The sequence below is a fragment of the Scyliorhinus canicula genome, chromosome 12, assembly GCF_902713615.1.
Source record: "Scyliorhinus canicula chromosome 12, sScyCan1.1, whole genome shotgun sequence".
NCBI classification, from domain to species: domain Eukaryota; kingdom Metazoa; phylum Chordata; class Chondrichthyes; order Carcharhiniformes; family Scyliorhinidae; genus Scyliorhinus; species Scyliorhinus canicula.
The window spans coordinates 72,004,923-72,077,011 of NC_052157.1; the positions used below are offsets into that span (position 1 = coordinate 72,004,923).

At 50.0% G+C, this 72,089-nt stretch overlaps 1 protein-coding gene and 1 pseudogene across 1 annotated transcript; both read right to left on the reverse strand.

The window, feature by feature from the left end:
• Positions 1 to 11,524: 11,524 nt before the first annotated feature.
• Positions 11,525 to 22,902, reverse strand: LOC119974280 (annotated as a pseudogene).
• Positions 22,903 to 23,136: 234 nt separating this feature from the next.
• On the reverse strand, positions 23,137 to 54,307 carry LOC119974281 (leucine-rich repeat extensin-like protein 3; the record flags this gene model as incomplete). The annotated part of the gene is given in 4 exon segments (XM_038813053.1): positions 23,137 to 23,233; positions 23,235 to 23,722; positions 29,044 to 29,215; positions 54,123 to 54,307. Coding segments are annotated over 4 exon segments (942 nt in total), but the record flags the coding sequence as incomplete, so codon positions are not given.
• Between the last annotated feature and the right edge of the window lie 17,782 nt (positions 54,308 to 72,089).

The window sequence follows — 72,089 nt, forward strand, 5'->3', positions numbered from 1 at the left end:
CACGCCGGTCCCCGCCATTCTCCAAGGTGGGCAGCACGATTTACGCCTCGGCGACTTTTGGGGGGTTAGAGAATTCGGAGGCCGGCGGGATTCATGCCGCCACCCCCCCCCCCCCCCCCCCCCCCCCCCGGCGATTCTCCAGTTGGGGTGTCGGAGTATCCCGCCCGAGCAGTGTGACAGATTTTGAAAACAATTATTTTTTAATACATGTGGAAGACCCAATTATTTTTTTCCAATTAAAGGGCAATTTTGTGTGGTCAATCCATCTAACCAGCACATCTTTGGGTTGTCGGGGTGTAACCCACGCAGACACGGGGAAAATGTGCAAACTCCACATGGACAGTGACCCAGGGCTGGGTCCTCAGCACCACAGTCCCAGTGCTCACCATTGTGCCACCGTGCTTCCCGACAGATTTTTAATTGGTAATGGGTTGAAGAGTTCTGGAGAACGGGCAGGATGGTGGAGTTGAGGCCAGGATGGGATCATCCATGATCACATGGAAGACGTTAGGCTCGGGAGGCTAAATTGTCTACTCCCGCTCCTAGATCACGCGTTCTTGGGAGGAAATGTTCTGGTTGATTTTGCAATCCAGCTCTTGATCTGTAACATTGTAGGTAGCAGATGAGGACCATGTCAGCCATGATAGAATAGTGGAGCAGTCCAATTGGGCCGAATGGTCTAATTCTGCTCCCATATCTTATGAACTTATAAACATGCTCATACTATGAAAAAAGTGCATTGAAGGACTGTCAAAGGACTCTTATCTTTTGACCTTAATCCTTATTATTTTACCCCTTTTCACTCCTCTGCCTTTCTCTGTCCTGTGTGTTTGGGTAATGGTTGGGTCAGTTGAAGGGGGAGTTGGGTATTAGCTTGATGTAAAGTAGCTGTATTCACTACATATTTAATACTTTTTCTAGTTATAAATAAACAGTAATGTGTTTAAACTTAGAAAACTGGTGACTGTAATTATTGATAGTCATGGACCAAAAATTTGGGGTATTTTAAGAAGAATTATTGGTTGAATTTTTTTGTTCTTCACATGGGCTAAACAGGCAGATGAGCAGCACATTTTTATCATTTGCATCCAAGTGTATGTTCAAAGATCACTGGTACACAGGCACTTTCAGTGTATTTAGGAGTTTGCTGCTGTCTTAGTTCACGGTTCTGCCAGGTTTCCTTTTGATTTCTGTAGCATTTTAAGCCTGCCCAGCTGTATTTGAGGACTTGATCTTCTCTGCTAGATTTGTTTGAGGATTGCAGCACAGTTGGTCCTTAGATGCAATGTACACTTCCTTGTGTATTTGATCTTGATGGGGATAATATACTCAACTGTTGAGGAATGCACCATTGTTGGCATGGTAGGTTGAAGTCAGGTGGGTGGGCTTTGGGATCTGTGATGAGGAAGTATTTTTTATTGTTGGTGTGTTGACTCCAATCCGGCTGCCCCAGGGCCTCTGCTGTTAGCTGTGGTCTAGAAAATGTCCACGCCTGAGAGGCGCAACAGAATTTGCCAGCATAGATAAACTTTCCAGACAGGGTTGAAGGAAGGCAGATCAGTTATATAGGAATTGAAAAGGGTTGAGGTGAAAACTGATCCCGGTTGGACTCTTCCCTCCAGATGCTTGTTTCATCACCATGTGCACTCTGAACCATCTATATCTGAGTAATAATTCAATGACATCAGTAACTGAGGAAGGACTTTCACAACCAGACATGTATGCAAGACCATGTCCTATTCTACGATGCGATCGGGAAAGACAGCTTTGAAGTTATTTTCCACACCATTTTCAGTTAAACTGGTGAGGGAAAAGACCTAGTTGCATGTGCTTTGCCCTCACTGAAAGGCAGCTTGTTCAGTGTTTTGTCCACGTATCAGTACATTCAGTATTTGCATTGACACTGTGCATGCTGGACAAGTTGATGAGACAATGGAGATCTGCAGCCTGTTGCCACTTGCATTGGAGGTTCAATGGATTTTCTTGATAAGACCATAAGTTATGGGAGCAGAATTAGGCCATCCAGCCCATCGGGTCTGCTCCATCATTTGATCATGGCTGATATGTTCCTCGTCTCCATTCTCCTGCTTTATCCCCATAATCCCTGGACCCTTTATTAATCAAGAAATCCCCTTTTTCATCAAGAACATCAAATTTGTGCTTGAGGTGCTGTTACCTACAGGGCTACAGACGAAGAGTTGGAAGGTGGAATTAGACAGAATAGTTATTTTTTAGAGCATAAGAACTAGGAGCAGGAGTAGGCAATTTAGCCTCTCGTGCCTGCTCCACCATTCAACATGGTCATGGCCGATCTAATCATGGCCTCATCTCCCCATCCTGCCAATTCTCCGCAGCCCTTTACCCATTACCATTTAAAATCTGTCTAGCTCCTCCTTATAGAACAAAGAACAAAGAAAGTTACAGCACAGGAACAGGCCCTTCGGCCCTCCCAGCCTGCGCCGATCCAGATCCTATATCTAAACCTGTCGCCTATTTTCCAAGGATCTACTCTCGTCTGTTCCCTGCCCATTCATATATCTGTCTAGATGCATCTTAAATGATGCTATCGTGCCCACCTCTACTACCTCTGCTGGCAAAGCGTTCCAGGCACCCACCACCCTCTGCGTAAAAAACTTTCCACGTACATCTCCCTTAAACTTTCCCCCTCTCACCTTGAAATCATGACCCCTTGTAATTGACACCCCCACTCTTGGAAAAAGCTTGTTGCTATCCACCCTGTCCATACCTCTCATAATTTCGTAGACCTCAATCAGATCCCCCCTCAACCTCCGTCTTTCCAATGAAAACAATCCTAATTTACTCAACGTTTCTTTATAGCTAGCACCCTCCATACCAGGCAACATCCTGGTGAACCTCCTCTGCACCCTCTCCAAGCATCCACATCCTTCTGGTAATGTGGCGACCAGAACTGCACGCAGTATTCCAAACGTGGCCTAATCAAAGTCCTATACAACTGTAACGTGACCTGCAGACTATTGTACTAAATACCACGTCCAATGAAGGCAGGCATGCTGTATGCCTTCTTGACCACTCTATTGACCTGCGTTGCCACCTTCAGGGTACAATGGACCTGGGGCGCGATTCTCCGTACCCCACGCCGGGGGGGGGGGGGAGAATCGCAGGAGGGCCGGGCGAATCATTTTGCGACAAACCGCACGGAGAATCGCAGCTCGCCATTTCTCACAGCGACCGGTGATTCTCTGGCCCGGATGGGCCGAGCGGCCTGCCGAACCCGACCAGTTCACACCGGTGCCAACCACACCTGGTCGCTGCCGGCATGAACAGCGCACAACCGGTGAGTGTGGGGCCTGTGGGGGGCAGAGGAAGGATCGAGCACCATGGACGTGCTCAGCAGATGTCTGGCCCGCGTTCGGTGCCCACCGATCGTCGGGCCGGCGTCTCTAAAAGACGCACTCTTTTCCCTCTGCCGCCCCGCAAGATCAAGCCGCCATGTCTTGCGGGGCAGCGGAGGGGAAGACGGCAACCGCGCATGCGCGGGTTGGAACCGGCCAACCTGTGCATGCGCTGCTGACGTCACTTCGGCGCCGCCGGCTGCATCATTCCCAGCGCGCCGCTCCTAGCCCCCCCGGGGGGGGGGAGAGAATAGGGGGCGAGGAGCGGCCTCCGACGCCGGAGTGAAACACTCCGGGTTTCACTCCTGCTTCGGCTACCGCCCCTGAACTCCCAGATCTTTCTGTACATCAATTTTCCCCAGGACTCTTCCATTGACCATATAGTCCGCTCTTGAATTAGATCTTTCAAAATGCATCACCTCGCATTTGCCTGTATCGAATTCCATCTGCCATTTCTCTGCCCAACCCTCCAATCTATCTATATTTTGCTGTAATCTCTGACAGTCCTCTTCGCTATCTGCAACTCCACCAATCTTAGTATCATCTGCAAACTTGCTAAGCAGACCACCTATACCTTCGTCCAGATCATTTATGTATATCACAAACCACAGTGGTCGGAGCACAGATCCTTGTTGAACTCCACTAGTCATCTTTTTCCATTTTGAGACACTCCCTTCCACCACTACTCTGCCTCCTGTTGCCCAGCCAGTTCTTTATCCATCTAGATAGTACATCCTGAACCCCATATGACTTTACTTTTTCCATCAACCTGCCATGGGAAACTTTATAAAATGCCTTCCCTGCACAAAACCATGCTGCCTATCACTGATAAGTCTATTTTCCTCCAAATGTGAATAGATCCTATCCCTTAGTATCTTCTCCAACAGTTTGCCAACCACTGACGTGAAGCTCACAGGTCTATAAGTCACTGGATTATCCCTGCTACCATTCTTGAACAAAGGGACAACATTAGCAATTCTCCAGTCCTCCTTGACCTCACCCATGCTCAAGGATGCCACAACATCTGTTAAGGCCCCAGCTATTTTGTCCCTTGCTTCCCTCAATAACCTGGGATAGATCCCACCCGGACCTGGGGACTTGTCCACCTTAATACCTTTTAGAATACCCAAAACTTCCCCCTTCCTTATGCTGACTTGACCTAGAGTATTTAAACATCCATCCCTAGCCTCAACATCCGCCATGTCCCTCTCCTTGGTGAATACCGATGCAAAGTACTCATTAAGAATCTCACCCATTTCCTCTGACTCCATGCATAAATTCCCTCTTTTGTCTTTGAGTGGGCCAATCATTGCTCCTGAAATACGAATAAAAGGCTTCAGGATTTTCCTTAACCCTGTTAGCCAAAGATATTTCATGACCCCTTTTAGCCTACTTAATGCACGTTTGAGATTTGTCCTACTTTCCCGACATTCCACCAAAGCTTCATCAGTATTGAGTCACCTCGATCTTATGTATGCTTCCTTTTTCATCTTAGCTAGTCTCACAATTCCCTCCGTCATCCATGGTTCCCTAATCTTGCCATTTCTATCTCTCATTTTCACAGGGACATGTCTGTCCTGCACTCTAATCAACCTTTCCTTAAAAGACTCCCACATTTCAAATGTGGATTTACCCTTAACCAGCTGCTCCCAATCCACATTCCCTAGCTCCTGCCGAATTTTGTTATACTTGGCCTTTCCCCAATTTAGCCCTCTTCCTTTCGGACCACTCTCGTCTTTGCCTTGAGTATTCTAAAACATATGGAATTGTGATCGCTATTCCCAAAGTATTCACCGACTGAAACTTCAACCACCTGGCCAGGATCATTCCCCAATACCAGGTCCAGCATGGCCCCTTCCCAAGTTGGACTATTAACATACTGCTCTAAAAAAAACTCTCCTGGATGCTCCTTACAAATTCTGCTCCATCTACGCCTCCAACACTACATGAGTCCCATTCAAGTTAAAATCTCCCATCACGACCACCCTATTGCTCCTACATTTTTGTATAATCTCATAGTTATTCATTATCCCAGTATCCACCACAATTAGCAGTAGCGAATGCCACAAATCCACGATCCTTTGGCAGAAGTAGTTTCTCCTCATTTCTGTTTTAAATTTGTTATACTTTATCCTGAGACTGTGACCTCTCTTTATAGAATGCATCAAAGAGGAAGCATCCACTCCACATCTACTTCATCATCTTAAATACCTCAATTTTATCTCCCCTAATTCTAATAAACTCTAGAGAGTATATGACTAAACTGCTCAATATCTCTTCATAAAACAAACCCTTAATACCTGGAATCAGTCTAGTAAACCTCCTCTGAACTGCGTCCAATACCACTACATCTTTCTTCAAATAAGAGGACCAAAACTGTGCACAATACTCCAGGTGCAGTCTCACCAATGCCTTATACAGTTGAAACAACACTTCCTTACCTTTATTCTCTATTCCTTTAGCTGTAAATGCCAACATTCCAATTACTTTCTTTATTTCCTGCTGACCTGCGTGCTAGCTTTCTGTGACCCATGCTCGAGGACATGCAAATCCCTCTGCACCTGAGCACCCCAGAGTCTCTGCCAATTTCGATAATAAGTTGCCTTTTCATTTTTCAACCAAAATGGGTGACCTCAAACTTATCAACGTTAAACTCATCTGTCACATTTCAGCCACCCACCACCGGGCGGCACTGTAACATAGTGGTTAGCACAGCTCCAGGTTAGATTCCCAGCTTGGGTCATTGTGCGGAGTCTGCACATTCTCCCTGTGTCTGTGTGGGTTTCCTCCGGGTGCTCCAGTTTCCTCCCACAGTCCAAAGATGTGCAGGTTAGGTGGATTGGCCATGCTATATTGTCGATAGTGTCCAAAATGGTTGGGTGGGGTTACGGGGATACGGTGGTGGTGTGGGCTTGGGTAGGGTGCTCTTTCCAAGGGCCGGTGCAGACTCAATATGCCGAATGGCCTCCTTCTGCACTGTAAATTCTTTAAAAAAAACACTTGAACACCTTCTATCCCTGTTTCCAAGTCGTTAATATATAAATAGTTGCGGCTCAAGGACCACACTCTATGGCACCCATCCTGCCATCCAGAAAAAGACACATTCATCCCGACTCTCTGTCTTCTGTCCGTCAGCCAGTCTTTTATCCAATCTAATGAATTACCCCTAACCCCATGTGATCTAACCTTGTGTATTAACCTTCTGTGTGGCACCTTATCAAACGCCTTCTGGAAGTCCAGATATACATCTACAGAATCTCCATTATATTCACTTGGCCTGTTACATCTTCAAAGAACTCTAGAAAATTAATCAAACATGATTTACTCTTTAAAAAACCATGCTGACTTTGATGAATTGCATTTTTACTTTCCAAATGTCCAGACATTACTTCCTTAACGATGGATTCTGACAATTTCCCGATAACAAATGTTAAACTCACTTATCTGTAATTTCCTATACTCGACCTTCCTCCCTTTTTGATTTTATTTGAATTTTTCCCAATCCACTGGAACCTTTCCCATATCCAGAGAATTTTATAATATTTTAACCAATTGATCTCTGCTGCCACATCCCTTAATACCCTAACATGTATGTCGTTGGGTCCTAGGGACTTGTCTGCCTTCAATCCCAATGTTGAGTACTGTTTCCCGATTGATGTTGATTGTTCCAAGTTCCACCCTTTCTATTACCTCTGAATTACCCGTTCCTATGGGGATGGTACTTGGGTCCTCCACAAGGAAAACTGAAGCAAAATATTGATTTAGCATCTCCACCATTTCTGTGTTCCCCACTATTAACTCTGTTTTAATCCTCCAATGAACCAACATTTAGTTTAGCGACTGTCATCTGTTTTATGTACTTATAGAAGCTTTTGTTATCCTTTTTTATATTTTTCGCGACCTTCATTGCAGATGACAGGACCCCATTATTTTGGCACTCTCCACAGAATTTGTATCTGTACAGTACAGTCGTACCTTCATCCAAGCCCCCTGCCTCAACATGGCCATAGAGTGAGCTCTGCAGTGGGATTCTAATTCCAGTGGATCAGCACATGCAGATTGGTTACCCCCACCTCCCGGTCTTCTGCACTATGCCACATTATGGACTCTCTTCTCCTGAAAGCAAAGAATAGAATATATGATCAGTGATCTCTCTACCTGAACCATCACTCCAGCTTGCCCCCTCCCCACCAAGAACCAGCTTGCCCGGCATATTAGAATGGCACACTTCATCTTCCAATGCATTGAGGTCAAACATTCAGACATCCCAGCTTTGGCAGCACAGGCTTCAGTGCCAGTTCACGCACACTATTACACACCTGAGTGTCGGGGGAAAAGCCACCCGACCACACCTCTCCAAACATTTCCATGCCATTTCTGCACTCATCCTTTTCCGGTCTTCTTTGCCTTACTCCATTAGAAGATCAGCTGGTTTTTAAGACAAATTAAAAATCTTTACAGTGAAAGATGGAGGAATTCTCCATCGGTGTTATCCTCCGCTCCACCGACAGCACACCCACCCTCGCGGGTGTCCTGACAACATGGGGTGACCACAATGGGAAATCCCATTGGCCGGCTGGCAGAACAGAGGATCCTGCTGCCGATGAGGGCACGTCATGCAGAAAACGCGACTGGCGGACTGGAGTGTTTTGATGAACTTTCAATTTTGCCACAGGGATGATAATCGGTTGTATGTAAATTGGATATTCAGTGCCCGTGCTCTTCCATCACGCGTTAAAAATGAACATTCATCCTGAAATTTGATATGGTAATTTAGTAGGTTGTTCTGACTTTTATGCAGGATATATGGCATGCTAATTGTTTTAAGCTCTGAAATAATAACATGGATGTCTTCGGTGCCTGATTATATTTTTGTTTTTCAAATACATTTGTACAGGAGGAAACTACAAAACCACCTGATGAAAGCCCTACTTACATGGTTAGGACATAAGTTTGTGCTTTGCTTTAAATCTTTCACTTACAAATTATTCTATATTGCACCGTAGTTCTCTTTTATCTTGCTCTCTTTCTACTCACTAAAAGCAAATATCTTCTTGTTTTAACAGGACTTACAACTGCAGGATCAGTCAGTTTACAGTGAACTGATGAGGTTCGTGGACAGAAAATTTCACATGTCACTTGTCATATTTAAAATATAATAAATGAAATATAGGCACTTCCATTTCCCAACAAACTTACATGCGAATTAGATGCGGAGAGTGTAAAATTCAATGTTAATGCTCCTAATTGACCTCTGCAAAACCTGTTGTAAAAAGTTTCTGTTTTTTGGCCTATTAGAACTTAAGAAAATAAGAACTAGGTACAAAAGTAGGCAAGTCAGCCCCTCAAGCCGCTCCACCATTCAATACAACCATGGCTCATCTCATCTCCATTTAGATGATGAGTTGCCTTTCTAATTTTCTGACCAAAATGGATAACCTCACACTGATCCACTTTAAACTCCATCTGCCAAATTTTGTCCCACTCATGTAACTATCTATCTCCATTTGTAAATTTCTTATTTCTTCATTGCAACTAACTATCCTGCCTATTTTAGTGCCATCTGCAAATTTGGTCATCCAGTCTTTCTTCCAAGTTAATAAATTACCCCTAATTCCATGTGATCTTACCGTTTGTGTAAACCTTTTGGGCAGCACCTTATCAAGTGCCTCCGGGACGTCCAGATATACGACATCAACAGGATGTCCATTATCCACTTGGCTTGTTACAGCTCTGAAGAGCTCTCGTAAATTAGTCAAACATGATTTACCCTTCATAAAATCATGCTGACCCTGATGGATTGCATTTCGACTTTCCAGATGTCCTATTATTACTACTAAATTAAATTGTTAGATTCTGTCTTGTGCTGTCAAGACACTACAATGCCGATCAATCCACAGCTGAACAACACCAATGGAGAAAAATTATTTTATACACATACATTAAAATAACATTGAATTTAGCATCCTTCAGGCATGAACTGGAAGTGTGCATGGCGGAAGATATAATGCTAATTGCTTCCAATTTCAAGCAGCCCATGTCACATTGTGTTTTCAACTGTATTTGCCAGCTTTATGCAATATTACACACCAGCAATCCACTTAATCTTTGCATAAACATAGATTCTTGCAACACATAAGCAAGAAGAAATGCAGTTATTTCTCAAAAGTTATGCATTTTACCAAAACTATTTGCACGTACTTCAAATCAATGTTATTTCCATTTTTCTTCCACAGGTAATAACTTACTTGATGACCCTCAGTCACTGTGCAACAGAAGGACAACAAATTCATGGAGATGCTCTCTGCCTCTGTATAATTCTCTTATTGCTGACTCAAAAATAATCCATGAGCTATCAATTCCCAACCTCGAATGAGTGACTCCTTATATTCATAATTTTAACCTGCACCTTAATACAGATTGTTTTTTCCCATCTGCTATCAATGCCCTTCTGAGCTCAGTAAAACTTCCCTTCATATAAACTCTATTACTGATAGCAATTTCCACCTCTGAACCGAGGTTGAATCTCGTGTTCTCAGCGACAACTTTGCTCTTTCCCACTGGGTTCTTCCTCTTGCAACAACACTGATCTTTGTTTCAGTAATGCATCGGGACACATGTTTGTGCACCTAAGTGGTGGAGCCATCCCTACCCTGATCACAGTGGACCACATCCAGCATTACACTTCGATGCCAAAAATACCAAATAGTTCTGGGATCGTTATGGACATTAATGACACATGCCAGTCTTTTTTATGTCGCTCATTAGTGCTGTTCTTTCTTGCAGCACCTTGTTTTTTAAAAAATTTAGAGTTCCCAATTATTTTTTTTCCAATTAAGAGGCAATTTAGTGTGGCCAATCCACCTAACCTGCACATCTTTGCGTTGTGGGGGTGAAACCCAAGGAGACATGGGGAGAATGTGTACATGGACTGTGTCCCAGGGCCGGGATTTGAACCCAAGTCCTCAGTGCTGCAGTCCAAGTGCTAACCACTGCACCACATGCCACCTCTCTGCAGCACCTTGTTTGAAGTCAGTTTTCCCCAGTGACTGAGCAATGGCACTGCCCTAAATTATCCGCAAATGTTATTCTTTTCTACTTTGGTCACAGGGCTTTTCTCTCTCAACCTTCCTACAGCCTATAACAGTTGAACTTTCTCTAACACCTATCCTCTGTGTCCAACACAGTTCTTCAAGTAAAGGGTAAAATGCCTTTAAACATGCTGGTCTTGTGACTGAGGCTCATTTCTCTAAAATGAATTCAAAATCAATATTACATCTTCTTATTATTGATTCACCATCCAGAAGCAAAAGTCTGTCTTTATCTATCAACTGGATACTTCATACTATAAATATCTGAATCTGGTCATATACTAGCTTCTGGTACTCATTCAATAAAAATCAATATTATCTCCACCATTCAACAATTTATTCATTGGCATAATTCTGATAAATGGGTGCTACAGCCAGGTTACCTCCTCTTTGTACTTCATGCTGCTTCTAATGAGCACCAACATCCCATTGGACATTTTAATGGTTCAACCCTGCCTTTCAATGATTTGTGCAGTCGGATTGCTGAATTTATTTCTCCTTTCATACATCCTGGTTTACACCATCCTTGAACTGCTGTGTACAGTTATTGGAACCAGGCCCAAAAATTGCATTTATTTTTATTTTGTAGATTCAATGATTGTAAAATTCCACATGCAGTGTTAAATGCAGATTTTGGACATTGTCTGACATTCTCTAATCCTCAACATGACGCATTTTTGAAGTCCTCACAAAGGACCTCTTTGTAAATTAGTTGAAATGTTTTGAAGCTCCACCTTCAAGCTGTTTGACTTGCTGTAAATAAGAAAATAGTTAGAAACATTATGCCTTGCTGAATGATATGTAGCTGGGCAGTGAATTCCAAGGAGCATAATAAGTATATAAATTTTGATCAATATCTTCTCGAGCTCTGCAAAACTCATTATATATTTCTGTTTGTACAAATTCTCTATTCTGACAACATTTGACATTTTGAAAATATTAAATCTTTTTGAAATATGGAAATGAATTTCATTTCTCACTTAATCTCACATTAATGACATTAATTAATTTCACTCTCTCTTGCAAAGTGAAAGATTATTTATCTTTTAACTTCCTGTTTTACTGTCTGTGATAATCCTTTGTTGTAATTGGCTGCTTAGCATGCTTGATGATGTCATTATTTCTGGACACCGGAATATACTTGAGCTGAATCCGGAATCAATTTACGTTGAAAGAAATTGAAGCACACGCTGTCAATATTACTCGAATTTTGTGAGCAACTTCAAACTGCCTTTTCTTTCTTTGTTCTTTCCAAAAGCCTCACATTGCCCCATGTTTTATATAATCCCATAATTCTGGTGACTCTCTTAAAATGCATCTATTTATTTTCAAGTCACTGTTGTCATCGAATGTAATCACTGTGCATCCTGCCCGAGTACCGTTTGAAAACCTATATCTGCGTTGCCCTCTGCACCTGCCCCACGTACCCCCACCACCCTTAAGAAAATACATTTTTTTAGGGAAATTATCAAACAAAACGTTCAGAATATACCGGAAACTTTTTATAGATCATAGATCATTGCATAGCATTTACAGATCATAGCATTTACAGTGCAGAAGGAGGCCATGTGGCCCATCGAGTCTGCACTAGCTCTTGGAAAGAGCACCCTACCCAACCTCACACCTCCACCCTATCCCCATAACCTGTAACTCCACCCAACACTAAGGCAATTTTAGACACTCGGGGCAATTTATCATGGCCAATCCACCTAAGCTGCACATCTTTGGACTGTGGGAGGAAACCCATGCACACACAGGGAGTACGTACAGAGTCCACACAGTGACCCAAGCCGGTATCGTACCGGGGACCCTGGAGCTGTGAAGCAATTGTGTGAACCACCATGTTACAGTGCTGCCCCTAGCTATGCTACAGTGCTGCCCCTAGCTATGCTACTGTGCTGCCCCTACCTATGCTACCGTGCTGCCCCTACTATGCTACCGTGCTGCCTATATTTTGCTTGTGGTTTGCACCAGTCGCCTGAGTTACATCAGACTTTAAGGTCATTGTCAACAAAATTGAGCTTTACTGAACCACATTTGTATGCGAAAAATAGGAGATAATGGAGCATGAAGAATTTGGAAGCATGGTAACCATGCAGTGAAGTAGAATTTCTGAGCGGTGCTTTTATTTTTAATGCAGCTTGAATAAACATGGAACTGTCAGCTGTCCAGAAGGGGTTAACAGTGAAACAAAATAAAAGGAAATTAAATAGAAAATGAACGACATTGTTAACACCCTTAAGAAAATACATTTTTTTAGGGAAAATTAGAATTTCCAACTGAATGAAAGGAAGAAATGGAAACAATAAAAATCAGGTGATAATAAAACAAAATTAAGTAATTTTTGTATATATTAGGAAAACCTGGACATTTCATGGGCATTCTTTTTAACCTTTTTAGATCCACTGTAATTCATAATATGGAAAGATGTGTCATTTGAAACATGGAAGTCTGGCAATATCTGGTCTGAGAGAAACATCAGAGGATACAGGGAAAATCCCACAAGGGGTTAATAGCAGCTGCAAAGAGCAGGATTATAAAATGCAGATTTTTTTCTCTCAGGCAGGCTTAGCAAACACACAGGATTCTTGTATTAAGCTAAAGGTTCAGTTGAATTTTGTGACAATTCTAGGTGTGAAATTCTGCTAACACCAAGTAAATTAAAGAAAACTGGAGATTATCAGTCTGCGAGAAACATAATTTAAAGTCAAAATTATGAACTGGGGACACAATTGGAAAATAAAACCATAGAAATGACAGGAATTAAAAGTAACACCTCTTGAAATCAAAGCATTTTTGAATATCACAAAGGAACTTTGACCATCACAAAGGAGACAATGTAATCAGATCTGAGGGCTGAGGCCATGCCCAAAATGAATACTTAGTTGTATTAGAATGTTTAGATCAAAGATACTTTTTACAATCAAACTGGAATAATAGTTACTTTACAATAAGGTAATAAAAACTTAATAACTGTCAGAAAGAAAATATAAACCCAGAGACCAGAACCAGAACCACAACTCAGAGAGAGGAGAGAAGCAGAGAAAGAACAAGAGAAGCACATTCAGCTTAGTCAGCTCGGTCATGGGAAAGATAGGACACAGCAACCAAGCTCAGCAGCGAATACATCTAAAGAAGACCAGATTTTAAAAAGAAGATCGATTGTCAAGTTGGGCCTGAAGGTCCCTTCAACCAACCAGAAGGATCCAGAAGCAAGATCGTTTTACCTTTCTGTAAAGAAAGTGATTGCAGCTTTTAAAAGAAAAACATATAATAATAAAATAACTTAATTTAACCCGAAATAGTGGTTATTCCCAAGTCTACTTTACTTACTTAGCAATGCGGGACCCAGGATCGATGCTACTAAGTGGTAAGTAGATGAAATCTTCGGTGAAGGTATGGGTTATACTGGGGGATAACTTGAAAATATAGTTTGACCTGAATTACACCCACCAAAGCCTGCATTCGGCGGAGTCAGGGACTGAGAATCCCTGTTTACCATTTAAAATGTCGGCCCTTTTTGGTATAGGGGGAATTCTAAGAATAGTGGTGAGTTTTCAACAGCACCACTTCAAAATGAAAATGTTAAGGTGGTGCCAGATGAAATTTTCATTGAATGTTAACCCTGCTGCACCTATCAGCTGTGCTTTGTTTGAGAAAGGATTCCTTCGTTCAGAATTGAGGAACAACAACATAACCCAGCAGAGCACAGAAACTGAGAAAAAAACAATGTATTATTGCTATCGCGTTTTGTTTAGTTACAAGTGCGACAGCTCATTTTGGTCACAAATTTAAGTCCTTCGGTTTCACTCATCGGTTTTCCCACCCACTTCCCTTTGCCGATGGAGCCAAACATTCCCAATGCCTAACCTTCATCCTTACTTGAAGATTATGTCTGACTTTGGATTGTTCCTTAGTCATTATATCCATGAGGCCTACCTTCTATTTCCTTCCTGTTCGTCTGCCCCATTCTGGCTGTCAGTCATCTCGGGTGCTGTGATTCGGTATTCTAATTTTCAAAACTGATGTTAACATCTTCCCACAGGAAAACTTTAATATCACTTCATTGTACCAACAATCAGGTGCCTATATAGTTAGTCCCATTCCCTTCCAGCGACATTGAGCATGATTTTACCTCTCACATCATTGACCTTTCACTCAAGCTTCCACCTTGGGTCTCTTCGCCTCAGCTTTCACACTGAAATGAAATGAAATGAAAATCGCTTATTGTCACGAGTAGGCTTCAATGAAGTTACTGTGAAAAGCCCCTAGTCGCCACATTCCGGCGCCTGTTCAGGGAGGCTGGTACGGGAATCGAACCATGCTGCTGGCCTGCTTGGTCTGCTTTAAAAGCCAGCGATTTAGCTCAGTGAGCTAAACCAGCCCCTGAATGCAACACATTAGCTATTGTAGACATTCACAGATTGGGGTTACACGTGGCACTATGTAAGATGGTTGTTGTAGCTGCAGCATCTCCATTCCAGAACATTACTGTAGGAGATCACAAGGTTAATGCCCTAGGCCTTACCATCTTCACATGCCTCATCATGGCAATCCATCCCTCATAAGGCCAGAAGTGGGATGTTTACTGATCCAGGCTTGAGCTGACAAGTGGCAAGTAAACTTTCACACAGCACAACTGTCAGCCAATGACCAGCTCTAATAGGGACAATCTAACCATCACCCCTTGATATTCAATGGTATTACTATCACAGAATACACCACTATCAACTCCCTGGAGGTTAAAATTGACCAATAACTGAAAATCATGAGCCAGATACATACTGTGGCTACAAGGGCAGGCAGAGGCTGGAAATCTGGTGGCAGTTAACACATCCTGACTCTCCAAAACCTGTCCGCAGTCTACAATGTACAGGTCAAGAGTGTGATCGGGCAGCACAGTGGTGCAATGGTTAGCACTGCTGCCTCACGGCGCTGAGGTCCCAGGTTTGATCCCGGCTCTGGGTCACTGTCCGTGTAGAGTTTGCACATTCTCCCCATGTTTGCGTGAGTTTCGATCCCACAACCCAAAAAATGTGCAGCGTAGGTGGATTGGCCACGCTAAATTGCCCCTTAATTGGAAATTATTAATTGGGCACTCTAAATTTTAAAAAAGAGAGTGATCGAATACTCTTTTACAAACGACTGCAGCACCAACAAACTTCAAGAAGCTCCGCACAATCGAGGTCACAGCGACCCGCTCGATTGGCATTCCTTCCACAAGTTCCCGCCACCACTGTCACACATTGGCAGCAGTGTGTACCATGTACAAGATGCACTACACCAACTCTTTAGGCAGCAGCTTCCAAATGCACAATGGTTACCCTCGAGAAAGACAAGGGCAAACCCCACCAAATGGACGTTCCCCTCCAAGTCACCCACCATCCTGGCATGGAAATATAACCCCATTCCTTCACTGTCACTGGGTCAAAATCTTGGAATTTCCTCCCTCACAGTGCTGTGAGTGTACCTGTACCACATAGGCTGCAGCAGTTCAGGAAGGCAACTCAAAACACCTTCTCAAGAACAATTAGGGATGGGCAATAAATTCTGCCACGTCGAGCGACACTCACAACCGGTAAATGAATTAAAAAAAGCAGTGCATGGTGTCTTTGACTTGAGATGGAGCGTTCTCATTCCTCATTCTGCGACCACCCTATATTCTTCAACACAGTCAAAAAAATCATCATGGACAATGTCGAACACAATGGGACTGCTATCCCTTAATTTCACTCGCCCCAATCCAATTTTAGGCAGAAAAATCTCAGGAATGCCGATTCTTTTCTCGGCTGCATCTGATGCCTCTCAATTAATCCACTGAACTATGCCTGGGTGGATTTTCCTCATCACATGCTATCCTCCAACAACATCCTTTGTTGTAAGATCCATTTCCACATTGACGCTCTCAAGTCCGTCTCTCCCTCTGTGCCACCTTTCTTACCTCTCCACTGCAAATGTCTTATCACCCTGCTTGTTGGATCTGATGGAGATTCCTCCAGTGAAGCAGCATGAACTTGAAGTCCACCTGCTTTGGCGTTCGTGGACAGTTATGTATATTTTTGCAGCTATTGTTGCAATAATTCATGGAACCGATGTAAAATTTGATGCCAAATTCCATGTCCATTCCCATTTATACCACTACAGCCTCATGCCCTCCACCCTCTGTAACTTCAGCTCAATGACAATCAGCTGCCTGTGCCTTATCCCACATAGAACATAGAACATAGAACAGTACAGCACAGAACAGGCCCTTCGGCCCTCGATGTTGTGCCGAGCAATGATCACCCTACTCAAACCCACGTATCCACCCTATACCCGTAACCCCCTCACCTAACCTTACTTTTTAGGACACTACGGGCAATTTAGCATGGCCAATCCACCTAACCCGCACATCTTTGGACTGTGGGAGGAAACCGGAGCACCCGGAGGAAACCCACGCACACACGGGGAGGACGTGCAGACTCCGCACAGACAGTGACCCAGCAGGGAACTGAACCTGGGTCCCTGGAGCTGTGAAGCATTTATGCTAACCACCATGCTACCGTGCTGCCCATGACGTGTCCTTGTTCATCAATTATATTTCTGTTTGTTGAACATTACATCTCCGAGTTCCCAACACCACCAACCAGGAACCCTCCATCATCCTGTTTAAATTCTTCATCTCATTTCCATCATGCCTAGTGAATGTAATTTTGTAACAAAGTACACAGAAAAAAGCCTCACTATGAGCCCTTCACTAAGGCCCTTCACTATGAGCATGGCTGATCATCAAGTTCAATACCCTGATTCAGTATCCCTTGATCTTTTTAGCCCGAAGAGCTGTCTAATTCCTTCTTAAAATTATACAATGTTTTCGCCTCAACTACCTTTTGTGGGGGTGAATTCCACAGATCTACCACTCTCTGGGTGAAAAAATTTCTCCTCTCCTCAGTCTTAAATGGTTTACCCATTATCCTCAAAATATTACCCCTAGTCTGGACTCCCTTACTATTGGGAAAATTCTTCCTGAATCTACCATGTCCAATCCTGTTAGAATGTTATAAGTTTCTAAGTGATCCCTCCTCACTCTTCTAATCTTATATTAATGTAATCCTAACTGATTTAGACTCTGCTCATATGAAAGTCCCGCCAGCCCAAGAATCAGCCTGGTAAACCTTCTCTGCACTCCCTCCATAGCAAGAACATCCTTCCTCAGACAAGCAATCAATATTTTACACAATACTGCAGGTGTGGCCTCACCAATACCCTGTACAATTGTAGTAAAACATCCCTTTTCCTACACTCAAATATTGTTGCAATGAAGGCCAATGCACCATTTGCTTTCTTTACTGTTTACTGTAACTGCATGCTTACTTTCAGTGACTGGTGCACGAGGACACCAAGGCCTCGTTGGATATCTACCTTTCTCAATTTACACCCATTCAAATAATAATCCGCATTTCTATTTTTGCTACCAAAGTAGATAACCTCACATTTATCCACTGTTGCTCTATTTATTTATCTCGGTGAAGCCTTTTCCCTTATATCGATCAAATGACCACACAAACAGTTAATTAGTTCAAAGGTGGTTTATTTACATACACAAGAGTTATCTCAACATGCAAACACAATATCGACTACGAGTTAAACTACAGCTATCAGCTACAATAACCTATACTTAACTTCAGGGTGACTGGCACTGTGCAAATGGATAAAGGCCTTTTTCTGGATTTCACTTGGCTGGTTCGAAGTAAGTGGCTGTCTCTCTGCTGGGCTCATCCGTCAGGTAGCAATCGTTGGTCTTGAACTTAGCTGGCTGTTCCTGCTTCAATTGGGTGGCACAGGCCAGATCCAAGAGAGACAGAACACATGGCTGTGCTCTTTTTTATCTCTCTGGATCTCACTCTCTTTGGGATGGTCCTTAACCTTGGACCCAATAGTTCGACAGGGCTCTGATCACTCTCTTCGATTTCGGCCAATAAAGGGGTGGGTTCCTTGGTAGCTGGACAGGTCCTTAGCGGCCATTGACCTTGGCAGTTGTGCTTTCTGAGTAAGGGAAGTGGCGCCGATCAGTCTGTGGCTGTACCGGTTGCTTGATTCGAGTTCTATTGTCCTGGGAAAATGGGCCATTAAAATGTAAACGAGCGGGGGTTTCAGTCAGGTCTGGTTACCTGTGTTTTAGATACACATAGGCTGTGTATCTGTCTGAGTCTTGGGTTGGCCATAATTCCCATGGTCCTTTGCAGGTTTCCACCTTAGATGGCTACATACCGTCCTTTATGATCCTAAATGCGAAGTTTGGTGGATCACACTATCGATCCCTATTCATCCTTGGTGGACCAGTCACCCTGGTCAAGGCAAGGTTCTATTCTACTCTATCTTATGGTTTGGGACATTTATCTAATATTCCAATATGCGAAGAGATAGGGAGGAAAGGGTGGCTAGGCAGCAGCTGGTCGACTCCATACTGGAGGTAGACCGTAAATACTCCGAGGCTACGACCGTAGAGCTCCTGGCAGAGAGGAAAGAGCTACAAAGGAACTTTGACCTGCTCCACCAGGAAAGCAGTGCACCAACTCCGCCAGGCGCGTGGGACCCTGTACGAACACGGAGACAAAGCCAGCCGCCTGTTGGCACACCAGCTGAGAAAGCAGGCAGTCACCAGAGAAATTGCACAAATCAGGGGTACCAGAGGCACATTAGAAACGGAACCAGAAAAGATTAACAAAACCTTCAAGGCCTTCTACCAAGGGCTGTACACCTCAGAGCCCCCAAGGGGCGAGTCTGGGATGAAACGGTTCCTTGATGGACTGGACATTCCAGTCGTGGGGGAGGGCAGAAAACGGGGCTTGGAAGCACCACTAGCACTGGGAGAGATCATGGAGAGCATTAGCTCCATGCAGGCGGGGAAGGCGCCGGGACCAGACAGATTCCAGGCAGACTTCGACAAAGGATTCGCGATAGCGCTGGCCCCGCACCTGCGGGAGATGTTCACAGACCCGCTAGCTAGGGGCACACTGCCACCCATGCTAGCACAGGCCTCAATCCCGCTGATACCTAAGAAAGACAAGGACCCAACGGAATGTGGGTCATACAGACCCATCTCACTGCTGAACGCAGACGCCAAAATACTGGCCAAAATCCTAGCCAAAAGGCTAGAAGACTGTGTACCTGAGGTGGTCACGGAGGACCAGACGGGCTTCGTCAAAGGTAGACAGCTTACCGCGAACATCAGGCGCCTGCTGAATGTGATAATGACCCCCTCCGGGGTGAGAACACAAGAGGTGATCGTCTCCCTAGACGCAGAAAAGGCCTTCGACAGAGTCGAATAGAAATACCTCATATAGGTACTGGAGCGGTTTGGGCTTGGAACAGAGTTCACCGCTTGGATAAAGCTCCTATACAACGCTCCCATGGCGAGTGTACGGACCAACAATACCAACTCCCAATACTTCCAGCTGCACAGGGGCACCAGACAAGGATGCCCACTGTCCCCGCTGCTGTTCGCCCTAGCGATCGAACCACTAGCAATCGCGCTCAGAGCAGCAAAAAGCTGGAGGATGATCTGAAGGGGAGGCAGAGAGCACAGAGTCTCAATCTATGCAGATGACCTGCTCCTCTACATTTCGGATCCACAGAGCAGCATGGACGGAATCATTGCGCTCCTGAAAGAGTTTGGAGCCTTCTCGGGCTACAAACTGAACATGAGCAAAAGTGAGATCTTCCCAGTACACCCGCAAGTGGGGAGGACAGCACTAATGGGGCTGCCGTTCAAACAAGCCCGACACAAATTCCGCTACCTGGGGATCCAGATAGCCCATGACTGGAAAGGGATTCACAAATGGAACCTCACCAGTCTGACGGAGGAAGTAAAAAAGGACCTGCAAATATCGAACACACTCCCACTCTCCCTCGCGGGAAGAGTCCAGACAATCAAAATGAACGTGCTGCCCAGGTACCTCTTCCTATTTAGATCCATTCCGATCTACATCCCCAAGGCCTTTTTCAAAGTGCTGAACAAACTAAGCATGGCGTTCGTATGGGGGGGGGGGGGGGGGGGGGGGGGGGATGCTAGGATCCCAAAGAAGGTCCTACAAAAAACAAAATCCAGGGGAGGGGCTAGCCCTCCCAAACCTACAATTCTACCACTGGGCAGCGACAGCCGAGCGAACAAGGGGATGGATCCAGGAGCCAGAAGCCGAGTGGGTGCGTGCGGAGGAGGACTCCTGCATGGGGACCTCCCTCCGGGCCCTCGCCATGGCAGCAATCCCAACCCCACCCAAAAAACACTCCAGCAGCCCGGTGGTGATAGCCACCCTCCAATCCTGGAACCAACTACGGCAGCAATTTGGCCTGACCAAAATGTCGGACAAAGCTCCCATCTGAAACAACCATAGGTTCACACCAGCACTGACTGACGCCACCTTCAAAAGGTGGAGGCAGGACAGAGGGAAACTGACAGTCAGGGACCTGTACACGGACGGCAGGATCGCAACACTGGACGAACTGACAGAGAAATTTCAACTAGCCAGGGGGACGAGCTAAGGTACCTGCAGCTCAAAAACTTCCTACGAAAGGAGAGAAGGACATAACCACAACCGCCGCGAAAGACACTACTGGAAGAACTACTGGACGCAAGCATACTAGACAAGGGAAACCGTAGTGGCATGTATGACCGACTGATAGAAAGGGCCGACACCGTACTGGACGCAGCAAGAAAGAAATGGGAGGATGACCTGGGGATTGAGATAGGGTGGGGATAGGATAGGGTCAACTCCACCGCCACGTGCGCAAGGCTCAGCCTGACGCAGCTAAAAGTGGTACATAGAGCCCACTTAACAAGAACCCGTATGAGTAGGTTCTTCCCAGAGGTGGAGGATAGATGTGAACGGTGCCAAGTAGACCCGGCCAACCACGCCCACATGTTCTGGTCTTGCCCCAGACTTGTGGAGTACTGGACAGCCTTCTTTGAGGCAATGTCCAAAGTGGTGGGAGTGAGGGTGGAGCCATGCCCGAAAGTGGAGGTCTTCGGGGTTTCAGAACAGCCAGATCTATTCCTGGGGAGGAGGGTGGACGCCCTTGCCTTTGCCTCCCTGATCGCCCGCCGTAGAATCCTGTTTGGCTGGCGGTCAGCAGCACCACCCAGAGCTGCAGACTGGCTGTCCGACCTCTCGGAATCTCTCCAAACGGAGAAAATCAAATTCGCCATCCGAGGGTCAGACGATGGCTTCCACAGAATGTGGGAGCCATTCACGCGACTGTTCCGGGACCTGTTTGTGGCCAACGTACATGAGGAAGAATAGCCAGGGAGCCAAAAACCATAGGAAAGTAGTCAATACTCAGGGGAAAGTAGCCAAGGCATGAATGGGAGAGATAGACCGGGAGGAGGGGGGTGGGGACAGCTAAACCTGAGGAAAGAAAGGTGTACCACGGGGGGGGAGACAGCTAACCCTGAGGAAAGAAGGCGACCCGTGGAGCGGGTGGGGGGGGGGGGGGAACAAGAGAGGAGAACCAGCGAGGTGGGGGGGGCAGGGAAATGGGAGCTGGAAGAAGCGGAGGCAAGCGCGAGACGGCAGCGAGGGTGGGGGGGGGGCGAGGGGGGGGGGGGGGGGGGGGGGGGGGGGGGGGGGGGGGGGGGGGGGGGGGGGGGGGGGGGGGCGGGGTGGGGGGGGGGGGCGGGGGGGGGGGGGGGGGGGGGGAGGGGGGGGGGGGGGGGGGGGGGGGGCGGGGGGGGGGGGGGGGGGGGGGGGGGGGGGGGGGGGGGGGGGGGGGGGGGGGGGGGGGGGGGGGCGGGGGGGGGGGGGGGGGGGGGGGGGGGCGGGGCGCGGGGGGGGGGGGGGGGGGGGGGGGGGGGGGGGGGGGGGGGGGGGGGGGGGGGGGGGGGGGGGGGGGGGGGGGGGGGGGGGGGGGGGGGGGGGGGGGGGGGGGGGGGGGGGGGGGGGGGGGGGGGGGGGGGGGGGGGGGGGGGGGGGGGGGGGCGGGCGGGGGGGGGGGGGGGGGGGGGGGCGGGGGGGGGGGGGGTGAGGGGGGGCGGGGGGGGGGGGGGGGGGGGAGGGGGGCGGGGCGGGGCGGGGGGGCGGGGGGGGCGGGGCGGGGGGGGGGGCGGGGCGGGGGGCCGAGGGGGGGGGGCGGGGGGCCGGGGGGGGGGTGTGGGGGGGGGGCGGGGGGCGAGGGGGGGCGGGGGGGGGGGAGGGGGGGGGGCGGGGAGCCGAGGGGGGGCGGGGGGCCGAGGGGGGGGGGGGCGGGGGGCCGAGGGGGGGGGGGAGCTGGGGGCCGAGGGGGGGGGGAGCTGGGGGCGAGGGGGGGGGGCGGGGAGCCGAGGAGGGGGTGAGGGCGGGGGGGGGCGGGGGGGGGCGGGGGCCGGGGGGGGGGGTGCGGGGGGCCGAGGGGGGGGGCGGGGGGCGCGAGGGGGGGGGAGATGGGGGCCGAGGGGGGGGGCGGGGGGCCGAGGGGAGGGGCGAGGGCCGGGGGGGGGGGGGCGGGGGGCGAGGGGGGGGCGGGGGGCGGGGGGGGGGCGGGGGGGGGGGGGGGGGGCGGGGGGGGGGGGGGGGGGGGGGGGGGGGGGGGGGGGGGGGGGGGGGGGGGGGGGGGGGCGGGGGGGGGGGGGGGGGGGGGGGGGGGGTGGGCGGGGGGGGGGGGGGGGGGGGGGGGGGGGGGGGGGGGGGGGGGGGGGGGGGGGGGGGGGGGGGGGGGGCCGGGGCGGGGGGGGGGGGGGGGGGGGGGGGGGGGGGGGGGGGGGGGGGGGGGGGAGGGGCGGGGGGGGGCGGGGGGGGGGGGGGGGGGGGGGGGGGGTGGGTGAGGGGGGGGGGGGGGGGGGGGGGGGGGGCGGGGGGGGGGGGGGGGGGGCGGGGGGTGGGGGCGGGGGGGGGGGGGGGGGGGGGGGGGGGGGGGGGGGGGGGGGCGGGGGGGGGGGGGGGGGGGGGGGGGGGGGGGGGGGGGTGGCGGGGGGGCGGGGGGGGGGGGGGGGGGGGGGGGGGGGGCGGGGGGGGGGGCGGGGCGCGGGGGGGGGGGGGGGGGGCCGGGGGGGGGGGGGGGGGGGGGGGGGGGGGGGGGGGGGGGGGGGGGGGGCGGGGGGCCGGGGGGGGCGGGGAGGGGGGGCGGGGGCGAGGGGGGGGGGGGGGCCGCGGGGGGGGGCGGGGGGGGGGGGGGGGGGGGGGGGGGGGTGCGGGGCGGGGGGGGGGGCGGGGGGGGGGGGGGGGGGGGAGGGGGGGGGGGGCGGGGGGGGGGGGGGGGGGGGGGGGTGGGGGGCGGGGGGGGGGGGGGGGGGGGGGGGGGCCGGGGGGGGGGGGGGGGGGGCGGGGGCGGGGGGGGGGGGGGGGGGGGGGGGGGGGGGGGGGGGAGGGGGGGGGGGGGGGTGGGGGGGGGGGCGGGGGGCGGGCGGGGGGGGGGGGGGGGGGGGGGGGGGGCGCGGGGGGGGGGGGGGGGGTGGGGGGGGGGGCGCGGGGCCGGGGGGGGGGAGCGCGGGGTCGGGGGGGGGCCAAGGTGGGGGCCGGGGCCGAGGGGAGGGGGGGGGGCCGAGGGGGGGGCGAGGGCGGGGGGAGGGGCGCCGAGGGCGGGGGGGGCCGAGGGGGGGGCGGGGGGCCGAGGGGAGGCGGGGGGCCGAGGGCGGGGGGGGGGCGGGGGGCCGAGGGGGGGGGGCCCGAGGGGGGGGGCGGGGGGCCGTGGGGGGGGCGGGGGGCCGAGGGGGGGGCGGGGGGGTGAGGGGGGGGGCCGAGGGGGGGGCGGGGGGCCGAGGGGGGCCGAGGGGGGGGGGTGGGCCGAGGGGGGGGGGGCGGGGGGCCGGGGGGGGGCGGGGGGGGGCGCCGAGGGCGGGGGGGGGGCCGAGGGGGGGGGGGGGGGGGGCCGAGAGGGGGGGGGGCCGAGGGGGGGCGGGGGGCCGAAGGGGGGGGCGGGGGGCCCGGGGGGGGGGGGCGGGGGGCCGGGGGCGGGGGGCCGAGGCAAAAAATTTTTGGAGTCCAGTACAAGGTGCTTTAACAGTGCCGAACCGACTACAGGTTTAGCCGGTTCGAGGCCTTGATCTGACGTTGGGAATGATGCAGTGGTGGCGGCGATTCCGGTGTCGGTCTGGTCCTCGGTGACTCCGGGAGCATGCCGAAATCCTCCTCATCCTCAGGCTTGGGCAGGGGGAGGACTGATGGTCCCGGGAGGGGTTGCTGCTTTGTACGCTGGGGGAGGGGAGGGTGGCGCCAGGCCGGGGGGTGTGTGTGTGTGGAACCTGCTGGTGTCAGGTCCCTGAGGGAGACAGTATCCTGGCAGCCGTTGGGGTACCCTACGTAGGCATACTAGGGATTAGCATGGAGTAACTGCACCCTTTCCACCAATGGGTCCGCCTTGTGGAGTCATACGTGCTTATGGAGGAGTACGGTTCCTGGAGCTGTGACCAAATTGGCAGCGACACCCCAGAGGTGGACTGCCTGGGGAAGGCAAAGAGACGTTCATGGGGTGTGCCGTTAATCACAGTGCACCGGAGCGACCGAATGGAGTGCAGTGCATCGGGGAGGACCTCTTGCCAGCGGGAGGCTGGGAGATTTCTGGACGGTAGGGCCAGCTGGACGGCCCTTCAGACCGTCATATTCTCCCTCTCCACCTGTCCATTTCCTCAGGGGTTATAGCTGGTCGTCCTGCTCGAGGCGATACCCTTGTGGAGCAGGAACTGTCGCAGCTCATCACTCATGAATGAGGATCTCCTGTCACTGTGGATGTAGGCGGGGAGTCCGAACAAAGCGAAAATGGTGTTGAGGGCTTTGATGACGGTGGCAGACGTCATGTCGAGGCATGGGATGGCGAAGCATCTGCATCCTCCTCGCAGCTCACCCACCAACCCAACTTTGTATCAGCTGCAGATTTGGAGATCATACATTTTGTTCCCTCGTCCAAATTTTCCCCACAGTTTTGGCTATGATCAATGTGAATGTGTGCAGGGTAATTCAGCTCAGCTCATCCCAGACCATTCGTCAATTCCCAGACATTGGCCAAGAAATAAACTCAGCTATCTTTCTCTCTCTCTGCAGAGGGGTCTAAAACTCTACTTCGCCCAAGCCGGGAATCGATCCAGGGACCCTGGTGCTGTGAAGCAACAGTGCTAACCATGGTGCTACCGTGCCGCTCTATGCTTGTTGCAACATCTTGTACTTTCATATTATTGTATTATTATTATGGGCGGATCACAATCTCAATTTACACTTCATTCACCCCCATAACCCAGGGAGTTTGACAGATTGACAGTTAACAGTTGTCTGTTGCGTTGTAGTTGAAATCCATCTCAACTTCAAATAGTCGGAAAATAAGTTAGCATTCAACTGATTTCATTATAATGATTTATTTATTTTATCTGACACGTGGCAAATGAACAATCAAAAACAGCAGAGCCCCATTACACAGAAAATAGGACAGAGAGGCGGCCAATTGGCCCAGCAGTTTAATGCCAGGTTCTGATCCAGACAAGCCTCTCCCTCCCGTTATCATTTCAGTCTGAGTTCACCTTTCTCCCTCAGCTGTTCATCTGGTTTGCTTGGACCTGCAGCTGATATGAGGAACTTTGTTTGGAGGATAAACTCCAGCACACGTCTATCGGCCCAATGTCCACATTGGGTTTTGTCCATTCAATAAACTTCAGACCAATTTTGATCCTGCATTGTTGGACTGGATAACTAAGTGGGATCAGTTGATAGAACATAGAACACTACAGCGCAGTACGGGCCCTTCGGCCCTCGATGTTGCGCCGACCTGTGAAACCATCTGAAGTCTATCTGACCTACACTATTCCATTTTCATCCATATGTCTATCCAGTGACCACTTAAATGCCCTTAAAGTTGGCGAGTCTACTACTGTTGCAGGCAGGGCGTTCCACACCCCTTCTACTCTTTGAGTAAGAAACTGCCTCTGACATCTGTCCTATATCTATCACCCCTCAATTTAAAGCTATGTCCCCTCGTGTTGGTCATCACCATCCGAGGAAAAAGACTCTCACTGTCTACCCTATCTAACCCTCTGACTATCTTATATGTCTCTATTAAGTCACCTCTCAGCCTTCTCCTCTCTAACGAAAACAACCTCAATTCCCTGAGCCTTTCCTCGTAAGACCTTCCCTCCATACCAGGCAACATCCTAGTAAATCTCCTCTGAACCCTTTCCAAAGCTTCCACATCCTTCCAATAATGTGGTGACCAGACCTGCACGCAGTACTCCAGGTGCGGCCGCACCAGAGTTATGTACAGCTGCAGCATGACCTTGTGGCTCCGAAACTCAATCCCCCTGCTTACAAAGGCGAGCACACCATATGCCTTCTTAACAGCCCTATTAACCTGGGTGGCAACTTTCAGGGATTTATGTACCTGGATGCCGAGATCTCTCTGTTCATCTACACTACCAAGAATCTTGCCATTAGCCCAGTACTCTGCATTCCTGTTACTCCTTCCAAAGTAAACCACCTCACACTTTTCCGCATTATCTCCATCTGCCACCTCTCAGCCCAGCTCTGCAGCTTATCTATGTCCCTCTGTAACCTATAACATCCTTCAGCACTATCCACAACTCCACCGACCTTCGTGTCATCTGCAAATTTACTAACCCATCCTTCTACACCCTCTTCCAGGTCATTTATAAAAATGACAAACAGCAGTGGCCCCAAAACAGATCCTTGCGGTACACCACTAGTAACTGAACTCCAGGATGAACATTTGCCATCAACCACCACCCTCTGTCTTCTTTCAGCTAGCCAATTACTGTTCCAAACCGCTAAATCACCTTCAATTCCATACTTCCTTATTTTCTGCAATAGCCTACCGTTGGATTCAAACAGTTTGGAGAATGAGAGGGCAGTAGGATCAGACTAGGTGGGCTATTAAACAGTCTGGAAAGTGAGCAGCACAGTAGGATTACACTAGGTGAGAATTAAACAGTCTGCAGAGTGAGCTGGATCGTGGGATTAGACAGGGTGGGATATTAAACAGTCTGGAGAGTGAGCAGGGCAGTAGGATTAGACTGACTGGGATATTAAACAGACTGGTGAGTGAGCAGTGCAGTAGGATTCGACAGAGTGGGATATTAAACAGTCTGCAGAGTGAGCAATACAGTAGGATTAGACTCACAGGGATATTAAACAGTCTGGAGAGTGAGCAGGGCAGAGGGATTAGACTGGGTGGGATATTAAACAGTCTGCTGAGTGAGCATAGAACATAGAACAGTACAGCACAGAACAGGCCCTTCGGCCCTCGATGTTGTGCCGAGCAATGATCACCATACTTTAAACCCACGTAACCCGTATACCCGTAACCCAACAATCCCCCCATTAACCTTACACTACGGGCAATTTAGCATGGCCAATCCACCTAACCCGCACATCTTTGGACTGTGGGAGGAAACCGGAGCACCCGGAGGAAACCCACGCACACACAGGGAGGACGTGCAGACTCCACACAGACAGTGACCCAGCCGGGAATCGAACCTGGGACCCTGGAGCTGTGAAGTATTGATGCTAACCACCATGCTACCGTGAGGCCCCAAAACAGAGTGGGATATTAAACAGTCTGCAGAGTGAGCAATACAGTAGGATTAGACTGACAGGGATATTAAACAGTCTGGAGAGTGAGCAGGGCAGTAGGATTAGACTGAGTGGGATATTAAACAGACTGGTGAGTGAGCAGTGCAGTAGGATTAGACAGAGTGGGATATTAAACAGTCTGCAGAGTGAGCAATACAGTAGGATTAGACTGACTAGGATATTAAACAGTCTGCAGAGTGAGCAATACAGTAGGATTAGACTGACAGGGATATTACAGTCTGCAGAGTGAGCAATACAGTAGGATTAGACTGACTGGGATATTAAACAGTCTAGTGAGTGAGCAATACAGTAGGATTAGACTGACTGGGATATTAAACAGTCTGGAGAGTGAGCAGGGCAGTAGGATTAGACAGAGTGGGATATTAAACAGTCTGGAGAGTGAGATTAACAGTATGATTAGACTGGGGCGGAAGGACAAATATCAGTCACACGGTATTAGACTGATACCAAACGGCCATGCACAGGATGTGATTGAACTCACTGGAGTTTTAGACAGTGAGCAGGAGGGCAACATTAGACTGGGAGCAATGGGATTAGTCTGGGAGATACAGGGGAGGGAAGCTGCTGTCATTCCGAGTTCTGAGGTACATCTAGCTCCATAGTGAGCACTTTAGTGTCTTCAGCGCAGCTAGAATATTCCCCATCAATCTCAGTAACACACAAATTCCGATAGATAATTGAACAAAAACTTTCTTACCGACAGCATTGAACATGTAAAGGTTAGCAGTGTAAAAGGAGTTGCACTGTGTGCTTTGATGTGATAGACCCTCTGTCCAGTTCCGGAGCTGCTGCTTGTGGTACTGAACTGTCCACTTTCAATTTTTGATCAGGAGAAAATATAATAACCAGCAAAGTTGTCGCTCCTAAGCAATCGCGTATTCATGAAAATATGTTTGCCGTGTTCACTGGATGTGAAGGAATCGAGTCAATGTCTAACGTGTTAAAACACATCAACATTCCTGCGTACCTACACTGTAAAATAATTCATCTGCTTCACCCTCACCAACATTCCCATGGAATTCTGGAGATATTTACCCCAGAATCATGGCCAAAATAGGCAGCGACTAAGTAGCCATTTACACCAGTGGTACGCAACCTGCCGGCCAGGGACCACAAGCAGACCATCACTTTTTGATTTGGTTTCATTCTTCTTGCTTTGTAACTGTTAATCTGCAGGGAGTGATCCAGAGAGATACTGGAGAGGTATCTGCAGCGATAAATGAAGACAAGAGTTCAATACATTTTCTTCAATAATTTAATTGGTGATGGAAATGTCAGTCAGTGGGGTTAAGTGCTGCACTTGTGAGATGTGGGAAATCTGCGATGCTTCCAGCGTCTGGGCCGACCACATCTGCAAGAAGTGCACCCAATTGCATCTCCTCATAGACCGCATGGATAGGTTGGAGCAGCAGTTGGATGCACTTAGGAACATGCAGGTGGCAGAAAATGTCATAGACAGGAGTTATAGTGATGTGGTGACACCCACGCTCCAGGCAGATAGATGGGTGGCCGCTAGCTGGGGCAGGCAGTCAGTGTAGTAATCCCCTGTGGTCATCCCCTCTCTAAGAGGTGTACCATTTTGGATACTGTTGGGGAGATGGCCTATCACAGGGTAACAGCAGCAGCAGCCAGAGCAGTGGCATGAAGGCTAGCTCTGTTGTTGAGTAGGGAGGAGTAAAGAGCACTAGAGCAATAGTTATAGGGGACTCCAGATTTAAGGGTACAGATAAGCACTTCTGTGGACGTGAAAGAGACTCCAGGATGGCATGTTGCCTCCATGGTGCCAGGGTCCAGGATGTCTCCGAACAGGCAGAAAGCATTCTGAAGGGGGAGGGTGAACAGCCAGTGGTCATAGTACACATTGGTACTAATGATATAGGCAGGAAGAGTGATGAGTTCCTGCAGAAGGTGTTCACAGAGTTAGGCAGTAAGCTAAAAAGCAGGACCTCTATAATTGGAACCTCCAAATTACCCCCTGTGCCACGTGCTAGTGAGACTAGAAATCAAAGGATAGTGCAGCTAAATACGTGTCCAAACTGGTGGTGTAGGAGGGAGAGTTTCAGATTTCAGGACCATTGGGCTCTCTTCCGGGGCATGTGGGACCTGTACAAGAAGGACGGGTTGCATCTACTCTGGAGGGGCACCAATATCCTGGCTGGGAGGTTTGCTAGAGTCACTCAGGGGGATTTAAATGAGTGTGGCAGTGATGTTGTGAACCAGAGTGTTACACCTTACAAGGTGTAATAACTGAAGGGGAAATAGGGAATAAAAATAAGAGAACAACAATATCACCCTGTCTGCTCACATACAATGGTCTGAAGTGTATTTATTTCAAAACCAGAAGTATAGCAGGTAAGTCAGATGAACTTAGAGCACCGATTAGAACATGAAACGAAACTATGATGTTGTGGCTATCACAGAAACATGGTTAAAGGAAGGGCATGATTGGCAGCTGAACATCGGAGTATATAGATGCTTTCGGAGAGATAGAGGGGGATGTAAAAGCAGTGGTTGAATAGCATCACTGGTTAATATATATTGTAGCTGTACTGCGGAGGATTCATACAATGAGGCATTTGATAAGGTTCCCCATGGTAGGCTCATTCAGAAAGTTAGGGGGCATGGGATACAGGGAACTTTGGCCGTCTGGATACAGAATTGGCTGGCCGAAAGAAGACAGCGAGTGGTAGTGGATGGAAAGTATTCCGCCTGGAGGTCGGTGACCAGTAGTGTCCCGCAAGGATCTGTTCTGGGACCTCTGCTCTTTGTGGTTTTTATAAATGACTTTGATGAGGAAGTGGAAGGGTGGGTTAGTAAGTTAGCCGATGACACGAATGTTGGTGGAGTTGTAGATAGTGTTAAGGGTTGTTGCTGGTTACAACAGGACATTGACAGGATGCAGAGCTGGGCTGAGAAGTGGCAGATGGAGTTAAACCTTGATAAATGTGAAGTGATTCATTTTGGGAGGTTGAATTTGAATGCTGAATACAGGGTTAAAGGCAGGATTCTTGGAAGTGTGGAGGAACAGTGGGATCTTGGGGTCCACGGACATAGATCCCTCAAAGTTGCCATCCAGGTTGATAGGGTTGCTAAGGAGGCGTATGGTGTGTTGGCTTTCATTAACAGGGAGATTGAGTTTAAGAGATGCAAGGTTTTGCTGCAGCTTTATAAAACTCTAGTTAGACTACACTTGGAATATTGTGTCCGGTTCTGGTCGCCTCATTATAGGAAGGATGTGGATGCTTTGGAGGGGGTACAGAGGAGATTTACCAGGGTGCTGCCTGGACTGGAGGGCATGTCTTATGAAGAAAGGTTGAGGGAACTAAGGCTTTTCGCATTGGAGCGAAGAAGGCAGAGAGGTGACTTGATAGAGGTGTACAAGGTGAAGAGAAGCACAGATAGAGTGGAAATGGCTGTCATGAGGGGACATAATTTTAAGGTGATTGGAGGAAGGTATCGGGGAGCTGTCAGAGGTAGGTTCTTTACACAGAGTGTGTGGAATGCGCTGCCAGCAGAGGTGGTGGAGTCAGAGTTATTAGGGACATTTAAGCGACTCTTAGACAGGCACATGGATTGCAGTAAATTGAAGGGGTGTATTTTAGGTTGATCTTAGATTAGGATAAATGGTCGGCACAACATCGTGGGCGGAAGGGCCTGTACTGTGCTGTACTGTTCTATGTTCTATGAGGAAATCTGTGTCGAGCTCAGGAAGGGAGTACTCACAATGTTGGAGGTTTATTATAGGCCCCCCAACTGTCAGCGAGAGATAAAGGAGCAGGTAAGTAGAGAGAAAGGTGAAAAAGTAACAGGGTTGTTGTGGTAGGGGATTTTAACTTCCCTTATACTGACTGGGACACACTTATTGCTGGGGACTTGGATGGGGCAGTATTTGTAAGGTGTATCCAGGAAGGCTTCTTGATGCAATATGCAGATAGTCCAACTAGGGAAGGGGCAGTACAGGACCTGGTATTGGGGAATGAGCCTGGACAGATGGCTAAGGTTTCAGTAGGGGAACATTTTGTAAGTAGTGACTACAATTCCGTACGTTTCAGGGTACTTTCGGACAGGGATGAGGGTAACCCTCACATTAAGGTGCTAAACTGGGGAAAGGCAAATTACGATAACATTAGACAGGAATTGAAGAATTTGGATTGGGTGCGGCTGTTGAATAGTAAATCAACATCAGGCATGTGGGAGTCTTTCAAGCGACAGTTGATTAGGATTCAGGAAAGTCTAGTTCCTGAGAGAATGAAGGATAAGTATGGGAAATTTAGGTAGACTTTGAGAATGAGGGATATTGCGAACTTCGTCAGAAAGAAAAAGGAGACTTTTGTATGGTCTACAAGGGTGGGGACTGTCAAAACCGTTGAGGAGTGTAAAGAAAGTAGGAAGGTACTTAAGCGGGAAATTAGGAGGGGTCAAGAAAAATCATTGACAAGTAGGATTAAGGTGAATCATAAAGATTTTTATTCATATGTAAAAAGCAAGAGCATGGCCGGGGAAAGGATTGGACGACTTAAGGACAGTGGGGGGAATCTATGTGTTGAGCCAGAGGAAATGGGAGAGATACTAAATGAGTACTTTGCATCAGTGTTCACAGAAGAGAAGGACTTTGTGGAAGACGATTCTTGCGTAGGGTGTGTGGACAGACTGGGTCATGCTGACATCAGAAAGGAGGATGTATTCGGTGTTTTAAATAACATTCAGGTAGATAAGTCTCCTGGGCCTGATGGATTTATCCCAGAATACCGAGGGAAGCAAGTCGGGAAATTGCTGGGGCCTTGATTAACACTTTTGCATCCTCATTGGCTGCAGGTGAGGTCCCAGAGGACTGGAGAATAGCTACTGGTGGCAAGATGGATGCAGAACTGGCTCGGTCACAGAGGCAGAGGGTAGCAGTAGAAGGGTGTTTTTCTGAATGGAAGGATGTGACTAGTGGTGTTCCACAGGGATCTGTGCTGGGGCCTCTGTTGTTTGTCGTAGACATAAACAATTTGGACGAAAATATAGCTGGCCTGGTTAGTAAGTTCACGGATGACACCAAGGTTGGTGGAGTGGCAGATAGTGTTGAGGATTGTCAAAGGATGCAGAAGGACATAGATAAGTTGGAGACTTGGGCAGAGAAAATGGCAAATGGAGTTAAACCCGGACAAATGTGAGGTAATGAATTTTGATAGATCTAACATTGAAGCGAAATATACAGTAAATAGCAGAACTCTTAAGAATTTGAGAAGTCAGAGAGATCTGGGCGTACAGGCCACAGATCTTTGAAAGTGGTAACACAAGTGGACAAAGTAGTCAAGAAAACACATGGAATGCTTGCCTTCATTGGATGGGGCTTCGAGTATAAAAACTGGCAAGGCATGCTACAGCTGTATGGAATATTGGTAAGGCCACACTTGGAATATTGCGCACAATTCTGGTCGCCACGCTACCAGAAGGATGTTGTGGCTTTGGATAGAGTGCAGAAGCTGTTTACCAGGATGTTGCCTGGTCTGGAGGATGTTAGCTATGTGGAGAGGCTGAATAGACTTGGACTGTTTTCATTAGAACGATGGAGATTGAGGGGGGCAACCTGATAGAAGTCTACAAGATTATGAGGGGCATAGAGTGGATGGGCAGGCACTCATTCCCAGGATGGAGTGGTCAGTCACCAGGAGGTATAGATTTAAGATCAGTGGGGCAAAGCTTAGGAGGAGGTGTGCGAGGCAGATTTTTTTTTTTACGCAGAGGGTGGTGAGCCTGAAACGTGTTGCCAGGGGAGGTTATGGAAGCAGATACATTAACGGCGTTCAAAGGGCATCTTGACAAACACATGGATAGGATGGGCACAAGTAATAATAATAATTGTTTATTGTCACAAGTAGGCTTCAATGAAAGCCCCTAGTCGCCACATTCCGGCACCTATTGGGGAAGCCGGTACGGGAATTGAACCAACACTGCTGCCTTGTTCTGCACTACAAGCCAGCTGTTTAGCCCACTGTGCTCAACCAGCCCTCTAAGTGCTGAGGGTTTTGGCCAAGGTTGGTATCATGACCAGCACAGGCTTGGAGGGCCGAAGGGCCTGTTCTAGCATTGTTCGTTGTTCAATAGTGTTCTGAGTGCGGCCGATGACACATTTTGTTCACTGTTGCCCATGGGCAGGGTTGCCACATTCCACTGGTTTCCATCCATGCAGTTTTTTCCTTACCACAGATCTTCAACCCCCGCCCCCAAGTAAAGCAATGGAAAGTGAAGTAAGGAGCATGCTGATTGCACACAACATTGACTGCGAGAGCTGTGCACTCACTCTGCCTTACATTTTGATTTTAACATTTGAAGTTGATAACAATTCTATTAATACATGATGATTAAACATTTTCTGTAACCTGTTATAAAATATCCAGTGTGTCTTCAATCTTATTCCTGGATCTTGTCCAATTTTAATCTTGTGACCCAATGAGATAAAGAAGGGCCACTAATGCGGCCCACACACTAACCTAGGTTTCCCATCACTGATTTACACACTGTCCGATTGTCCAGTCCGGTGTGGGTTACTTAATTGGACGGCGTGAGAGCAGGAGGGTTATTGAAGGATCGAGGAAATGTGGAGAGTTGAATTGGGCTTGTTGAGTCATAGGGCATACAAATTGAGAGCCGAAAGTTGGGGACAAGAATTGCTGGGATTTTAAAGGCCACAAAAGTGTTCAGCAGAGTAGGATTAGATAACATATGGTATTAAAGGGTGTCGGAAGTGATTAGGAGAGTGGTAGTCAACAGGATATGATATTAAAGGTGTGGGAAGTGATCAAGAGATGGAGTTAGACAGGATATGATATTAAAGAGCAGCACAGTGGCGCAGTGGTTAGCACTGGGACTACGGCGCTGAGGACCCGCGTTCGAAATCCGGCCTACGGCTGTGAGAACCTTGGTTCGAAATCCAGCCCTGGGTCTCTGTCCATGTGGAGTTTGCATATTCTCTCCATATCTGCCTGGGTTTCACCCCCACGACCCAAAGATGTGTCGGTTAGGTGGACTGGCCATGCTAAATTGCCCTTAATTGGAAAAAAAATAATTGGAAAGACTAAATTTATTTTTAAAAAAGGATAAGATATTAAATGGTGTGGAAAGTGATCAGGAGATGGGATTAGACGGGATATGATATTAAATGGTGTGAGAAATTATCAGGGGTTGAGATTAGACAGGATATGATATTAAACGGTGTGAGAAATTATCAGGGGTTGAGATTAGACAGGGCATGTTATTAAACGGTGTGAGAAGTGATCAGGGGATGGGATTAGACAGGATGTGATATTAAATGGTGTGGGAAGTGATCATCAGATGAGATTAGACAGGATATGATATTAAATGGTGTGGGAAGTGATCAGGAGATGGGATTAGACAGGATATGATATTAAACGGTGTGAGAAGTGATCAGCAGATGAGATTAGACAGGATATGATATTAAAGTCTGTTGGAAGTGAGAAGGAGAATGGGATAAAACAGGATTTGATATTAAAGAGTGTGGAAGTGAGCAGGAGAATGGGATTAGACAGTGGATGGAAAATTAACGTGTATGGGAAGTTAATGGAAGAATGAAGCAAGACTGATACGGATATTAGTGAATGAGGAGTGTGCGTGAGAGAGGATTTAGTCTGGGATCTGATATTACAGTGTATGAGGAGAGAGCAGGGAAGAGCGATTTGACTAAACAATGAATGTAGGCAGTGAATATTGCACATATCATATTTATATTGAAGCATTTCCGAGCGCAACTTGATCAATGCAGACAATTTAAATATCATTGTACCTTTTGCAATTACTACTTTGAAATGTCTGTATTTTTTTTTTGATTGGTCACAGTAAGTGCCTAAGAGTGTAGCATGACCGATGTGGAACCTCTGATATCATTTGAGTTTTCTGTGCTGGCCATTTAGAAATCTTTGCAATGTTCTTTCATATATTTTAGGAATAAAGTTTTTTTTTACAACCAAACAAGCAAGCTGAGACTGAATAGGATATTATGGGACATGAGAAGTGAACAGGAGAGAGGGTTTAGCCTGGATGGGTTAAGAAAGTCAATAGGGAGAGGGGAGATTATTGTGGAACGTTTAGGAGGAGGGAGAGATTAGACAATATGGAATATTAAAAAGGTCTGGGGAACGAGGTGGGACATGGGATGCGACATATTGCGGCATTATCAGATTTTTATTCTCAGTTCAAGTTGCAAAGGACCTTTATGGATTGCTTGTAGTGAACAATAAACCGGTTTGTTTAGTTGCATTTCATAACTAGTTTCATTTTCTGCAAATACAACAATAACAAGAAATCTCTGACGTTGTGCAGAGATCCTGGTCCAAACGACATTGTGATTAATATCTGTCAGACACAGGAATCACGTCTTCTGGGAACACACACTGGGTTATTGATAACATCTCAGATTTACCGGGAACTCTCCAGAAAAAGGTAATTGTTGAAGAAAAAATCTGTGGACATTTTACAGATTCCAAACCCTTCAAGCAACATAACATTTTTAAAATTCCCTCACAATCTGAAATCTCATAATTACTAAACCCAGCACAACCCTGAATGACAATGAAGGACCAGAATTCAGATTTTGATCAAAGCTTCTGGGCTTGTGTCTCTCGTAACTATATTTTTGTGTCTGCATGTGTGTGTGTGTTTGCGCGTCTGAATGTGTGTCTGTGCGTATCCGAGTCTCTGAATAATGTATGTTGTTACTGTATGTGTACGTATGTTACTGTGTGGGTGTATGAGAGCCTGTGTGTGCATTCGTAAATGGGTTTGTCTGTGTGTTTCTGTCTATGGGTGTGTCTCTATGTAATGATGTGTGTGGTGAATGTAACTCTGTAATTCACACTGTGATATATATATGAGGCCGTACGATTGTAAGCGCAGTTGCGTTGCCCGACCACTAGGGGGAGTAGCTCTGGGAATGCTTCGGAGTTTGTACAGGGCTCCACCCTTGGCTCCGCCCACGGCTCCTCCCCCTGGAGTGCTGTATAAATATCGATGCCCAGAGCCAGCCGACCAGTTCATCGAGAGTTCAACGTGTAACAGGCTGGCTCTGTAGTAAGTAGATTAAAACCACTGTTCATATCTCAAAGCACGTGCCTAGTGAATTGATGGTCTCATCAATGTGTATGTGCGTTTGTGTCAGTGATGATTTCTCAGTGTGTGTGAGTGCACCAGGGTCTAGGTAGGGATGTGTGTGCAAAACAAGTCGACAAATTTGGTTATCTGCACCTGGTTGCTTCTGTGCATGAGTGTAAGTGTGTGTGTGTATCTACATGTACATTTGTGTGTCTATGTGTGTATCTGCGGATCTTACGACCCAGCCGCTGGCAAATCCCCTACATGGGTTTCATGGTGACGAGGAATGCGTTCAACGGGAAACCCTGTTGGCAACGGGGGGAAGGGAAGATCCGCTGCAGGCCTGCGGCGAGCTGTTCTCCGCTATTGCAGAACGTATCGCTGAAGGGGGAGGAAAATCATGCGCCTGTATTATGTAAGCATGTTTGTTTGTGTGCATGTTTTTGTCAATGACTGTGTGTGTGTTGTATGTGTGCATACAAATGCATGTATTTGTGTCTGAGTGTGTTTGTGTGTGTGAGCGTATGTGCATATCTCCAATTTTTGATTTCCTGGAGTCTGCATCATTGATGTTGATTTCTCTGGGCCCTGATTGATTATTGATATATAATAACCTGATAGTTAATGGGCTGCTTCCATTCCTTCTCCCTCTCTTTCACAATGCTCAGTTGCAGCTGAAATATAAACAGAAGATGCTGGAAACATTCAGCAGGTCAGGCAGTAAAATGTAAAGGGACAAAGGGGTGAAAGATATTTTGCAGGTCAGTGAAAAGCCAAACTGAAGGGGAGGAAGGCCAGTTGTCATTCCCCAGTGAGGCAGCTCTGCATTGCTGAGGCAAACCAAATTCATTCCAAAGCCATTCACTAGCACAGATCAAAAATCAGGATGAAACTTTCAGCTCGATGATCAAAGTCGTTTTCCAACTCAGTTGGCTGGTACCTCTCGGTATCCCATTAAATTATTCCCTTTCCCCTGCAACTTACTGTGCATGAACAGAAGAAGACTCAGACACACACAGGCTACACAGTATCATACCCAGCGGTCAAGCTCCTTGCTCCCAGCTGCTCTATCAACGGCCGCTTTCCTGGCTCCCAGGATTCCTGCTGGCGCCGGGGCCCATGGTCACGGGCCGCGCTGCGGGATCCCGGGCCCACGCTCACGGGCCGCGCTGCGGGATCCCAGGCCCACGCTCACGGGCCCAGCAGCTGGCTCACAGGTCCATTCGCACGGGCCCAGCAACTGGCTCCCAGGTGCACTCGCACGGGCCCAGCAAATGGCTCCCAGGCCCACGCTCACGGGCCCAGCAGCTGGCTCCCAGGTCCACTCACACTGGCCCAGCAGCTGGCTCCCAGGTCCATTCGCACGGGCCCAGCAGCTGGCTCCCAGGTCCATTCGCACGGGCCCAGCAGCTGCCTCACATGTCCATTCGCACGGGCCCAGCAGCTGCCTCACAGGTCCATTCGCACGGGCCCAGCAGCTGGCTCCCAGGTCCATTCGCACGGGCCCAGCAGCTGGCTCACAGGTCCACTCGCACGGGACCAGCTACTGGCTCCCAGGTGCACTCACACGGGCCAAGCAGCAGGCTCCCAGGTGCACTCACACGGTCCAAGCAGCAGGCTCCCGGGCCCCACTGCTGGCTCCCAGGCCCCTCTCCAGAGCCCCGCTGCTGTCTCCCAGGCCCATTCTCCAGGCCCACGCTCCTGGCTCCAAGATCCAGTCTCACCGGCTGTGGTCCAGGCTCCAAGGTCCAGTCTCACCGGCCACTGTCCTTGCTCCAGGTCAGGCCTCACAGGCCACTTTCCTGGCTCCAAGTCCAGTCTTGCAATCCATATCCTTGCGTTCAGGCCCAGTCCCACACGTTTTGTTCCAGTCTCACTGGCACAGTCTCACTGCACATTCCACCATAGCTGGTCCAGTCCAACAGGCCATAATACAGGCAGGCTGGTGCAATTCCATTGGAACTGTTCAAGGCTCGCAGGCCAATCTCATAGGTCAGGTTCCAAGTTCACAGGTCCAATCTGACAGGCCATATTATGGTTTTCATGGTTATTCATGAAGGCCCACCTTCTCAACCTTGCCTCTCACCCAAGGTGTGGTGACTTTCAATTTAAACCACCACCAGTCAGCTCTCCCCCTCAAAGGGGAAAGCAGCCTATAGTCATCTGGAACTATAGTGACTTTACCTTATTTATTACAGTTTGCTTGACCCAATCCTACTGGAGTTTCCCTGCCTCACGGGTCCAGACTCACAGGCCATGTTGTAGCATCACAGGCCCCGCTTCGTAGGTCATGCTGACGCATAACAGGCCCTGTTGCAGCATCATAGGTTGATTTTCACAGGCCTGCTGATTCTCACAAGCCGTGTTCCAGTTCAGAGGCACAGTCTCGCAGGCCATTTTAAACCCTCATGCTCAGTTTCGCAGGTTATATTCCGACGAGATGAGACGAGAGAAGAGAGTAATCGAGGCTTCAATACGCAGAGATGTGGAGCCTCCCGCAGTTGCTGCCGAAATGGCTGCAGCTCAGAGAGCCCACACATTTATACTCTGCTTACTGGGCGGGATCTACCCCCGTACCTGTAGTACAGGGGCCTTACCATAATACCCTCGTATGCAGTACACACAATACAACAGTGGTGTCTACCACATTCACCTCCTGTTAAAAAAATGTCCAGCGGGGGTGGTAAAACTATTTCCATACAGGTTGTTAAAAATTTAAGAAAGAGGTTACAAATTTAGACAGTCGGTGATGCACGATCAATTGCACAAAGACAAAAGTTGAATACAACTGAGGCTTTATTACACAAAGATGTGTGGCCTCCTACAGCAGCTGGCGAAATGGCTTCTGTACGGGGAGCACACATATTTATACTCTGCCTACTGGGCGGAGCCAGCAGGCAGGGACTACCCCCCTATCTGTAGTACAGGGCCTTACTACACCTCTCCTAATATATATAACAGTGGTGATTACCACATTCACCCCCTGTTAAAGTTGAGTCCGGCGTGGGTGGCGGAGAACTATGTACAGAACAAGTTTTAATATACAAAGGCAAAAAAAGTTTTGGAGTCCAGTACAAGGTGCTTTAACAGTGCCGAACCGACTACAGGTTCGAGGCCTTGATCTGACGTTGGGAATGATGCAGTGGTGGCGGCGATTCCGGTGTCGGTCTGGTCCTCGGTGACTCCGGGAGCATGCCGAAATCCTCCTCATCCTCGGGCTTGGGCAGGGGGAGGACTGATGGTCCCGGGGGGGGGGGGGGGGGGGGTTTGCTGCTGGGTATGCCGGGGGAGGGTGGCTCCGGGCTGGAGGGGTGTGTGTGCGGGGAACCTGCTGGTGTCAGGTCCCTGAGGGAGACAGTATCCTGGCAGCCGTTGGGGTACGCTACGTAGGCATACTAGGGATTAGCATGGAGTAACTGCACCCTTTCCACCAACAGGTCCGCCTTGTGGAGTCATACGTGCTTATGGAGGAGTACGGGTCCTGGAGCTGTGACCAAATTGACAGCGACACCCCAGAGGTGGACTGCCTGGGGAAGGCAAAGAGATGTTCATGGGGTGTGCTGTTAGTCAAAGTGCATCGGAGCGACCGAATGGAGTGCAGTGCATCGGGGAGGACCTCTTGCCAGCGGGAGGCTGGGAGATTTCTGGACCATAGGGCCAGCTGGACGGCCCTTCAGACCGTCCCATTCTCCCTCTCCACCTGTCCATTTCCTCGGGGGTTATAGCTGGTCGTCCTGCTCGAGGCGATACCCTTGTGGAGCAGGAACTGTCGCAGCTCATCACTCATGAATGAGGATCTCCTGTCACTGTGGATGTAGGCGGGGAGTCCGAACAAAGCGAAAATGGTGTTGAGGGCTTTGATGACGGTGGCAGACGTCATGTCGAGGCATGGGATGGCGAAGGGGAACCTGGAGTAGTCATCGACCACACATCGACCAGATATACTCATCGACCACACTGAGGAAATACGTGTTCCGGTCGGCGGAGGGTAGGGGCCCTTTGAAGTCCACGCTGAGGCGTTCAAAGGGGCGGGAGTCCTTCACCAGGCGCGCACGGTTCGGCTGGTAGAAGTGCGGTTTGCATTCCACACAGACCTGGCAGTCTCTGGTGATGGCCCTGACTTTCTCGACGGAGTAGGGCAGATTGCGGGCCTTAATGAAGTAGCACAACCACGTGACTCCTGGGTGACAAAGGTTGTCGTAGAGAGTCCGGAGACAGTCCACCTGTGCGCTGACACATGTACCTCAGGATAGGGCATCGTGGGACCCGTTGTGCTTACCGGGCCGATACAAAATCTCGCAGTTGTAGGTGGAGAGCTCGATCCTCCACCTCAAGATTTTATTGTTTTTGATCTTGCCCCGTTGTGTGTTGTTAAACATGAAGGCTACCGACCGTTGGTCTGTGAGGAGAGTGAATCTCCTGCCAGCCAGGTAATGCCTCCAATGCCGTACAGCTTCAACGATGGCCTGGGCCTCTTTTTCGACGGAGGAGTGCCGAATTTCGGAGGCATGAAGGGTTTGTGAAAAGAATGCCATGGGCCTGCCTGCCTGGTTGAGGGTGGCAGCTAGAGCGACGTCTGATGCGTCGCTCTCTACTTGAAAGGGGAGGGTCTCGTCGACCGCATGCGTCGCGGCCTTGGCGATGTCGGCCTTGATACGGTTGAAGGCCTGGTGAGCCTCGGCCATTAGTGGGAAAATGGTGGTGTGAATGAGTGGGCGGGCCTTGTCTGCATAGTTAGGGATCCACTGGGCGTGGTACGAGAAGAACCTAGGCTTCGTTTCAGGGCCTTCGGGCAGTGGGGAAGAGGGAGTTCCATGAGGGAGTGCACACGATCAATCTCAGGCCCTAGAACTCCGTTCTGAACCACATAGCCGAGGATGGCTAATTGGTCTGTGCTGAACACACACTTCTCCTTGCTGTAGGTTAGGTTAAGGAATTTGGCTTGTGTGGAGGAATTTGGAAAGGTTAATGTTGTGGTCCTGCTGGTCGTGGCCGCAGATGGTGACGTTATGCAGGTATAGGAAAGTGGCCCGCAGTCCGTACCAGTCAACCGTACCGGTCCATCTCCCCCGTTGGAAGACCAAGACCCCGTTAGTGACGCCGAAGGGAACCCTAAGGAAATGGTAAAGGTGGCCATCCGCCTCAAACGCGGTGTACGGGCGGTCCACCTTGCAAATGGGGAGCTGGTGGTAGGCAGATTTCAGGTCCACTGTCGAGAAGGCCCGGTACTGTGGAATCTGATTGACCATATCAGATATGCAAGGGAGGGGGTACGCGCCAAGCTGTGTGTACCGATTGACGGTCTGACTGTCGTCGACGATCATCCTGTTTTTCTCCCCAGTTTTCACCACTACCACTTGGGCTCGCCAGGGGCTGTTGCTGGCCTCGATAATACCTTCCCGCAGTAGCCGCTGGACCTCAGACCTGACGAAGGTCCTGTCCTGGGCACTGTACCGTCTGCTCCTGGTGGCGACGGGTTTGCAATCCGGGGTGAGGTTCGCAAACAGGGAAGGTGGGTAGACCTTAAGGGTCGTGTGGCTGTATACATTAAGGGGTTGTAGGGGCCCGCCAAATTTCAGGGTTAAGCTCTGGAGGTTGCACTGGAAGTCCAGGTAGAGTAACAAGGCAGCGCAGAGGTTGGGGAGGACGTGCAGGCGGAAGCTGCTGGACTCTACGCCCTGGATGGTGAGGGTGGCGGTGCAGTACCCTCGGATCGCCACGGAATGGGACCCGGAGGCCATGGAGATTCTCTGGTTAGTGGGGTGTACCGTGAGGGAGCAGTGCCTTACCGTATAGGGGTGAATGAAGCTCTCAGTGCTCCCGGAGTCCAGAAGGCAGGATATCTTGTGCCTGTCGACCCCCAGTATGCCTATGTAGCATACCCTGACGGCCGCCAAGATACTGTCTCTCTCAGGGACCTGGCACCAGCAGGTTCCACACACGCACACCCTCCCCAGCCCGGCACCACCCTCCCCTCCCCTGGCACACCCAGCAGCAACCCCCCACAGGACCATTCGCCCTCCCCCTGCCCATGCCCGAGAATGAAGAGGATTTCAGCACGCTCCCGGAGTCACCAAGGACCCGACCGACGACAGAATCGCCGCCACCACTGCGTCGCTCCCAACGTCAGATCAAGGCTCCGAACCGGCTAAACCTGTAATTGGTTCTGGACTCAAAATTTATCTCTCTGTATATTAAACTTGTTCTGTATATAGTTCTCCACCACCCCCGCCAGACTCAATTTTAACAGGGGGTGAATGTGGTAATCACCACTGTTGTATATATTAGGAGAAGTGTGGTAAGGCCCTGTCGCCGACGCGGTTGCGAGGTTGTGCTGTCGGGACTGGTTGATCGTGACGGAGACCAGACATGGCTGGTCGGGGTTGCAGGCGATGAGCGGCCCGATAAGGTGCCCGAGGAGCAGAGGTCCTGACACGGGTGTGGTAGTAACCACTGCTGTACTTTTTAGGGCATGTATGGTAAGACCCTGTACTACACGTATGGGGGTAGTCGCTGCCTGGTGGCTCCGCCCAGTGGGTGGAGTATAAATATGTGTGCTCCTCGTACAGGAGCCATTTCGGCAGCTGCTATAGGAGGCCACACATCTTAGTATAACAAAGCCTCAGTTGCATTCAACTCTTGTCTTTGTGCAATTGATCGTGCATCAGCGGGGAAGATGGCAGCGCCCATAGGCCGCACATGTGAGGCGAGCAAGATGGCACTGCCCACAGGCCACACATGTTGTGAGGGGAGCAAGGTGGCGGCGCCCACGGGCCGCACGTGGTCTGAGGCGAGGAAGATGACACCGCCCATGGGCCGCACAAGGTCCGAGGCAAGGAAGATGGCGGCGCCCCCCTGTCGCATATGGGGGGTGCCAGGGCAACAGCGGTGACCGAGCGGGCCTGGCACACAGCAGCAAAATGTTTTTCTGTGTTTCTTACCGCAGGCCTTGCAGAGTGCGCTCCGTGTCGGGCAGCGTTGTCGAGGGTGTTTTGACTGTCCGCAAGAAGTAGCGCTTGGGTCCCCCGGGGTTGTTTGGCTGCCACGCGGCGCAGGCCTGGGGTTGGCTGGGGGAGGTCACTGATGCCCAGGAGGGGTGGGCCGTGTGGTCGGGGGCATAAGCCTGTATATTGCGTGAGGCAACTGTGAGCTAGAGCACTAGTTTCATGGTCGCTGAGAGATCGAGGGTAACTCCTTCTAAGAGTCGTTGGCGGATGTAGGCCGACCCTATGTCTGTAACGAATGCGTCTCTAAGTAGCAGGTCAGAATGTTCAACGGCCGAAACAGCTTGGCAATCGCAGCCTTTCACTCGGAGGGCAGGGCACGCCAGAAATCTTCCACAGACTCATCGGGGAGTTGATGCCGCGTGGAGAGGAAGTGCCTGGTGTAGATTTTGTTGGTCTGCTGAGTGTAGTTCTCCTTCAGTAGCCCCATGATTTTTCAGCGATGTGTTGGGGTGAGATGGTGCCTATTTTCCCTTTATCCTTGTTACGTTCTCTCCATCTCTCTCCATCTTTATCATCCTCTAACTCCTTGTGTATTGTCTTTTATCCCTCTATTACATGCATTCCAACAGAGGGCCGATGTGAGAAGTAACTGAGGTGGAGTTTGGGAGAAGTTGGCTCACTCACCACAACTAAGAAGGTGATAGCGGAGGACCGGGTGTCAAAGAACGATAAAGCCACAAACATTATATTACTGTCATGCTTCTTCTCCTCCTCCTCAAACCAAAGAGATAGATAATTGTTTGTGGCAGCAGAGCATCATCTTGGTCAGTAAAGATGGCAGGGTCTCTTGGAAAGCTTGTGATGTGCCATGTGTGAAAAGCCTTGCTAATATCCATGCACACCACATCCACCACACTACCTGCATCAACCCTTCTTGTCACTTCCTCAAAGAAGTTGATCAAATTTGTGAGGCCAGACCTTCCTTAAACAAATCCATGCTGACTATCCCTGACTAGTCTAAGCCTTTCTATGTGACAGTTAATCCTATTTCTCAGGACTGATTCTACTAATTTGCCTACTACTGATGCAAGACTAAACTGGCCTATAATTTCTTGGCATTTTGTTTGGTCCCATTTTAAACAATGGCACTATGTTTGTCTTTCTCCAGTCCTCTTGTACCTCCCCAGTGTCCAGTGAGGATTGGAAAAGTATCCTCAGAGCATCTGCTATCTCCTCCTTGAACTCCTTCATTAGCCTTGGAAACAATCCATCTGGCCCTGGCAATTTATTACTTTCAAGAATTCTAATCCTTCAAGCACTTCCTCTCACTTTATGATTATCCCATCCAGTATTTCACAGTGTTCATCCTGGACTACTATATCGGCATCATCCATTTCGTTTGTAAATACGGAGACAAAATCATCATTTAAGACACTTCCCACAGCCTCAGCATCTGCACACTTTTTAATTTAACTAACCATTTTCCATTAATATATTGGTAAAACATCTTTTGGTTTTCATTAACTTTACTTGCTCATCTTTTTTCATGTCCTATCTTCCCTTTTTGACTTTGTCCACTTTCTCTATTCGTCTCGGCTATCTGCAGTGCTTAGTTCTTTGAGCCTATCATTCGCTTTCTTTTTCTGTTTGATCTTCCCCTATATTCCTCCAGACAACTAGACAGATCTGGCAGTACCACTCTTATTTTTGGACGGGACATGTCTACTTTGCACATTTAGTATCTCTCCTATTAGTGCTTCCCACTGGTTTTCCATAGATTTATCCTCTAGCAGTGCTGGCCAGTCCCCCTCAGCCAAGTCCCTTCTCATTTCTACAAAATCTATCTTCCCCCAACATTTGTACTCCTGCTTTATCTCTGTCCTTTCCCATTGTGATCACTATCCCTGATATGGTCACCAACCGTCACTTCACTCACCTGGTGACACGGTGACACAGTGGTTAGCACTGTTGCCTCACAGCGTCAGGGATCCTGGTTCGATTCCCGCCTTGGGTCACTGTCTGTGCAGAGTTTGCATGTTCTCCCTGTGTCTGCGTGGGTTTTCTCCGGGTGCCCCGGTTTCCTCCCACAAGTCTCGAAAGAAGTGCTGTTAGGTAATTAGGACATTCTGAATTCTCCCTCAGTGTACCTGAACAGGTGCCGGAGTGTGGCGACTAGGGAGATTTTCACAATAACTTAATTGCAGTGTTAATGTAAGCCTACTGGTGACACTAATCAAGATTATTGTTATAATTTGATTAATATCCAATACATTTTGACCTTGCTTCAGATATACTTCAGAACAGCCTCAGATCTTGATGGTAGGGAATTCTGAAAATTCACCAACCTGCGAGGCGACATGGTGCTGCAGTGGTTAGCACTGCTGTCTCACAGTGCTGTGGACCCAGGTTCAAACCCTGCTCGGGTCACTGTTCATGTGGAGTTTTCACATTCTCCTCGTGTTTGTGTGGGTCTCACCTCCAGGGTAGGTGGATTGGCAGCGCTAAATTGCCCTTAATTGGAAAAATAATGAATTGCGTACTTTAAACTAAACAAAAAAGAAAGATTTGCCACCCTGTGAGTGAAGAAATTCTCCTCATCTGAGTCCTAATTGGACGCCCCTTGTGCTGAGGCCGTGGCCCCTCATTCCCCCAGCCCGGGGGGAACCTTTTCTTCATATCTCACCCATAATGTGCTGAGGAGCATTCCTGCCAGATGAAAATCTCCCAGGGAGAATTAATCTGTGACCTGAGCGGCTGGGGGTGGTGGGGGGAGGGGGGGGGGGGGGGGGGGGGGTGTTCACTCTTCATGCAGCTCAATCCCCCAAAGAGTTAGTTATGTCCGTTGGTTTGGAAGCACCCCTGGAGTTGGGAGTGCCAGAAATGCTCGACACGCCCCCTTCAGCGTTCCACCGAGATTGTTAGAGTAGACCTTTTGCCTCGGCGCATTAAGATATTGCAGGAAAACAATACAAAGTTAAGAATTCCACACTGTGCTCATCTGTAGTCATAAGCGACAAATTACCTGCTCAATTTCTTACATTTCCAGCTGAGGGTAATATGTATACTGCATCACTCTCTACCACTCCTCAGGACTGAGCCTTATTCCCACCTCTGTAGGTGCCCTTTTTGTTCCTTGGTGCATCATTAACAAAACTTTAAATGGTATTGTTCACTCCACCCCTACTCACCACCTTTGTGATTGATAATTCTCTGAATTCTGGTGACAGGCAAATCAAGCTTCCATTCGGGAGCATGGTTGCCTGGGCATTTTCCTAAAGCTGTAAGTAAAGTAAAGTCACCATAGGGAGATTTACTGGTGGTGATGCTACCCAAGGATCACCACACCACAGGTGGGTGCAAGATTGAGAAGGCGGGGTCGTCATGAATAACCTCAGATGATACGGGAATTGAATCTGCTCTGTTGACCTAGTTCGGTATCACAAACCAGTTGTCCAGCCGACTGATCTAAATCAAGCTGATATCTTCACTGAATCACAGAATTGTCACAGGGCAGAAGGAGGCCATTTGGCCTTCCATGTTTTCACTGCTTCTCAAAACGAGCGTCGTGAATTAATGCCATTTCCCAGTAGCCCTACACACTGTTTCGATTCTGTTCAAGTAATCATCACCTAATGCCATCTTGCATGTCTCACTTGAATGTACCTCCACCATGTTATGTTTCCACTCCTGGTAGCATGTTATATTACCATGGTAATATGTTGTATTCTTTGTCCTTTCTTCCAGAATAATCCTATGCAGTGTTGACAAAGAATATACAATCAAACGATTGAAACAAAACTAATTCATTATTACACTACTAATTAAATGAAGTTTGCACACTCTACTGAGCTACAAATAATAATTATGTGATATTGAATCTGTCCTACAGTACTCAATAATCTAGTCACTAACTACACTATGATCAAACCTCGTGCTAACTCTATTTACTCTACTCTTATGCTTTCACCGTGTTTTCTCTGTATGCTACTCCCAGAATTCCCTCAGAGTCTGACTTAAATACAGAGAAGTAGTATCGCCCTCTCGTGTTTGATTTACACAGATGGAATTATTAACCCTTCGCTGACCTGACTATATACATATCATTACATTCTTTTTTCTTCCCTATTTATTTTCTATTATCAAAGGAAAAAATGTATAATATCGGTACACAACACAAGATATGTATATGAATTTAACATGTAGGTGAAAAAATATTAATAATTAAATAGTCCAACAGGTATGATTCACAAATTGAGTCTGTCCGGCTTCCTTTTATTCCTGGTTGACCTTCTTAAACCACGAAGGGGAGAGTCAGAAACATCTTTTTGAATCTTCAATAACCTTGGAAGATATCACCATATTGTTAAAGAGACTTTCACGTAGTTGTATATCTGGAAAAATCTTGTTAGATGGTTTGATTTTCAAAAGTGCTCGATTACGTTGAACAATTAAACCTACGTTCTTTTGAATGATATAGGAGCATGGTGCTGTTTGACGAATAACTTTGGCAATGGCAGACCAATCCTCCATCAGGGATTTGAATCCTGACTTCATCCCCTGGATTCAGTGTTTCCAGTGTAGTTGCACGTTGATTGTATTATTGTCGTTGTACATCTTGTTGACGTTGCATCTTTTTAATTACGGGTAGATGATCTGGATCAGATAGTCTAACGGATGGAAGACCGCTCACAACACCCATGAGCGGAACAAGACGGGAGGGGGTTCGCCCATCCTGCGACCCCTCACCACTTTTGAGCAGAGGGCCCTGGACCTTGTTGGAGGATCTGCTACTCGGGAGATCGCGCAATGCGAGGTTGGCGGAGCTGTAACAAGTGAGACAACCCTGCATGACAAACACCCCCCCCCCTCCCCCATCCTCTGTCCCTTCACACACCCTGCCCACTTGGACACCTCCCCCATCCTCTGTCCCTTCACACACCCTGCCCACTTGGACACCTCCCCCATCCTCTGTCCCTTCACACACCCTGCCCCCTGGGATACCTCCCCCATCCTCTGTCCCTTCACACACCCTGCCCACTGGGATACCTCCCCCATCCTCTGTCCCTTCACACCCTGCCCACTGGGACCGTCTAGCGCCCGGCCGAGCGTCTCTAAATAACCCGTTTCATTCTCTTCCCCAGGACGTGATGCCGAACGACCAGGGCTGTCTGGCTCCAGACGGACACAGGCATCTGCCCCCACCTCATCCAGGGCCGCACGACAGAGGGTGCCTGATCAGCGGGGAGTCCCATCCTCCCCAACAGAATCTGTGGAGCAGGACGCCCAGAGGGCGGCGACACCACTGCTGTACCTGCTCAGCGGGCCGATGACATCGAGGAGGCGTCTACCCAAGATAACCTCGAGATTGCGGCACAGCTTTCTCCCACACCATCCACCATCCCAGAGACACTCACCCCGGCTGGCCAATTTAGTGATGAGGCCCCTGGGTCACAGTCTGGGTCGCACATCACAGCTGAGCAGGTACAGCAGGTGGAGGTCGGAGCAGCCGAGGGACCGGACTGGTGGAGGCCAGGCCAGGCCCAGCATCCAGCTGGCTCCCAGACGTTTTCTGAGTTCCGGGACTTTCTCAACCCACCCGCACAGCCGATGCATCAAGAAACCCAGGGACACAATGACGGGATGAGGGCTGTCTTCCAGACTTTGCAGGCGCTGTTAGAGGAGTTGAACCGCGTCCAGGAGCAGGGAGTGGTGCCGCTCATGGCAGAAACCCAGGCCGACACCGCACGGGTGGCATCCGCGGTGGAGGCAATGGGTGAAAAGGTTTCGGCCATGGGTCAGGTTATGCAAGACGTTGGGCTTCACGTGCAGGCGTCATCCTCGGCCCTGGACAGGTTTGCCCTCTCACAGGCAGTAATGTGCCAGAGCCAAAACGACATTGCCGGCGCGTTGCGGGCCTTGGCCGAGTCTTAGCAGGTCATGGGCCAGTCGCAGCAGTCAGTCGCGGAGAGCATCAACCGCCTGACACACGTGCTGGATGGTGTTGTGCACTAACAGGTTGAGGTCGCACAGTCCCTGGCAGGAATGTCTAACTCCCTGGACTCCGTCTCTGCAAACCTTCGGATCCTGGTGGATACCGTTGCAGGCCTCCAGGACTGGCAGCGCCAGGTGTCGGTGGCGCGACGGGGCACCTCCCCACTCGCACCTCTGTCCCAAAGTGAGGCCCGGGGGCCACCGGGCTCCCCGAGGGAGGAGGAGGTTACGGGGCCCGTCCCATTAACTCCATCACGGGACGTCCCGGAATTCTCGGACTCCCCCCGTCCCATCCCTGGTGCATCGGGTGGGCAGCAGGCAGAGCAGGGTGGCACAACGTCACCCGAGACGCCCGCAGAGCAGCTTGGCCCATCAAGGCCGGGTCGCCCCAGGAAACGCTTGCCGAAGGAGAAACTAGTCGAAGGGGGCGATTCGCAGCAGTCCTCCTCCCCTCCTGCTGTATCATCTGGGGACTCACGTAGACATAGTGTTAGGACCCGTAAGGCAACAAAGATAGACACTGAGTAAGTTGGCACGGGTGAAGGGCACAGTTTTTTTGTAGGGGCTAGGGCACCTGTAAATGTTTGTTCACATTAAACGCACTGTTCCACCTTACTTGTAATACCGTGTGATTGTTCCACAGCCACAGGATTCGTGATGGTGACCGAGTGTCGCTGGGGTTGACGAGTGGTGAAACTTCGGTGCTGGGTGTGCAGTCCCCCACCCCCTCCCACAGCTAGCCCACGCGGGCATGTGATAGAGTGTCCGTGACAATCTCAGCGGCCACCAAGGTGGATGGTTCAGCTATTGCCATAGGTCAGACTCTCTCTAACGATTCTGAGCTCACAGCTATTCGCAGAGCGGGCTGTCATCATTCCACGTGGCACTGATCACACCCGCTGACACAGCCATCAATGTTGTACCATACCGTCTGGACCCAGTGGTAAGGGTGATGTCTAAGTGGAGCAGTGTACACTGAGAGGGGGTTGGGGTGGGGGGGGGGGGGGGGGGGGGGGGGGGGGGGGGCTGTGGTGGTGGCAGTTGTGTGTTGACCCTCTGCATGACTAGCGATGCAGGTGATGGTTTGGTGTTCAGCGGGGACGTCACTTGCGACGCGTGAACCGTGCTGCCACCAAGGCGTCGCGTGCCCGCCGGGTCCGTCGTGCCGCCTCCTGGACATCACCAGCACCTGGGTCGTGTCTGCGTGCTGTGCCCGCCACTCCGCCAGCCTCCTCCTCCTCCTCCTCCCTCCTCCTCCTCCTCCTCCTCTGTGCTGGCACCACTGCCACTGGCTTCTCCCTCCGCCTCCTGCAGCAGGTCATCTCCCCTCTGCATCGCGATGTTGTGCTGCGCACAGCAGGCCACAACAATGCGAGCGACCCTGTCGGGCTGGTACTGCAGGGCCCCTCCGGAGCGGTCCAGGCACCTGAATCTCATCTTCAGGAGGCCAAGGCAGCGCTCCACCACATCCCTGGTTGCTGCATGGGCCTCGTTGTATCGGGTTTCCACAGTGGTCTGAGGCCTCCGTATAGGCGTCATCAGCCAAGACCTCAGCGGATAACCCCTGAAGCCTAGCAACCAGCCCCTCAGCCGGGGGGGACATCCCTCAAACATCGCAGGGATGAATGACTGCGCCAGTATGTAGGAGTCATGAACACTCCCTGGGAACCTTGCACAGACGTTCATGATCCTCATGTGGGGGTCGCATACCACCTGGATATTCATGGAGTATGTCCTTCTTCTGTTTGTGAACACGTCCCTGTCCCCTGCAGGCGGGCGCATGGGGAAGTGAACACAATCGATTGACCCCTGCACCCTCGGTATCCCGGCCACGCTGGCAAATCCACGAGCTCGTGAGTCTTGAGTTGCTTGGTCCTCGGGAAAGGTGATGTAGCGGTTCGCGATGGCATAGAGGGCGTAGGTCACATTCCGGATACACCTGTGCACCGATGACTGGGAGATCCCGGAGAGGTCCCCGCTCGGAGACTGGAAGGAGCCGGTCGCATAGAAGTTAAGAGCGACTGTCACCTTGATGGCAACCGGGATCGCGTGTCCTCCCCCCGTTCCACGTGGGGCGAGGTGCACCACAAGGTGACAGATATGTATCACTGTCCGCCTGCGCAGCCGGAGTCTCCTCCTGCAGGTGATGTCCGTCATTGTTAGGAAAGAGATCCGGGCACGGTACACCCTCGGCCTTGGTCGTCGCCTCTGGCGCCGTGGCTGCACCCTCACTCTCTCCTCCTCCCCCTCCTCCTCCTCCCCCCCCATGCTGCTCGACGACTGGCAACTCCTCGGCCCTCCCCTCTGCTGCTGCAGATGGCCCTGCATCCACTGCAGGTTGTGGCTGTGGATGCTGCTGCATCTCCAAATGCAGTGCAGCGGCCCCAACCACTGCGCAGAACATAGCCGTTCTGTTCACAGACATTGTGCTAACCTACAGAAGGGTGGTGGGGGGCAGAGAAACGGGACATTTTCGACGGAGGTTAGTCGACACCTCAGCAGCCGCCAGCCACGGGATACCTGTGTGCTCCGGTGGCCTGGTCGCGCTGCTGACATGTGGGCAGCCTAACCCCTGGTCACTTTCTGCATCCAACGGGCAGTTAACTACATTCTCTTCACCGGTGCTCCAGTGGCCTGTGTCGGTAAGCCACAGGGCAACCAGCGGCCGTGTACTCATGACCGGCACACCATGGCATGGTGGCAGACAGTTTGTAACCGGGGTTGGACGGGTCACTCGCTCACTCTCTCCCTACCCCCCCCCCACACCCACTCCCCTCCCCCCTCCGTCTCCCCCACTCCCCCCTCTGTCTCCCCCACTCCCCCTCCGTCTCCCCCACTCCCCCCTCCGTCTCCCCCACTCCCCCCTCCGTCTCCCCCACTCCCCCCTCCGTCTCTCCCACTCCCCCCTTCGTCTCCCACACTCCCCCCTCCGTCTCCCCCACTCCCCCCTCCGTCACCCACACTCCCCCCCTCTGTCTCCCACACTCCCCCCTCCGTCTCCCACACTCCCCCCCCCCCATCTCTGGACCCCCTCCCATTCTCGGGGATGCCTTCCCCGTTGTGGCCAGACTCCAGCAGTCCGCTGAGTGGTGCGCTCACCTCCTCGAAGCTCTCGTCAGCCAGCACGACTGGTTGACGAACTTGAAAAGCAGGTGTGTTGGCCAGCGTGAAAACAGTGCGTGACGACGTCGGGACTTCGGCCCATCTGGGCCGGAGAATAGCGGGGGGGGGGGGGGGGGGGGGGGGCAAAAAGTAGCGATTCTGGTCGTGTCGGGGGCGGGTTCGAGGCCTTTGCCGGGAATGCTGACGTTTAGTTTGTGCGGGGTTCGGAGAATAGCGGGAGGGCGTCGGACCAGCATCGCCGTGAAAATTTGCGCGGCCAGCTATTCTCCGAACCGGCGTGAGTGCGGAGAATCGCGCCCCATGTCTCCCAAAGACTTCTTTTGTAGCCTTTATAACAGATTGAGAAGTTAGGTCTGACAACTTTATGACTTCAGGATAATGTGAAAAGTAGTTTATGATGAACACGTAATCACAAACCTTGAAATGAAACAAATCCAATTCATACTTTTGACCATGGAGTTTTCTCCAACACATGTGATAGAAATTTTCTTTGCATTGTACAGGTTGGTATTTTTGACATGTTTCACACTTGAGTATCAGTTTTGTGATGTCTCGGCTGATACCTGGCCAATAAACAGTTTGTCTTGCTCTTCCCTGGCCTTGTATCAGTTTCAGAATCATGGGTCTAAGTGACAAAGGAATCACATGGATATAGTCGAAGTAACAATCCATCAACTACTGTTCGTTCAGCTTGTTTGTTTCTATCCTTGGAGCAATGTCCTTTTGGCCAACCATTGTTTAGATGGTCTATGACAAAGTAACATTGAATCTTTCTTTGTTTCATCACGGACGAGTTTCCGTTTGTCTGATGCAGGTAAGGTTTCAGCTCAAAGCTGCATTCGAGCTTCTATGGCTGAATAAATTCAGGTGGTTACTCTTCTGAATTAACAGAATATGATAACGCGTCAGCAATTATCAATTCCTTTCCTGGAGTATATACTAGTCGAAAGTCGTATCTACGTTGCTTCATCAGGATACGCTGTAACCTTCAAATCCTTGTGAATGATGTGAACAAGTGGTCTGTCATCAGTCTCGACTGTAAATGTAGGATGACCATATACATAATCGTGAAACTTGAGATTTCCTGTTAGTAAATCTAAGCATTCCTTTTCTATTTGGACATACTGTTGTTCAGTAGGTGTCATTGTTCTTGAAGCATAGGCAATTGGTAATCATAAAGAATTGTCATCTCTCTGTGGAAGAACTGCGCCAATTACAGTTTGACTTGCATCCGTTGAGATTTTTGTTTCTTTGTCAGGGTCAAATAAAGAAAGAAGAGGTGCAGTAGTCAGCTGTGACTTCAGATCAATTCATTCTTTTTAATGAGTGTTAATCCATGCAAATGTGGTGGACTTTTTGATGGGATGTCACAAAGAAATTGTTCTGGATGAGAGGCTAGGAATGAACTTTCCCAGAAAATTCATAACACGTAAGAATCTCAACACAGCTTTCTTGCCCTCTGGGACTTTCATTTTCTGTACGGCAGCAATCTTGGCATTGTCAGGTTGCACACAATGTTCTGAAATGTGGGGCGCGATTCTCTACCCCCCACGCCGAGTGGGAGAATCGCGGGAGGGCCGGGCGATTCACGCCACACCACCCTGGCACCCCCCGCGATTCTCCCACCCCCTCCCCAAAATGGCGTGTCGTGTTTTGCGACAGGCCGCTCGGAGAATCGCCGGTCACCGTTTCTAACGGCGACTGCCGATTCTCCGGCCCAGATGGGCCGAGCGGCCTGCCGAACCTGACCGGTTCAAGCCAACCACACCTGATCGCTGCGTGAACAGCGCGTGACCGCTGTGTGTGGGGCCTGTGTGGGGCGGAGGGAGGATTGGGCACCATGGGCGTGCTCAGGAGCTGTCTGGCCAGCGATCGATGCCCACCGATCGTCGGGCCGGTGTCTCTAAAAGACGCACTCTTTTCCTTCCACCGCCCCGCAAGACCAAGCCGCCATGTCTTGCGGAGCAGCGGAGGGGAACGACAACCTGCGCATGCCCGGCTGACGTTACTTAGGCGCCGCCGGCCGCGTCATTCCCGGCGCGCCGCTTTGACGCAAGCTTCAAGGCCCGGCGTGCAAAATTCATGCGCCGCCTCTCTTAGCCCCCTGGGCGCGGGGGAGGGGGGGGGGGGAGAATAGGGGGTGAGGAGCGGCCTCCGATGCCGGAGTGAAACACTCCGGGTTTCTCTCCGGCGTCGGCTGTTTGTCTCCCTTTGGGAGAGTTGCGCCCGTGATCTCCAAGGAACTTCAGAGTTGAATTGAGATACTAAAACTACATTTGGCTCTATTCAGTTTCAAATCAAATTTATGTACTCGTTGGAATACTTGTAACAGCCTTGCATTGTGTTCTTCTTTTGTAGATGACCAGACAATTATATCATCAACATACACTCGTACACCTTCAACCTTAATTCATCTGTTCCATCACTCAATGTAAAATCTCTGATGCGGAAATAATTCCAAATGGTATTCTGTTGAAACAGTATCTACCAAACGGTGTGTTGAATATACACAATGTATTGCTTGTGTCATCTAACTGCATTTGCCAAAATCCTCTGGAGACATCCAGTTTGGAAATGTTTTAGCATTCGCCATTTCACTGGTGATTTCTTCACACTTGCATATAGGATAATGCTCTCTCTTAATATTTTTATTGAGGTCTTTAGGATCGATGCATATCCTTAATTCACCAGAAGGTTTCTTTACACACATCATTGAACTGACCCAGTCAGTCGGTGCTGTTATTTTGGATATTATGCCAAGAATTTGCATACGTGCAAGTGTGTGCTTCAATCTCTCCCAAAATGGTGCAGGAACTTTTCTCAGTGGGTGTACCACTGGGTTTGGCATCTGGCTGTAACTGAATTTTATATTGATAGGGAAGAATACCCATGCCTTCAAAGATGTGCGGAAAGCGATCAGGAATTCCTTGTATGTTGCCTTGAATAGTTGGATGAGATGAACTCACACTATAAATTCTCTAAATTAGGTGAAGATCCCTTCAGACTTGCGCACCTCAGAGTGAAGATCTGTTAAGTCAACAATCTCAAATCTTAGATATGGCAGTGTTGTGATTTGTAACCAGTAAATAGCAAGATCCCAATGAGGTGATGGCATTGCCATTATAGTCACGCAATTCACAATTTGATTTCAGGAATTTACAAAAGGTCATGCTTGCTGAGCAAGTTTGCAGAAGCTCCTGTGTCAAGTTTAAAACTGATTTCAGAACCATTAACTTGAAGTACTGTGTTCCATTCCAATTCCGTGTTGAAAGAATGAACTACATTAAGGGGAGATTAAACATCTGTGGTATCATCGCATTTCTCAATAATGCCTATGAAGAAAGAATTTTCTAAGCAATAAGCATCAAGATCATTGGAAAGTATTCCTTTCTAAAAAGCTTCTTCTGTTGTGTCTACACCCCCTGTGTGCGTGGGTTTCCTCCGGGTGCTCCGGTTTCCTCCCACAGTCCAAAGATGTGCGGGTTAGGTGGATTGGCCATGCTAAATTGCCCGTAGTGTCCTAATAAAAGTAAGGTTAAGGGGGGGGTTGTTGGGTTACGGGTATAGGGTGGATACGTGGGTTTGAGTAGGGTGATCATGGCTCGGCACAACATTGAGGGTCGAAGGGCCTGTTCTGTGCTGTACTGTTCTATGTTCTATGTTCTTATATTCAGATGCTGTTTACTTAGAACATAGAACAGTACAGCACAGAACAGGCCCTTCGGCCCTCGATGTTGTGCCGAGCAATGATCACCCTACCCAAACCCACGTATCCACCCTATACCCGTAACCCAACAACCCCCCTCTTAACCTTACTTTTTAGGACACTACGGGCAATTTAGCATGGCCAATCCACCTAACCCGCACATCTTTGGACTGTGGGAGGAAACCAAAGCACCCGGAGGAAACCCATGCACACACGGGGAGGACGTGCAGACTCCGCACAGACAGTGACCCAGCCGGGAATCGAACCTGGGACCCTGGAGCTGTGAGCATTTATGCTAACCACCATGCTACCGTGCTGCACTTAAAATCACATATTTCAATTTAAGAGTGGGTCTGCACTGCGCAGCAAAGTGGTTGTGTTTGCCACATTGTGAGCAAATTTTTCCTCGTGCTGGATATTTTTTGTGTGGGTGGGTATGTCCACAGTGTCCACATGTGATAACGTTCACGTCGTCATGCATACAATTTCTTTGCGCATGTGCAGATCGGTCTTCTTCTGTCTCATGTCTGTTTGCGAAGTGAGCACGTATAGGCCTAGAATGCACGGGCATAAGATGGCTGCCATCCAAAACACACATCTTTCTGAGCTGCGCCACAGCTCCAACGCATTCTACCTCGAGGCTTGTTTTCACACCCTTTTCCCTCTGCAGAATCTCAATATATTGACTTTTGGATAATTGATGCATACAACACATTTCAATAACGTTTTCAAGCTGGATAGCTTTCTGTCTCAGCAAACGTTCCCTGAGTTTATCATCTATTGTCCCAATTACAATTTGATCTCTGATCATTGAATCAGTTAAGACGGAAGAATTACATGCTTGAACTAAGAGTTTGAGATCAGTCACAAAGTAATCAATCGATTCCCCATTATTTTGCATCCTTCTTTTGAAGACAAGACGCTCAAATCATAGAATTTAGAGTGCAGAAGGAGGTCATTGTTTCATTAATCTGTATCTTGCAGTGAAGATCAAAGTTTGCTATGACTGTATCATATTTAGTCTTATCTTAGTCTGTAGCAAATTGAAATGAGTTATACTGTTCAATGGCTTGTGGACCAGCAATCAGTAGAAATAAAGCTAATTACTGATCATTACTCGCATCAGTTAAATCAGAAGCCAACAGATATAACTGAAACTGTTGTGTGAACACTCACCAGTTAACGCCTAGTTTACCATTGATCCAGAGTTGTCATGGAGCGTGAGCTTTCTCCATGAGTCCTGGATTCTTCAATGTCTTGCAGTAACAGGTGTGTTCTTCAAAATTCGAGTTGCGTGTTAGTTTTTTGTTGACTCGGTTCGTACAAAACTATCTGTCGAGCTTCAGCAGCACTTGGTACCATGTTATCTTCCATTCCTGGTAGCATGTTATATTACCATGATTAGTAATATGTTGTATTCTTTGTCCTTTCTTCCAGAATCATCCGATGTAGTGTTGACAAAGAATATACAATCAAACGACTGAAACAAAACTAATTCATTATTACACTACTAATTAAATGAAGTTTGCACACTCTACTGAGTTACAGATAATAATTAAGTAATATTGAATCTGTCCTACAGTACTCAATAACTCAACCATTCTTGTCAACTTCTTCTGCACTCTCTTCAATACATTCACGATCCTTCCTGTAGTGTGGCTGTCATGTGAGAGTACCCTTTAAGAAAAGGGTGTTTAAGAAATGTACCTTTAAGAAATGTAGCTGCTCATGTTACTGCAGTGATGTCAGAATGTGGGTGGTGCTGAGCTCCACGTCTGCATTTTTGGTTTCAGTTTGAGAAAGCTTGGGTGTGTCTGTGTTTTCCAGTGAGCTGAATCTGAAGTTAAAAGTGAGCTGTATTGCTGTGCTCTCTGCCATGAAGGAGTGTCTCTTAATCATTTGGTGAAGCAGGGGCTGTTTAGCTCACTGGGCTAAATCGCTGGCTTTGAAAGCAGACCAGGGCAAGCGAGCAGCACGGTTCGATTCCCGTAACAGCCTCCCCAAACAGGCGCCGGAATGTGGCGACTAGGGGCTTTTCACAGTAACTTCATTTGAAGCCTACTCATGACAATAAGCGATTTTCAATTTCAATTCAGAAGAATTATAAATATTTTCAGTCTTGAATGTAAACCCTAATGTGCTCCTAGTTGAAGCTTTGTTAAGTCTTTTGGATGTTAAAAGAACGGCATACCGATTACTTAGTGTGTTGTATTCTTTGGGGGTGTATTTGAATTAATGGTTGTTAAGATGTTCACTGTTTGTTTTAGAAAGGTTAACTTGAGTTCATAGAATAAACATTGTTTTGCTTTAAAAACCCACTGGTCCATTTTCTGCTGTACCATACCTGTAGAGTGAGCTGTGTGCTCCCCATACCACAATCTATTAAAAGTTGTGGGTCAGGTGAACTCCATGATACACTTTGGGATTCTCTAAGCTCTGGCCCATAACAGGCAACCAGAACTGTACACAATATTCCACCCGAGGTCGAACGAGTTAATACTTGGTCCCTCAAACTGCAGTCCGCCAGCGATTTCCTTGTAGTTCAACTAACTCTCACCCCTACCGCTGCACACTTAGACCATAAAGTAGAAAAGCAAATTACTGCGGATGCTGGAATCTGAAACGAAAGGGAAAATGCTGGAAAATCTCAGCAAGTCTGGCAGCATCTGTAGGGAGAGAAAAGAGCTAACGTTTCGAGTCTGATGACTCTTTGTAGACCATAAAGTAATTCTTAACTTAACTCTCTTCAGGATTTATTTCACAGTTAAAAAAAAACCACTCAGAAACTTTAGTTTCCCACTGGACAGGACCTTACTCCTTTTTTCTCACCATTGTTGTTCACAATTCCTTTAGTTTCTTCAGTTCCAGAGTTCCAAACTGTGTAGATATGAAGCTTGGGTCAAGTCAGATCGTTCCGTTTTGGAAGGAGCAAGCAGACTTCAAAAATGCAATTTTCATCTCAATATATTGCTGTTTCATTGTTGAAAATTTACAAAGCTGGCATGAAAGAGAGGATTGGAAAATAACAAATTAATTGAATTTAATTTAAATTAAGTAAATTAATTTTTCACAAGGAAGTGAGATGGATTGGACAGCTCCATTAAATAATGCACTCAATTAGCCATTTCTGCGTTGTGGCACTGGTCCACAGCCAATTGTGATTTTTAATCCTCACCCTTCACTTTAGGCTGTTGGTTTGATTTGAAATTACATAATGTCAATTCTAGGTACTAAGCGGCTTTGTTGAACACGGTAGTCAAATTATTTTACTATAAGCTGCTGATGTTTGTATTGTTAGAATGGGATTTTTATTTCACCCGGTTCCATTGGTCCAAACTGAGTATGTTTTCAAGCAAAACGTTTAAGACGATGTAACGAAATTTCTAAGTAACTTTAATTTAGGTCCCTTTTATGTTGCTTATCTGAAAAAAGAAACCTGATGCCTTTTAATACCCCAAGTACTAGTGTTCTTTCTATAACCATGAATGACAAGCTAAGATCGGCGTTTTACTACATGTTTCCCTTCAATGTTTAATACCATGTCTTCTTTTCTGAAAGGAATCCAACCAGCTTCATGTCTGCTCCCTTGTGTTTCATTGAGAACGGTCTGGATAGCTCATTGCGGGTAAACCCGGAGGCGCTGGAGCACCTTGTTCAGTCCAATTGATAAACTGACACAGAATGACGCACATGCCGTGACTGATCTCCTCATTCGGTCAGGTTCATTTTCAATGTCAATGTTAATGCGCCCCAAGCAAACGACTTCTCATTTCTGCCATTTGCTGCTTCTCTACACAAAACGCGTCTCCTCTCTGCGTTATACATAGATACATAGAAGATAGGAGCAAGAGGAGGCCTTTTGGCTCTTTGAGCCTGCTCTGCCATTCATCACGATCATGGCTGATCATCCAATTCAACAGCCTAATCCTGCTTTCTCCCCCTAGCCTTTGATCCCATTCTCCCCAAGTGCTATATCCAGCTGCCTCTTGAATATGTTCAAAGTTTTAGCATCAACTACTTCCTGTGGTAATGAATTCCACAGGCTCACCACTCTTTGTGTGAAGAAATGTCTCCTTATCTCTGTCCGAAATGGTTTACCCTGAATCCTCAGGCTGTGACCCCTGGTTCTGGACACACCATCATTGGTAACATCTTCCCTGCATGTACCCTGTCTAGTCCTGTTAGAATTTTCTAAGTCTCTATGAGATTCCCCCCTCATTCTTCTGAACTCCAACGAGAACAATCCCAACCTAGTCAATCTCTCCTCACATGTCAGTCCTGCCATCCCTGGAATCAGTCTGGTAAACCTTCGCTACCCTCCCTCGAGAGCAAAAACATCCCTCCTCAGAGAAGGAGACCAGAACTGCACACAATACTCCAAGTGTGGCCTCACCAAGTCCCTGTACATTTATTCATCTCGCAAACGCAAGGACTGACCATGACTAGGACTGTATTTTGTCCAAGGCCGGTGTTATTTCCTCCTCCTCTCCCCGGAACTTTCACTCTCTTGCTCAGCTTGTTTCGTGTTTTAAATGTCTCTTAAAACTCGGCCAGCATAATTTGTGCTTCATTGTTTTTGGCCTTGGTGTTTGGGCAGGAATTTCCCTTGGGCCAAAACTCACTGGGTGTGGTGTTTGCCTCACCCCCTCAAGTCGAACCATTCCTTGATGTTACTGGACACTGAAGGTCTCGGAGATGTATCGGAGGTAAGGTTGTGTGTTGTATTTTGAGAGTATGGCGCTCTCTATCAGGTGAGATCTGGGATTGATTCTCTTCAGCTGAACACTTCTGGCCATCATCAAGGGTCTAACACCTTCGCAGTTTGGGCCTGAAAATAAACAATTTGTCTGAGCCTGTATTGTGGTGTTTTCGATTCCGTTTATTAACTTGGGTATTGGTTTGCGACTGTTAGAGTCCATGAAATCACTTGTAATGCAGAACAATTTACATCACTTTTCCGATTTCACTTCAACTCTCAGCGCATGGCCCCGCCCACAACACCATATTTTGCAAATGACTTTTGGCCTCAATCATCACGGTTACGATCCTTCCTGATACATTTTGAAATAAAGAATACCATATTTTGCTACTAATTGTGGATTTGACAACTGTAGGGGAACTGATTGTCAGTGTTCCCTGATTGAGCAGATTGTTCCACAGATGTTTTGGCTGGTGTCGCCTCCCAAAGGCAAACTAAAATAGCAGTGTGGAACCGCAGGCTGTGCTGTGACAATCCACAATCTTTCATCCAGCAATGTGTACATTCAGTTGCATTGCATAATGGATGACCACCAACATATCCACTATTTCTACAGCCACTTCCATAAATTCCCTGGAGTGTAGATTGTCAGCCTTCAATCCAGTCAATTTCCCAAACACCACAGGCCACATTCTCCATTCCTGAGGCCGTGTTGATGTCAGGGCAGGATTAGTGGACTTCTACAACTGCAAAATTGGTGCTGCGCCTGGACCAATTCACCGAACATTAAGGGGCTAGCGCCAGCTGCCGGGGTTCTGTTGGCTGGTGCTCCCCTTGCCAGCGGTATGCTCCATGGCCCCATCCAGTGCCCCCCTGTATGGAACACTGTGGGCATTACCTTTGGGTGGGCTGTGTGCTTCCCCACTAGTGGGTGGTGGCCGGTTGGGGTTGGGTGGTGGATGAAGGTGGAATGCAGGGGTTGTGTAAGGGCACCCACACGGCCGAATCTGCAGAACCAGAGGCCATGGGGTGCGCAGAAAGATGGCTGCCTTGCAGGCGGTCCGTGCCTGGACACCCCTGTCCCGTGAGTGTACCCCAGCCCCATGGCCTGTCCCCTGGGTCCCCAGCCACTGGACCCCTGTCCCAACCGCTGTCTTCAGGGACCACAGCCACCATCCCGGAACTGTTTCCGGAGTTCTTCCAGGGCCTTCCAGTGCAGGAATCTGCACCACTGCCTCCTGCTGGCCTGGGATCCTGGGAGGAGCCCGAGGAGAACCCGCCTGTTGATGATCCTGGTGGCTGGATCGAGGCAGCCCCTGGGATAGTTGATGAGTCCGTGTCGCCTGCTGCACTCAGTGTGGTGGAGGACCCGGGCCAGGAGGTCGACTATCCGAAGGCTGTCAGCCGCCCAATGTTGGGAGCGGAGGGTGCACATGAGGCTCTCTGCAGTGGGGTGCAGGGCTCACTCGTGCCTGACACTGTGTTGCCCCTCACCCCCTCCGGGGGACTCCCGGAATCTGTCACAACATAATTGAACATTCTTTTATTTTTCTGCCTCCATAGATAGTTCAGGCAATGCCCTATTCCTCCTTTCCCCTCTCTCCTGACTACTCCCCGTACTCCCCTATCTGTTAGTACAGAGGTGAGGGTATCTGGTTTCTCCAGCACAAAGTTTAGTGCTTATACTGGTTGTTTTTGTACAACTGTGTTGTTAACCGTTTTAATAGTCAAAATATCGTACCCGCCTTCCAGTTTCTCCAACACAAAATTACTGTTTGTACCATTTGGCCTTTAACAAATGTAACGGTTACTATTTTGGTCTGTAATGGTCACTGAAAGGGGCAACACAGGTGGAGAAGGTAGTCAAGAAGGCATACGGCATGCTTGCCTTCATTGGCCAGCGCATTGAGTATAAGAATTGGCAAGTCATGTTGCAGCTGTATAGAACCTTAGTTCGGCCACACTTGGAGTATAGTGTTCAATTCTGGTCACCACACTATCAGAAGGATGTGGAGGCTTTAGAGAGGGTGCAGAAGAGATTTACCAGGATGTTGCCTGGTATGGAGGGCATTAACTATGAGGAGAGGTTGAATAAACTCGGTTTGTTCTCACTGGAACGACGGAGGTTGAGGGGCAACCTGATAGAGGTCGACAAAATTATGAGCAGCCATAGACAGAGTGGATCGTCAGAGGCTCTTCCCCAGGGTAGAGGGGTCAATTACTAGGGGTCTTAGGTTTAAGGTGCGAGAGGATGTACGAGGCAAGTTTTTTTTACACAGAGGGTAGTGGGTGCCTGGAACTCGCTGCTGGAAGAGGTGGTGGAAGCAGGGACGATAGTGACATTTAAGGGGCATCTTGACAAATACATGAATAGGATGGGAATAGAGGGATACGGACCCAGGAAGTGTACAAGATTGTAGTTTAGTCAGGCAGCATGGTCGGCACAGGCTTGGAGATTCGAAGGGCCTGTTCCTGTGCTGTGCTTTTCTTTGTTCTTTGTTCTTTGGTTTTTTAATACAATATGGCATGGGATAACCAATTGTCCCCAGCTAATAGAATTCAGGCACGTGTTGTTGCTGCTGCTGTGAGGAGTGGAGGTGCTGCTGCTGCTGAATCCCGCTTCACTTTGTGGACCGCTGCTCGATATTCTTGCTGCTGCCTGCCTAACAACCACTGTCTGGAAGAAGGAGGAAAGGCATGCCCTTGCTGCCTGCAAGGGGAGAGAAGGAGTGCTGCCACTCATTACCCTCCCACCCCCCCCCCCCCCCTTTATCCTGCCCGCCTTTTAACAACTAGATCCCTTCCTGGGGGGAATACCTCTCTGCCCTGTCCTATTGTCCTCCCACCAAGACACCTCTGAGGGGAGTGGGTCTCCTGAGGGACTTGAAAGTGCTGAGCCCTTCCTGGGCCGAAGATCTTGCAACGCCCTTGGTCCTCCCAACCGAACAATCCAGGTGGCAGTGGTATAGAACATAGAACATAGAACGATACAGCGCAGTACAGGCCCTTCGGCCCTCGATGTTGCACCGACATGGAAAAAATCTAAAGGCCATCTAACCTACACTATGCCCTTATCATCCATATGCTTATCCAATAAATTTTTAAATACCCTCAATGTTGGCGTGTTCACTACTGTTGCAGGTAGGGCATTCCACGGCCTGACCACTCTTTGCGTAAAAAACCAACCTCTGACCTCTGTCCTATATCTATTACCCCTCAATTTAAGGCTATGTCCCCTCGTGCTAGCCACCTCCATCCGCGGGAGAAGGCTCTCGCTGTCCACCCTATCTAACCCTCTGATCATTTTGTATGTCTCTATTAGGTCACCTCTTAACCTTCTTCTCTCTAACGAAAACAACCTCAAGTCCATCAGCCTTTCCTCATAAGATTTTCCCTCCATACCAGGCAACATCCTGGTAAATCTCCTCTGCACCCGTTCCAAAGCTTCCACGTCCTTCCTATAATGAGGCGACCAGAACTGTACGCAATACTCCAAATGCGGCCGTACTAGAGTTTTGTACAACTGCAACATGACCTCATGGCTCCGGAACTCAATCCCTCTACCAATAAAGGCCAACACACCATAGGCCTTCTCACAACCCTATCAACCTGGGTGGCAACTTTCAGGTATAAGGAAGACCTCGTGCCCCTTGGGGCTAGAGACTGCCCAGTTTGCTGTGGGGGTGGGTGGGTTATTGGAAGTACATTTTGTTGGGCCCTGCCAGGGCTGAAGATATAGCCCTGCCCGCATCACCACCTGTGGCAGGAGAGGGAGTTGGGAGCCGCCCTGGACAGCTTTGTTGGGCCCCTCGGGCTTAAAATCATGCCCTACCACTTATTCCTCCTCATTCGCCCACCTGCATGGTGGGGCCAGCCATGCCAGTGCTCTCCTCCATGGCACTGATCACTGCGGAGCCGTGCCCCCCCCAACCCCCGTACATCGCCACACCTCCCGGGAGGTGGAGTGTACATACTACCCCATCACCGTGATCTTTCACCAGGGCCAGAGCCACATCGGGATGCTGTAGCCAGCACCCTAATGGCATCACCATCTTTGCTGGGGCCCTCAAACCCCACTTATGTGGGGGAAGCCAGCCCCCACAGCCTCGTCGCTATTTAGGCTATTGACCCGCCAGCTGGGGGTGAAGTGTCAAGCCCACCCCATTATGACCATCGAGGTGTACATTCGCGCAATGGGCAGGGCCATTGGCCCTTTGGCCATTGTGGCCGCTGCCAAGATGCTTTTTGTTTGGGCCGAGCGGGCGGGTGATCCACCTCGCACTGGGAAAGGGGCTCATGGTTGGTGGGATGCCTGTAGTGGTGAACCCTTTCGAGGCCACTGCCGCACGTGTTATACTTTCGAAGGTCCCGCCCTCCCTCCTCACTGAGCTCCTCCTTCCCACACCTCCATTTTTTCGGACAGGTCAGGTCTGGGACAGCGTCGCTCTTGCTTCGCCTCCGGGATGCCCCCTTGCATCATATCTACTCTTTCCGGCGGCAGGTCCTCATCTATCTGTCCTGGGGGGACGTCGGCGAGGGCTTGAGGTCCACTTTCAATGGGAAACCTTTTGGATTTTCTGCCCTATGGATGCCATGCAGTGCCACGGGGGGTGGGGGAGGGGCAGCAGCCAGCACCAGGGCAGCCAGGAAGGCGTTCCAGAAACCGGCACTGCAGTCTGCCACAATATTTCTGGCCCTGCCAGACTCCAGGACCTCATGCCCTTCATAGCGGCTTGGGGGCCGCTGTGTCGTCTCATTTCCCCACCATCACCAGAGACCATTTTCTCCTGTCAGCGTCTCATCGTCTGCTACCAGGCCCGGTGAGGCCATAACACGGGGCATGGAGGGTGGCAGCAGGTAACTTGCGGCTTGAGTCAGTGGGTGCTATGGCCCCACGATAACCCCAGGAGCTGGGCGATGTAGAAGGGGGCGGGCAGTCTGGAGGGTCCTCCCGGCAACCACCGCAATTCCAGGAGTGGAGAGGAGAAAGACCGTGTTCTCCCCCTCCCCCCCCCTCCCCCTCACCCCACGCTGGTGGGGAGAGGTGTCGCCAAAATTCATCCCTCATCGACCCTGCGCCCAGCCCCCACTAGAAAAAAAGCCAAAACAAAGGCCTATAGAACACCTCGGTCATCGTTGCCTCCTGAGCGGGAGGGCCCGGGGCTGGGCGGAGACATGGCCCCAAAGGGTTCATTCCGCCCAGTACTGTTTTGCACCCCAGACAGTAGAGGCGGAGGCAGAGGCGACTCATTCATATTTGGGTCGTGGGTCGGTGATGGTGAGGGAGACCCCCGCCCCCTCTGTCCCCATTGTCGACGCCAGAGTTCCCGGTCACCATCCCGGAGCTGTTTCCGGGTTTGTTCCCTGATCTTTCTGGTGGCCTGGCATCCAGGGTGGAGGCGAGGTCAGAGCTGCCACCACCCACAGACCCAGAGCCCCGAGAGGGGCCAGCGGGGAACCCGCCTGTCGGACCTGGTGCTGCTCCTGGAGTCCATCCCTGCTTACGGCAAACAACAACATCAACGGCAGCAGGGACGCATATCACAGGTTCCAGTGCTTCTCGGTCCTCTGGGACGGGAACATAGACCATAGAACATAGAACGATACAGCGCAGTACAGGCCCTTCGGCCCACGATGTTGCACCGACATGTCAAAAACTAAAGGCCATCTAACCTACACTATGACATTATCATCCATATGCTTATCCAATAAACTTTTAAATGCCCTCAATGTTGGCGAGTTCACTACTGTTGCAGGTAGGGCATTCCACGGCCTCACCACTCTTTGCGTAAAAAACCTACCTCTGACGTCTGTCCTATATCTATTACCCCTCAATTTAAGGCTATGTCCCCTTGTGCTAGCCACCTCCATCCGCGGGAGAAGGCTCTCACTGTCCACCCTACCTAACCCTCTGATCATTTTGTATGCCTCTATTAAGTCACCTCTTAACCTTCTTCTCTCTTACGAAAACAACCTCAAGTCCATCAGCCTTTCCTCATAAGATTTTCCCTCCATACCAGGCAACATCCTGGTAAATCTCCTCTGCACTCGTTCCAAAGCTTCCACGTCCTTCCTATAATGAGGCGACCAGAACTGTACGCAATACTCCAAATGCGGCCTTACCAGAGTTTTGTACAGCTGCAACATGACCTCATGGCTCCGGAACTCAATCCCTCTACCAATAAAGGCCAACACACCATAGGCCTTCTTCACAACCCTATCAACCTGGATGGCAACTTTCAGGGATCTATGTACATGGACACCGAGATCCCTCTGCTCATCCACACTACCAAGAATTTTACCATTAGCCAAATATTCCGCATTCCTGTTATTCTTTCCAAAGTGAATCACCTCACACTTCTCTACAATAAATTCCATTTGCCACCTCTCAGCCCAGCTCTGCAGCTTATCTATGTCCCTCTGTAACCTGCAACATCCTTCCACACTGTCTACAACTCCACCGACTTTAGTGTCGTCTGCAAATTTACTCACCCATCCTTCTGCGCCCTCCTCTCGGTCATTTATAAAAATAACAAACAGCAACGGCCCCAGAACAGATCCTTGTGGTACGCCACTCGTAACTGAACTCCATTCTGAACATTTCCCATCAACCACCACCCTCTGTCTTCTTTCAACTAGCCAATTTCTGATCCACATCTCTAAATCACCCTCAATCCCCAGCCTCCGTATTTTCTGCAATAGCCGACCGTGGGGAACCTTATCAAACGCTTTACTGAAATCCATATACACCACATCAACTGCTTTACCCTCGTCTACCTGTTCAGTCACCTTCTCAAAGAACTCGATAAGGTTTGTGAGGCATGACCTACCCTTCACAAAACCATGCTGACTATCCCTAATCATATTATTCCTATCTAGATGATTATAAATCGTATCTCTTATAATCCTCTCCAAGACTTTACCCACACCAGACGTGAGGCTCACCGGCCTATAGTTACCGGGGTTATCTCTACTCCCCTTCTTGAACAAAGGGACCACATTTGCTACCCTCCAGTCCTCTGGCACTATTCCTGTAGCCAATGATGACATAAAAATCAAAGCCAAAGGCTCAGCAATCTCTTCCCTGGCTTCCCAGAGAATCCTAGGATAAATCCCAGCATTTCCTGCAGGAAACCCACACCGCCTCATGAGACGAAGCTAAGTGACTCCTGGAGTGACAAGGAGGGGGTCTTCATGAGTCACCTGACCTCGCGTTCAGGCGGGGTGGCTATCTTTGTTGGCCGCACATTTTCAGCTGGAAATTTTGGGGGTCAAGGAGCCAGTGCCAGTCCGGTTGTTGCACTTAACGGTCCGCGACGGGGCGTGGTGCTTCACCTCTGTCTATGCTCTTCAAGATGGTCCGCAGCAGGCGACTTTCTTTAATGTAGTGTCCACTCTTCTCTGCACCATCCCGTCGGGCAAGTGCATCATCCTCAAAGGGGATAAACTGACCCCATCTCCTATGGAATGCCCCAAATTTCCCACTCAATGACCACTTCACCTCAAGACACAGAAACTCCCATCAGGTCCCCGAACCGCACTTGAGGCAAAGGGAGGAGAAGCTGACCTCCATCCCAGGTGGACCTGCCTGTGAGACACCAATAAAGCCAAGGCTAAACCATCCACCCCTGTCCTGTCTGCAGCTCCAGCACGCCTGACACCCCAAATATGGCCTCCGGGGACTGGGTTCCAAGTCTTAAGTGCATGGGGCGAAATTCTCCACGCCCGCGGAAAGTCGGCAAACCGTCGTAAAAATCGGGACCGTTTTACGACGGTCGCGAAGGCTTCATTTCCCGACGGATTCACTTCCTGGAAATGGGCTAGTAGCGCGGCCGCGTCAATTACGTGCGTGATGACGACGGAACGCGACGACGACACGAACCCGCCCATGTGACGCCGCCCGACGCCGTAAAAAGGCGCGGGCGACCACAGAATCTGTCGGGCAGGATGTCGGAGCCGAGGAGAGCTGCTCCTCGCTTTGTAGATGCAGACGTCGAGGCGCTGCTCGATGCCGTGGAGCAGAGGAGGGGCATCATCCGCCCGCGGAGAGGGCATCGCCAACCTGCCAGCACGGTACGCCAGGCCTGGCGTGACGTGGCTGCTGCCGTCAGTGCTGTGGGGCAGACCCCTCGCTCAGCAGAGCAATGTCGGAAGAAGTTACACGACCTCACCAGGTCTGCCAGGGTAAGTGCCATGAGGGTGACCCCTAGTCACAACCATCCCTCCCCCTTAACTGCCCGGGGGGGGGGGGGGGGGGAGAGGGATTGGGGCAGAGTTATTTGAGGGTGGTTCACAAAGTTGTCACAGACCCAGCGCTCTGGCCCCGAGAAGAGATGCAATCATCTGATGACAACTTGCCCCCCCCAAACTGTGCCAGTATCTGAACGGACTGCTGATACCTACCGTTTTGTAATGATCTACCTATGTTCCCTCCCCCAACAGGCCAAGGCCGGTCATAACCACCGTGAGCGGCACAAGACTGGAGGGGGTTCGCCCAACATGCACCCCCTCAGCACCTTTGAACAGAGGGCACTGGACCTTGTTGGGGGGTCTGCCAGCCGCGATATCACGCAATGCGAGGTTGGCGGAACTGCAGCAAGTGAGACAACCCTCCCTGACAAACACCCCCCCCCCCTCCCCCATCCTCTGTCCCTTCACACACCCTGCCCACTGGGACACCTCCCCCATCCTCTGTCCCTTCACACACCCTGCCCACTGGGACACCTCCCCCATCCTCTGTCCCTTCACACACCCTGCCCACTGGGACACCTCCCCCATCCTCTGTCCCTTCACACACCCTGCCCACTGGGACCGTCCAGCGGCCTGCCGAGCAAATCGAAATAACCCGTCTCATTCTCTTCCCTAGGACGTGGTGCCGAACGACCAGGGCCGTCTGGCTGCAGACGGAGACAGGAATCTGCCGCCACCTCACCCGGGGCCTCACAACAGAGGGTGCCCGATCAGCGGGCAGCCCTATCCGCCCCAACCCAATCTGCGGACCAGGACGCACAGAGGGTTCGACGTCCACCACCACCACCAGAAATGGCCAGGGACAACCCTCCTGTCGCTGAGCAGCCCCACACCATGGACGAGGACCTAAGCATTGAGAGCGTCGGGCTTGCGGCACTGCTTTCTCCCACCACATCCATCATCCCAGAGATACACACCCCGGCGGGCCTATTTAGTGATGAGTCTCCTGGGGCACAGTCTGGTTGGCACATCACAGATGAGCAGGTACAGCAGGTGGAGGTCGGAGCAACAGAGGGCCCGGACTCGCGGAGGCCAGACCAGGCCCAGGATGCAGCTGGCTCCCAGACGTTTTCGGAGTTCCTGGTGTTTATCAACCCACCCGCACAGCCGATGCCTCAGGAAACCCAGGGAAACAATGACAGGATGAGGGCTTCCTTCCAGACTCTGCAGACGCTGTTAGAGGAGTCGAACCGCGTCCAAGAGCAGGGAGTGGTGCCGCTCATGGCAGAGACCCAGGCCGACACCGCACGGGTGGCATCCGCGGTGGAGGCAATGGGTCAGGTTATGCAAGACGTTGGGGTTAATGTGCACGCGTCATCCTCGGCCCTGGACAGGGTTGCCCTCTCACAGGCAGCAATGTGCCAGAGCCAAACCGACATTGCCGGCGCCCTGCGGGCCATGGCCGAGTCTCAGCAGGTCATTGGCCAGTCGCAGCACGCCATGGCACAGTCCCAGCAGTCGATAGCACAGTCCCAGCAGTCGCTGGCACAGTCCCAGCTGTCAGTCGCGGAGACCATCAACCGCCTGACACATGTGCTGGATGGCGTCGTGCACACACAGGTTGAGATCGCACAGTCCCTGGCGGGAATGTCTAACTCCCTGGACTCCGTCTCTGCAAACCTTCGGATCCTGGTGGATACCGTTGCAGGCCTCCAGGACTGGCAGCGCCAGGTGTCGGTGGTGCGACGGGGAACCTCCCCGCTCGCACCTCTGTCCCAAAGTGAGGCCCGGGGGCCACCGGGCTCCCCGAGGGAGGAGGAGGTTTCGGGGCCCGTCCCATTAACTCCATCACGGGACGTCCCGGAATTCTCGGCCTCCCCCCGTCCCATCCCTGGTGCATCGGGTGGGCAGCAGTCAGAGCAGGGTGGCACAATGTCACCCGAGACGCCCGCAGAGCAGCCTGGCCCATCAAGGCCGGGTCGCCCCAGGAAACGCTTGGCCAAGGAGAAACGAGTCGAGGGGGGCGATTCGCAGCAATCCTCCTCCACTCCTGCTGTATCATCTGGGGATTCACTTAGACGTAGTGGTAGGGCCCGTAAGGCAACTAAGATAGACACTGTAAGAAGTCTTACAACACCAGGTTAAAGTCCAACAGGTTTGTTTCAAACACGAGCTTTCGGAGCACGGCTCCTTCTTCAGGTGAATGGAAAGGCTTGTTCCAGAAATGTTTATATAGACACAGTCAGAGATGCCCCGGAATGCGAGCACCTGCAGGCAATCAAATCATCAAAGATGCAGAGAGAGAGGTAACTCCAGGTTAAAGAGGTGTGAA